The sequence below is a fragment of the Zingiber officinale genome, chromosome 9A (assembly GCF_018446385.1).
Source record: "Zingiber officinale cultivar Zhangliang chromosome 9A, Zo_v1.1, whole genome shotgun sequence".
Taxonomy (NCBI): domain Eukaryota; kingdom Viridiplantae; phylum Streptophyta; class Magnoliopsida; order Zingiberales; family Zingiberaceae; genus Zingiber; species Zingiber officinale.
In genome coordinates this window covers 114,705,958-114,778,046 of record NC_056002.1, presented here as the reverse complement: position 1 = coordinate 114,778,046, position 72,089 = coordinate 114,705,958, and the positions used below count along the sequence as shown (strand labels likewise).

The 72,089-nt window shown below is 38.1% G+C and overlaps 1 protein-coding gene and 2 long non-coding RNA genes across 4 annotated transcripts; all 3 read right to left on the bottom strand.

The window, feature by feature from the left end:
* Positions 1–29,116: 29,116 nt before the first annotated feature.
* LOC122019489 lies at positions 29,117–33,352 on the bottom strand. Its single transcript, XM_042576952.1, has 9 exons — positions 33,200–33,352; positions 32,009–32,104; positions 31,811–31,924; positions 31,639–31,694; positions 31,401–31,491; positions 30,124–30,208; positions 29,908–30,038; positions 29,690–29,785; positions 29,117–29,614 (listed from the first exon to the last, which is right to left on the bottom strand). The coding sequence occupies exons 1-9, from the start codon at positions 33,350–33,352 to the stop codon at positions 29,282–29,284; spliced, it is 1,155 nt and encodes a 384-aa protein (XP_042432886.1). The 3' UTR covers positions 29,117–29,281.
* A 1,202-nt stretch (positions 33,353–34,554) lies between these two features.
* Positions 34,555–36,365, bottom strand: LOC122018876. The gene is made up of 3 exons (XR_006121937.1): positions 35,625–36,365; positions 35,455–35,548; positions 34,555–34,622 (listed from the first exon to the last, which is right to left on the bottom strand). It is a non-coding gene; the product is annotated as an uncharacterized LOC122018876 (long non-coding RNA).
* Positions 36,366–50,230: 13,865 nt separating this feature from the next.
* Positions 50,231–59,425, bottom strand: LOC122018877. 2 transcript variants are annotated; one of them, XR_006121938.1, is made up of 3 exons: positions 51,315–51,459; positions 51,145–51,238; positions 50,231–50,312 (listed from the first exon to the last, which is right to left on the bottom strand). It is a non-coding gene; the product is annotated as an uncharacterized LOC122018877 (long non-coding RNA). The 2 variants fall into 2 exon arrangements; XR_006121939.1 differs by lacking the exons at positions 51,145–51,238; positions 51,315–51,459 and adding exons at positions 58,624–58,723; positions 58,816–59,425 and having other exon boundaries at positions 50,240–50,312.
* Positions 59,426–72,089: the final 12,664 nt, after the last annotated feature.

Sequence of the window (72,089 nt, the reverse complement as noted above, 5' to 3'; positions counted from 1 at the left end):
TTTTTGGGCGAGAAAACGAATTACAGTGAACTTTCTGTTCGCTACATATGTCGGCATTGAGGGCGCCTTCAAGTTCCTTGAAGGCGCCTTCAATATTGTGTTGAGGGCGCTTTGGACTCGGTCTGAGGCGCCTTAGTGGTTTTCGACGAGAATTTTCCCGCCGATCCGGGAGGGCGCCTCTGCCATAACAGAGGCACCTTCGTTCGATGCCTTTAGAGGGAAATTTTATTTCAATTTTAAAAAAGATTTTAAAATAAGTTTTAAAAGATTTTTAATTAAGTTTTTAAAAAGATTTTTAAATAAGTTATTAAAAGATTTTTAAATAAGTTTTTTAAAAAATTTTTAAATAAGTTTTAAAAGATTTTTAAATAAATTTCAAAAGTTTTTTAAACAAGTTTTAAAAGAATTTTAGAATAAGCTTCAAAAGATTTTTAAACAAGTTTTTAAAATATTTTTAAATAAGTTTTTAAAAGATTTAAAAAATAAGTTTTTAAAAAAATTTTAAATAAGTTTTAAAAGATTTTTAGAATAAGTTTCAAAAGATTTTTAAACAAGTTTTAAAAAGATTTTTAAATAAGTTTTAAAAGATTTTTAAATAAGTTTCAAAAGATTTTTAAACCAGTTTTAAAAGATTTTTAGAATAAGTTTCAAAAGATTTTTAAATAAGTTTTTAAAAGATTATTTTTTTTTAAAGATTTTTAAATACATTTTAAAAGATTTTAAAAGTCAGGTTTGAAAATATTTTTAAATACATTTTAAAATATTTTTAGAATAAGTTTCAAAAGATTTTTAAACAAGTTTTTAAAAGATTTTTAAATAAGTTTTTAAAAGATTTTAAAAATAAGTTTTTAAAAGATTTTTAAACAAGTTTTTAAAAGATTTTTAGAAGAAGTTTCAAACGATTTTTAAATAAGTTTTAAAAGATTTTTAGAATAAGTTTCAAAAGATTTTTAAACAAGTTTTTAAAAGATTTTTAAATAAGTTTTTAAAATATTTTTAAATACCTTTTAAAAGATTTTTAGAATAAGTTTCAAAGGATTTTTAAATAAGTTTTAAAAGATTTTTAAAAAAGTTTTAAAAGATATTTAAATATGTTTCAAAATATTTTTAAACAAGTTTTTAAAAGATTTTTAGAATAAGTTTTAAAAGATTTTTAAATAATTTTAAAAGATTTTTAAATAAGTTTCAAAAAATTTTTAAACAAGTTTTTTAAAAAAATTTAAATTAGTTTTTAAAAGATTTTAAAAATAAGTTTTTAAAAGATTTTTAAATACGTTTTAAAAGATTTTTAGAATCAATTTCAAAAGATTTTTAAATAAATTTTTAAAATGATTTTTCAATACATTTTTTTAAAAGGTTTTAAAGTAAGTTCAGCCTAGATCCAAATTTGAAATTAATAACTTAAGTTAATTGATTAATTAAATTAGTAAATTGGACTAAGTTCAACTAAAATCCATCTCACCCGATTCTAAATTATCAATCAGGGAACCTTAAGTAGTTCTGTGAGATGGTTATCTTTGATTTCGATTATTTCTAAGATTTAATTTACATTTGAGTTAAACTTAGGTTTTCCAATTAGTCAATTAAATATGTATTTCAAGGATTGGTTCCCAGGTCGTAGCGATGCACTAGGCCTTCTTGGGTATAAGATCATCTATAGGTGCAGCGGAGGCCAGCAAGAGGGGGGTGAATTGCCTGCACAAATTAAAGCTACCCTCCTCGGATCTTTCAACTCAAAAATAAAGCAACTATAATAAAATTAAAAGAAGAAATAAAAAGAGACAAAATTTTAACTTGGTTACAACCAAGACGGTTGTTAATCCAAGGCAGTCGAAGATCGCACTAGCAGAGTCTCCTTCACTATAGGCGGAGAAGCCTTTTTACACACTTAAAATGCTCACTAGTTGCTAGGAATGACTACAGAGTTGATTGCTTGAGTTGTTGAATATTTTCTACCTCCAGGGGCCTTTATATAGCTCCTAGAAAGTCTATCCCGAGGGTCCAAGGCGCCTCCAACAAGGTCCAATGCGCCTCCAACGAGAGAGAGATAAAACTTTATCCAAATAGCTCAACGTTCACTTTTGCCAGGTTTGAGGTTCCTCCAACAGGCATTGAAGGCGCCTTCAAGCTGGAGGCGCCTCCAAGCCTGATGGAGGCGCCTCCAAGCTGGCTGGCAGCTTTTTCCTGCTTGCTTGCTTTTTTGCTTCGTCTTCCGAAGTTCCGTTCTTTTGGGTGATTCCGGTCAATCGAAATAGGGCTCACCCGAACCCAATTTCTGGCCTTCTCCTCGAACAGGCTTCCGTCTAGCTTCTCCTCCCTCGAATGTTGCGCACGTTCTTCTCGTCCACCGGAGTACTCTTCCGCAGCTCTCTCATCCTTCAGACGCACTGAGCCCGTCCTCTCCCTTCCCGTGCCGTCCTTCTCGCTAGCTGCATCTTCCGCTCGACTTCCTGCGCTCCTAAGCTCCTGCACACTCAGACACCGGGATCAAACACAAAGTAGGACCTAACCAACTTGGTTGATCACATCAAAACACCCACGGGGACCAACAATCTCCCCCTTTTTGATGTGCATCAACTCAAGTTCAAGTTAGGGTTAAAATAGACAGAAAAGTAATTTTAAAAGAAAATTACTAAACTAACATATTAAGTATCAGTTTGCAATAAATAAAATTGCAACTACTAAATTAAAAGTTAACCAGAAAAAATATTTTTAATTTTAAAAAATTCTCTCCCCCTAAACATGTACTTCTCTAAACTTGTACCTTTCTCTTCCCGTTTGATCACAGCAAAAACGGGGTAATAGAAAAAAAATTTTAGAAAAAATTTTTAAGTTAGAAAAATTTCTAATTAAGATGAAAAAATGTCTAAGTAAATTGAATTTATAGAATTTTCAAAAATAGAAATTTAAAAAAAATTTCTAAGTAAAATGAAAATTTTGGAATTTAAAAAAATTCTAAGTAAAGCTTTTAGGAGACAATTTTCTAGAAAAAAAATGAATTTCTAAGGAAATGTTTAAAAACTTTTCAAAGCATTATTTAATTCTAATTTTAATGCTTTTATTAGAAAGTTAATTAAACATTTATATTCGATATTTCGGCTTCCAGGTCGTGGCGAGGCACTGAGCCTTCTTGGTTATTAGAGCAACAACCACTTCCTTAGACAAAGCTTCCACAAAGAAACTCAAAGTTTAATTTTCTCACTGTAAGCTTTTAATTAAATAAATTAATTTAGCACAGATTTCGGAACCCAATAGAGGTTCTTTCCTACAGGGTTATTCAAAAATTTAGGGGGTACATAGTTCTTGGGCACTCTTCTAAGTTGACCCTGATGGTTTCTAATGTACCAATTCAATTTTCCATAAATTCTAACTTTTGATTTTGAAAATCTATTTAGGCATGCATCATTATCTTTCAATTTCTCAATTTCAACTTTTAATTTTTTATTTTCTAATTTTAGATTATCATACATTTCTAGTAGGCATGCTTTTGCTAAGTTTAATTTCAATTCAGCATTTTCTTTTTCTAATTTGAATAAATCTTTAGAAAGACATTTAATAAATTGAAAGGGCTGAGTCGGGGTTAGGTTATGTACCTTACTTACCTGACTCGGTGATTCTCCCCCTTCATCATCGCTTTCTTCTTCTAATGATCCTCCTCCTTCATCTATGCTCATCTCTGAACTTGAGTCATCTTCAGGAAGATGGTTGGCTACCAACGCTAATCCGGAGAAGGCTTCGATGTCTGATTCGGAAGAAGACGAATCTGACCAGGTGGCCTTCAGATTCTTGTGCTTGGAGGATTCTGGTTTCTTGTATTTTGTCTTTTCCTTTTCCTTCTCTTTTTTCTTTAATTTTGGGCAGTCATCTTTGATGTGCCCTTCTTCGTTGCAGTTGTAGCAACGAACTGTCCTTTTTCTTTGCTGATGCCTTTGTGTTTACGATCTAAATTTATTAGAATTAAAAAATTTATTGAAGCATCTTACCAATAGTGCAGCTTCCGATTGGTCGATCGAGGCCTCGAAGTCAGAATCATTTGATCTTGCCTTTAGGGCAATGTTCTGACTAGTCTTCACTACTCAACTGGGCTCTGCAACTCAAGATTCATGAAGTTCAAAGGTTGAAAATAAATTTTCTAAAGTACTTATCTCGAAGTCCTTAGAGATGTAGTACACATCTACTAAGGAGGCCCACTCTGGAGTTCTTGGGAAGGCGTTGAGTGCGTACCGGATAGAGTCTCGGTTCGTTACTTCTTCTCCAAGATTGGTTAGTTGCGTGATCATCTCTTTGATCCTTGCTTGGAGTTGCGCTACCTTCTCGCCTCGGTTCATCCGAAGGTTCGTTAACTAGGTCCGGAGGATGTCACGCCTCGCTAGCTTAGCTTCCGAGGTACCTTCGTGAAGCTTCAGGAATTTTTCCCAGAGGTCTTTCGCGGAGGAGTAGCTTCTGATTCAACTTACCTCTTGTGGTGGCAGCACGCTCAGTAGGTGGAATTCTTCCTTTCTGTTGGCAACAAACTCCGCCTGCTCCTTCTTGCTCCACTGATGCTCTTCTTTGTCTTTTGGAACTTCAAAACCATATTTCATAGTTAGTAAAATATCAAAGTCGGTTTTAAAGAATACCTCCATCCAACATTTCCATGTCGCGAAGTCTCCGTCGAACTTCGGGGGATGAATATTTGCTCCGGCCATCGTCTTGCTCGTTGTGCTTCAGTCGGCGGTTAGTCCTTCTGAGACGGTCTGGCTCTGATACCACTTGTAGGTACAGCGGAGGCCGGCAAGAGGGGGGTGAATTGCTTGCACAAATTAAAGCAACCCTCCTCGGATCTTTCAACTCAAAAATAAAGCAACTATAATAAAATTAAAAATAGAAATAAAAAGAGACAGAATTTTAACTTGGTTACAACCAAGACGGTTGTTAATCTAGGGAAGTCGAAGATCGCACTAGCAGAGTCTCCTTCACTGTAGGCGGAGAAGCCTTTTTACACATTTAAAACACTCACTAGTTGCTAGGAATGACTACAGAGTTGATTGCTTGAGTTGTTGAATATTTCCTAGCTCTAGGGGCCTTTATATAGCTCCTGGAAAGTCTATCCCGAGGGTCCAAGGCGCCTTCAACGAGAGAGGGATAAAACTTTATCCAAACAGCTCAACGTTCACTTCTGCCAGGTCTGAGGCACCTCCAACAGGCATTGAAGGCGTCTTCAAGCTGGAAGCGCCTCCAGCTGGCTGGTAGCTTTTTCCAGCTTGCTTGCTTCTTTGCTTCGTCTTCCGAAATTCCGTTCTTTTGGGTGATTTCGGCCAACCGAAATAGGGCTCACCCGAACCCAATTTCCGGCCTTCTCCTTGAGCAGGCTTCCGTCCGGCTTCTCATCCCTCGAACACCGTGCACATTCTTCTCGTCCATCTGAGTACTCTTCCGCAGCTCTCTCGTCCTTCGGATGCACCGAGCTCGTCGGCTCCCTTCTCGTGCTGTCCTTCTTGCTAGCTGCGTCTTCCGCTCGACTTCCTGCACTCCTAAGCTCCTGCACACTCAGACACAGGGATCAAACACAAAGAAGGACATAACCAACTTGGTTGATCACATCAAAACACCCACGGGGACCAACATCATCCACCACCTCCTAGACAGAACCGCTCAAAGAAATGTCATATTTAATTTCCTTTTTTTGAAATCCCTAGGTTTAACTGAACAATTATAAATTATGCATAGGTCCTTAATCTATCTTAATCTAACCATGCATATTAACAGGAAAGTAAATAAATAATCATCAAGCAATTCTATTTATTTATTAAGATAATTTTTCTATTAGCTCCCCCTGGATAATAGCCTTGATATGGTCTATCAAGGTAATGTACTTGATCCTTGGGGACCCAATATTGACCAAGTCCAACTTGATTGACCAAGTTGGACTTAGGTACCCATGCTTGGCCTATCTTACTATTCGGTCTGTTAATAAGTGATAAATAAGACCGATATTTCTTTTTAGCTTTATATCCTAGTCCGGATCGATTGTATACAGCTTTCTATTTTCCAAGAATCAAGTCAAGATTCTTGGAACCCAGTGTAAACCGTTCCAATGTAGTCTTCAAATCCTTGACTTGACTTTTCAGGCTGGAATTCTCTTCCTCAAGTTTTTGAACTTGAGTTGAGGTTCCAGCCTGAACAAGGAATGTTACCTCCTTTAGAAGCGACTTGATCCGAACATTAGACTTAGCTAATTTGCGCATTAAGCAATTTATTAAATTATATAAACGATTTGTACTTACAGAGGGGTTTGACCCTTCGGAAATGGATGCAGATCCGTGGCTTCTCTCGGACTCAGTCTCCGATTCGTCCTCGCTTTTAAATTCGTTGATCTGGTCCCGGGCCGTCATTGCGAGAAAACTCGTCTGCTTGAGTTCTTCGTCGTCGGACTCCTTTGAGGGCGACTCATCCCAAGTTGCCTTCAGGGCCTTCTTCCTTCTTGCCTTTTTTGCATCTTTCTGGTTTGGGCAGTTGGCCTTGATGTGCCCCTTTTGGTTATACCCGTAGCACGTCACCTCGAACTTCACCTTTGGTTGGGCCTCCTTGGACTGGATTACCTTTTTGACGTCCTTCTTGTTGAAGCCCCTCTTTTTTTTTTATAGAGTTTCCTTACTAGGTTGATGAGTTCGGTCGTGAGATCGTTATCATTGTCGTCTGAATTTGGTTCTTCTTTTGATTTCGGTTTAGTTCTTCACTTTGTTTTAGTTTTCCGGTTTCTGCTTGTACCTGCAACCAAAGCAATCCCTTTCTCAGCTGGACATGAGTTAATCTGTTCATGTAACCTAAATTCTACAAATAATTCATCTAGTTTAATTGACGAAAGATCCTTAGAGACCTTGTAAGCATCTACCATGGATGCTCACAAGGTGTTCCTCGAAAAGGCGTTTAAGGCATACCTCAATATGTTGCGGTTCTCCACTTTATGTCCGATCGCATGAAGCCCGTTCAGTAGGTCTTGTATCCGGGCGTGGAGTTGGCTAGCCGTCTCGTTTTCCTGCATTTTAATATTATATAGTTTATTAAGTATTAAATCCCTTTTACTTACCTTGGTGTCGGACGTCCCTTCATGAAGCTCGATCAGCTTCTCCTACAATTCCTTGGCGCTGGAGAAAGGGCTGACACGGTTCGGCTCCTCCTTCGATAGGCCACACTGGAGGGTGCAAGTCCCCTTGGCGTTCGCTTCTACCTCTTTGATTAGAGTTGTGTCCCAGTCCTTGTATGGCAGTGGCTTGTCGACGCTGTTAGTTGGTAGTTGAAGCCCGATTTTGACGATCATCCAAAATTCAAAGTGAGTCTGGAGATACGCCTCCATCCGTCCCTTCCAGTACCTGAAATCATCTCCGGAGAAGAGGGGTGGGTGATGGGTGAGCAGTGCTGAACCCTTCTTGGAAAGCCATTGAGGTCTAGCACAAGGAAAACAAACGAAAAGAATGTCCCAGGACTTGATCCTGGATTAGTAGTGCGGTATAAAAATAAGAGTAAATTACGTTCTCGAGTGGTGTTGCACCAACTTCGAGAAAAGAATATGATTCTGAAAAAAATAAGATCAGAAGACGGCAAGAATACCGATTCTGATCGACTCCGAAAAACTGAAATCACCATGAAAAGAATGCTTGATTGGTGGTTGCACTGAATCGAAGCTACCCCGCTTTGATACAAATTGTTGGATCGAGATCGCGCTAGAGGGGGGGGGGGTGAATAGCGCTCGTGGCTTTCACGCGTTTCAGATTCATAAAACGATCGATTTAAAATGTATCGGAGTAATGCAGCGAAAATATTAAAGACACAAAAGACAAGGACACCAAGATTTACTTGGTTCGGAGCCTTGGGCAACTCCTACTCCAAGGCTCGCGATCGTTAATCGCTTTCGGTGGGTAAAAACTATAATATCGTTTAAAGATTACAAATTTAAAGTACAATCTTAAAATTGAAATGATAGTTATACCGATGAAGAATAACAATCTTGAAGCTTCGGGTCATCGGGGACTTGTCATAGCTCAACCGGAATGTCTCGTTAGCAACATAATGAAGAAGGATTGCTTTTTGCTTGAATTGCCTAAGTTGTTGGTCGAAATGGCTTTAAGTAGCCTGTTGAGGGCACCTCCATGCTTGTCCAAGGCACCTCCAATCTTGCCGAGTCAACCGCATGGATCAGCACTAAACTGGTCGCAGCTTATCTGGTTGAGGGCGCCTCCATCCCCTTTTGAGGCGTCTCCAATCCTATCTAAGGCGCCTCCAGATTCGTTCGAGGCACCTCCAGCTCTATTGCGTGTGCTACATCTACCTTGTACCCGAGGCGCCTCAAGCTCCATGAGGGTGCCTCGGGTGCTGTTTATCCGGGGTAAAACCTTTATTTTTTAGTACTTGAAAGATATGTTAGTCCCAAAATACCCTGTAGCACAATGTTAGCACATACCAAACATAATAGATGAAATGTTTGATAGCCTTCGGGCTGTCCGGTTCTGACTTTAGATTTCCAGACGGAAACCCTAGGTCGAACCAACGCCTATTGTTCCCTCTTCCGGGGAACGCATCCTCACCTACTCCACTCAGGAGATCATACCTGATGGCAGTTCGGTCCTCCAGACTGACTGGACTTTTTGCCTAGGGTTTCCACCCCTTAGGACCTAGGGTTTTTCTCCATCTAGGGTTGTCTCCCCCTAGGACCTAAGGTCCCCCCCCTTAGGATTTCTCCTCCACATAGGGTTACCACCCCCTAGGGTTTTTCTCCACCTAGGGTTACCACCCCCTAGGACCTAGGGTTACCACCCCTAGGGTTTCTCTCCTACCTAACCGTAGTTAGGACTTTCCTGCAAACTTGTTTAGGCTCATTAGATAAACTTAACAATTAAACTTAACTTTGAGTCCCTTTTGTCATTATCAAAACTAAGGTTTGATCGTCGGATGTTTCCCGCACCAACAACGCTTTCTTCATAACATAGGAGGCACAACCGTGTGATCCACACGGTCGTGCCCCTTTTGGGTTCTAGATGGCACACAACTCCCAGATGTAGGTGACATGGTCATGCTAGGGGGCACATCCATGTCTTGGCTTTTGACTTTGGGGAGGCACGACCATACCAAAAGGCATGGCTAGTCTATACTTCTTCTTGGTATAACTTCGAGTTGTGTTGTCTTCGTCAACCCATCAAAATGAAAATGGAAAAGAGAATATCTTCCATAAAGGAGGCAATAATGCTAAAATAATGATAAAATAGGATGCAACAGCATAGAATGTAATCAAGAAATGTAAATAGATGTGTGTTAAAACATGCATAAAAGTGTATATAAATATGTACATCACACCCCAAGCTTAAACCTTTGCTTGTCCTCAAGCAAAACTCTGTAATCTAGACTTGTGCTCATATAGTGCCTCATAATTCCTAGTGAAACTGTCTAACTCTATCTGTTGGATCGTGAAACGTCGATAGAGGGGGGGGGGGGGTGAATATCGATTCAAAAAATAATGAGTATAAACGCAGCGGAATAAAAATTGGACACAATGAATTTTACTTCGTTCGGAGCCTGTGACGACTCCTACTCGAAGGCCCGTACTCCGTGAGTACTTTCGTTGGGCAATTACTAGCAGTTCGAAAATGATTACAATTTAAGGTACAGTAATACTTAGTAAAATAAAGAAAATACCGACAAGAATTAAGAACAGAAAAGGAGTATATCGTCGGATCTTCGTTAGCGTCGTAGGAGCGCAGAGCAGTAGAGCAGGCAGTCTGAGAGTTCTGAGTTGATACTGATCTCTGCCTCCGCCTCATCTTTTATATGAAGCTCGGGGCGCCCTGGATCCCTTCCAGGCGCCCTGGTGAGACGTGGCAAGTCCAACCAGCGAGCTCCAAGTGGCGACGCGCGGTCAGGATAAATTTTGCCTCCAGGGCGCCCGGGTGCCTCCCGGGCGCCCGGACCTCCGGGCGCCCGGATCCCCTCCGGGCGCCCGGACCACCTTTTTCCAGCGAACAACTTTCCTGCAAAACAAGGTTAGTCCGAGACAAAATAGATCCTGCAAAACAAAGTGTTAGCATAATTAAAATTCAACAAAGTAATAGCAGAGAGTATGACTTAGATTCCGTCTTTCCGAGACTGGAATCTAGTCACGATCTCGACTTAGATATCCGAAATGGATCTAAGCCGGATCGACGCCTAATGTTCCCTTCCCGGGAACGCGTCCTTGCAGTCACTCCCCTCCAGTGACTTACCTGTCAGACGTCCGGTCAGCCCTTCGACCCGTCTGGACTTCTCGCCAGCTATCCGGTCAGCCCGTCGACCTAGCTGGACTTCTCGCCAAGCGTCCGGTCAGCTCGTCGACCCGCTTGGACTTCTTGCTAGCTATCCGGTCAACCCGTCGACCTAGCTGGGCTTCGTGCCAGACATCCGGTCAGCCCATCGACCTATATGGACTTCTCCTGCACACTCAGTCAGAGTGTTAGACAACAACAGACTAACTTAACCTGATTTGTCATTCATCAAAACCTGGGTTAAATCGTTAGTGCTAACCGCACCAACAATCTCCCCCTTTTTGATGGAATGACAACCTGGTTAAGTTAGTGAAAACATATGCAAGAAAAAAAACAAGCATTTAAAGGGTTTTTTAAGTTAGTTTGTATTTTCAACTCTGGTTTTAAGTTAGTTTGTATTTTCAACTCTGGTTTAGCTAACTTAACCACCTAACCCTCCCCCTTTGGCATTCATCAAAAATAAGAATGGATTAAGTAAGCATAAACATAGACTTCAGTAAGAAATAATGTCAAGTTAATCTGGGGGAGTTTAAACTTTTGAAAACTTGTTTAAAGTATTAGCTTTTAGCTTTTATAAAAATAGCTAAGTTTAGATAGTCTAATTTTCAAACATAAGTATATAAGTTCTAAATTTCAAGATCAAGTTTTAAATTTTCAAAACACGTTTCAACTTTGAAACGTTTTTCAAACATAAGTGTTCAAAATCAAAACTCCAAAATGTTTCAAGTTTGTAAAAGATTCAATTTTCAAAATTGAGGAAAATGATTTTGAGAAGCTTAGTTTGTAAACTTAAGTTTTGAAAAAAATCTAATTTCCACAAATTTTCAATAACAATAAAACTAATTTTTGCAAAATTTAACTTTCAAATCAAGTACAATCAAATTTTGAGAACTAGATTTAATTTTCAAAACTGAGTTAAATCTAAAAATCAATTTTCAATAAAAAGTGAAACCCAATACAACTTATTGTATACGAGTTAGTTTGCAAACATAGTTTTAAAATATTCACAGTAGATAAAGGAGTTTTAAAATGATTTTGTAAAACTCTTTTTCAGAAATAATTTTAATTTGAAAGACTGAAGTAGTTGTATTTCTCCCCCTGAACCTGACATTAAATCAAATGTCTAACCAGTTTGTTACTAACTGACTTATCATAAGATAGCAGCTTTCACTTAGTTAGTCAAGTTAAGGTCAACCTTAGCTCGATTAATATATATTTTGTATTTAACGCCCAGACTTATGTCGATGCACTGAAATAAGCATCTTAAGTCTTAGGCAAATGACCTATGCATCTCACCCCTTTCTATGTTTGTCAAACACACGCAAGGTAAGCCTAGGGTTTTGGTGAGATGCTCAAAACTAGTCTTGTGGGTACATGTTCTCTAAGGATTTTGAACTAGTCTAAAGCTAAAACTTTATTTGAAAATCTAAAGAAAATAGGAAAGTTTCCTATTTTAAGATCTAAAGAAAATAGGAAAATAGGAAAGTCTAAGGTACATTTTCAAATAAAGTTTTTAAAACAAAATACGTTTTAACCTATAATTTGAGAATAACCATTTTTGAAAATATTTTTGAAATTTGAAACTCCTAGTCTATTAGATACATTCCTAGTTTTCTACGTAAATGACTAAACTCATTTTCAGGGAGTGGTTTAGTGAATATGTCAGCTAAGTTTGACTTGGACTCAACGTATTTGAGCTCAATGTCACTCTTAGTAACATGATCCCTGATAAAGTGGTGCCTGATTTCAATGTGTTTGGTTCTTGAATGATGCACTGGATTTTTTGTTAGATTTATTGAGCTAATATTGTCAATTAAAACTTTTACATTTGTGATTTTTAAGTTGAAATCTTTTAAGGTGTGCATCATCCATAATAATTGGGTTACACATTCTCCTATGGCTATGTATTCTGACTCAGTTGTAGATAGTGCAACACAATGTTGCTTTCTACTAAACCAGCTAACAAGTGATGGGCCTAGTAGTTGACATCCACCACTTGTGCTTTTGCGGTCTAATTTGAATCCAGAATAATCTGAATCAGAATATCCTATTAATTCAAAGTCACTGGTCCTAGGATACCAAATTCCTACGTTTGTTGTTCCCTTAAGATATCTAAAAATCCTTTTGACTTGAGTCAAATGAGATTCTTTAGCACAGGTTTGGTATCTTGCACACATACTAACTGCAAATAAGCTTGCAGTTAAGTAGAGTAGACTACCTATTGCACTTCTATAATACTTTAGATCTACTGGTTTTCCATTTGGGTCATTGTCTAAGATTGTGTTTACTGCCATGGGTGTTTTTATTTCTTTTGTATTTTCCATTCCAAATTTTTTAAGTAATTATTTAGTGTATTTATGTTGATAAATGTAATTTCCTTCATTTGTTTGTTTAATTTGTAATCCTAGAAAATATGTCAATTTTCCTACTAAACTCATTTCAAATTCTTGTTCCATTAGGTTGATAAATTCTTCTAAAAAGTCTGAGTTAGATGAACCAAATATTATATCATCTACATATATTTGTGCTATAAATATGTCATTTTTTTAGTAATTTAACAAACAAGGTTGGGTCAATTTGACTTTGGTTGAATCCTTTGGATGTTAGGTAAGATGTTAGCCTTTCATACCATGCCCTAGGTGCTTGTTTAAATCCATATAATGCTTTCTTTAATTTAAAAACATAATCAGGATGTTCTAGATTTTCAAATCTAGGAGGCTGACCTACATAAACTTCTTCTTTTATTAGTCCATTGAGAAAGGCTGATTTAACATCCATTTGATATAGTTTGAATCCCTTATGGGCTGCATAACTTAGTAGCATTCTAATGGATTCTAATCTGGCTACTAGGGCATAGGTTTCATCGTAGTCAAGTCCTTCAACTTGACTGAACCCTTTAGCAACTAGCCTAGCTTTATTCTTAGTAATTTCCCCAGATTCACTTAATTTGTTTCTAAATACCCATTTTGTTTCTATTATTTTCTTATCTTTAGGTGGTGGTACTAGATCCCAAACTTCATTACGCTCAAATTGAGCTAGTTCCTCTTGCATAGCAATGATCCAATCTGGATCAAGTAGGGATTCAGTTACAGTTTTGGGTTCAATTTTTGAAATCAGGGAAATTTGACTTAGGTTCCTAAAGGATGATCTGGTCTGAACCCTTAGGTCTGGGTCACCAATTATTTGATCAGTTGGATGGTTAGGGTTGATTCTTATAGTTCTAGGAGGTTGATTTGCTTGAGTGTGTTCATCTTCTTCATGATCTAGGGATTGATTGGTTTCTTTAGAATTATTATTTTCAACAGGTTGAAGTTGAGTTTGTTCTTGGGTTTCTTCAAATTTTACATTTGTGGTTTCCTCGATTTTTAGCGTAATTTTATTATATATTCTGTAACCCCTACTGTTTAGAGAATATCCTACAAAAATTTCATTTTCTACTTTAGATGTAAATTTTCCTAAGTGTTCTCTAGTATTTAAGATGTAGGCTGGACACCCAAATACTTTAAAATATTTTATGTTGGGTTGTTTGTTATAAAATATTTCAAAGAAAGTTTTATTATGTCTTTTATTTAATGTTGTTCTATTTTGCACATAGCAGGCTGTACTTACAGCTTCTGCCCAAAAATATTTAGGTAGGTTATATTCATTTAACATAGTTCTAGAGGCTTCTAGTAAGGTTCTATTTTTTCTTTCTACAATTCCATTTTGTTGGGGGGTTTTAGGACACGAAAATTCGTGATGGTAGCCACTCTCAAGACAGAACTTGTTGAAATTATGATTTTTAAATTATCCCCCGTTGTCACTCCTAATTCTTTTAATTTTAATATCTTTTTCGTTTTCAATTTGTTTGCAAAAGTTTGCAAAGATTTCAAAAGTTTCGTCTTTTTGTTTTAAGAATTTAACCCAAGTAAACCTAGAATAGTCATCTATTATTACTAAGCAGTATAAGTTTCCATTTATGGATTTGACCCCATGGGAGTCAAAAAGGTCTAAATGTAGAAGTTCTAATATCGAGTAGGTTTGTGGTTGATTGGTTGGTTTGTGAGTGGATTTTGTTTGTTTACCTTGTTAAATCTCTATTTTCCATCTGGTGGCCTATCGCGTGGAGTCCATTGAGGACGTCTTTGATTCTTGCATGCAGTTGACTTGCCGTTTCCCCTTCCTGCATTTTTATATTAAATATTTTATTTAAAAGTAGGTCTCTTTTTGTTACCTTTGCGTCGCTTGTTTCTTCGTGCAACTCGATCAGTTTGTCCCACAATTCTTTAGCATTCTGATGTGGTCCGACCCGGTTCAGCTCTTCTCGTGTTAGGCCACAGTGTAGCGTATTGATCGCTTTGTTTTCTGTTGACGCCTTTTTCCTCATGTCCGGAGTCCACTGTTCCATGTCTAGTGGATTTCCGGAGTTGTCGGTTGGAGCTCGGTAGGCCTTTATAACGCTGAACCACTGATCGTAATCCGTCTTTAGGTATACTTCCATTCTCTTCTTCCAGTACGAGAAGTCATCCCCGTTGAATAGGGGAGGACGTACTGTGCTAAAGCCTTCTAGTTGAGACATTCTGCACACAAGTAAACAACGAAAAAAAATATCCCAAGACTTGGTCTTGGAATAACAGTGCGGGAAAGATAATAAGAATATCTAAATTAGTGTTACACCAATATGGATTTAATTGCAACGGAGGAAAGAAAAAAAAGAAAAAAACTTCCCAGATTAATAATAATAATATCAGATTAGAATTAGGCGTAAAAAAAATTTCATCCCCTGTCTGATTGGTGGTTGCACCAAATCAGAGCGGTACCTGCTTTGATACCACTTGTTGGATCGTGAAACGTCGATAGAGGGGGGGGGTGATTATCGATTCGAAAAATAACGAGTATAAACGCAGCGAAATAAAAATTGGACACAATGAATTTTACTTCGTTCGGAGCCTGTGACGACTCCTACTCGAAGGCCCGTACTCCATGAGTACTTTCGTTGGGCAATTACTAGAAGTTCGAAAATGATTACAATTTAAGGTACAGTAATGCTTAGTAAAATAAAGAAAATACCGACAAGAATTAAGAACAGAAAAGGAGTATATCGTCGGATCTTCGTTAGCGTCGCAGGAGCGCAGAGTAGTAGAGCAGGCAGTCTGAGAGTTCAGAGTTGATACTAATCTCTGCCTCCGCCCCATCTTTTATATGAAGCTCGGGGCGCCCTGGATCCCTTCCAGGCGCCTTGGTGAGACGTGGCAAGTCCAACCAGCGAGCTCCAAGTGGCGATACGCGGTCAGGATAAATTTTGCCTCAGGGCGCCTGGGTGCCTCCCGGGCGCCTGGGTGCCTCCCGGGCGCCCGGACCACCTTTTTCCAGCGAACAACTTTCCTGCAAAACAAGGTTAGTCCGAGACAAAATAGATCCTGCAAAACAAAGTGTTAGCATAATTAAAGTTCAACAAAGTAATAACAGAGAGTATGACTTAGATTCCGTCTTTCCTAGACCGGAATCTAGTCACGATCTCGACTTAGATATCCGAAATGGATCTAAGCTGGATCGACGCCTAATGTTCCCTTCCCGGGAACGCGTCCTCGCAGTCACTCCCCTCCAGTGACTTACCTGCCAGACGTCCGGTCAGCCCTTCGACCCGTCTGGACTTCTCGCCAGCTATCCGGTCAGCCCGTCGACCTAGCTGGACTTCTCGCCAAGCATCCGGTCAGCCCGTCGACCCGCTTGGACTTCTTGCCAGCTATCCGGTCAACCCGTCGACCTAGCTGGGCTTCGTGCCAGACATCCGGTCAGCCCATCGACCTATCTGGACTTCTCCTGCACACTCAGTCAGAGTGTTAGACAACAACATACTAACTTAACCTGATTTGTCATTCATTAAAACCTGTGTTAAATCGTTAGTGCTAACCGCACCAACACTATCAACTAGTTTCATTGGTAAGCATGATCATAGAGTAACTCGAGTATGTGGTCTAAGTTTAAGTTCTCATGCACAATATGATGTGTGACCTAAAGTTTTTCAAGTACCATTCCCTATGTCTAGTCAAGTCACCATCTAACTATGTTCCTCGTTTTCCCAGCGATAGGCATTTACCTACCACACGATTGGTTTATTCCTCCCAATCTACCCTAGGTCTCAAAGGCATACTCAATATCAAGGGAAACTTATTATTTATTTTTCTAGTAACCTAACTCGGTCTCAAAGGGGTAAATTATTAAGTTCCACTTGCGAAACTATTTTTTGTATCCCTTATTCAATTCAACTCTTTGTTTTTGTGCTTCAAACATAGCAATTACAAATGCAAATGGGTACAAATGTAGGGATATTTCAATTTTTCTAAGCAAGTCTACATGATTCGAGCCTCATCCAATAACCTAGATGTAGTTTAAGAGATCACCATGGTATATAAGTACTTACAAGTTCTATGAATAATGATTATTTTTAGAGTCTTCAACTATCTAAACTTAGGCAAAGTGAGGTGAGATCCTTAAGTTAGATCATTCCTTAAATCTTTCTCAATGCAAAGAAATGCTCATTTCATGCTACTAGAGATAGAGAAAAATAGCTCACTAAATATACTTGCACTAACAAAATGCAACAACATAGTCTAGATAATGAATGTGCTAGAAATTTTTACTATTGGACAAGTCAGAAGTAAAGCGAGATTGATGTATTCAAAATGCCATCAAATGACAAGTCTAAACTAGCAAAATAAATTGAAGCAAAGCAAACAACATGTAGTTGAAAATAAACATAAACTAAAACAATCTAAAGCAAAGCAAATATGTACATATATACAATCCCCCTATACGTGGACATTTCATCATCTCGATGAAAGCAATATGATGGTGGAGGAGGATATCAGGGTAATGGAGGATAGGGAGGATACAATTAGGGGTGGGATCGGGTCGGGACCCATCCCGTAACCCCCTTACCCAATACCCGTCCCGATAAGAATTGGGATTTTTTTTTTCTCCCGATCCCGTACCCGAAAAGTGTCAGGATCGGGTAGGAACCCGTAAGAATATCCCGAAAAAGATTTTTTTTTTAAAAAAAATCTATGGAGACTCAAACAATTTTTTAGTACAATACAAATAAATTAAAATGATTCCATGGTACATAACCATTAAAAACTAAAATATCTTCCTAGGACATCATAAATATATTAAAACTAATAAAAAAACTAAAACTGCTACTTAGTTTATACTTTATACCTAATACAAGAAAATCCAAAAATAAAAATGATCATATCAGTCATTGTATCATAATGAATTGATGATATGGTAACCTTAGTCCTTAGAAATGCTTGGATTCAACCTACAGAAAAAAAATCACAAAAATTATTCTTTATATTATTTTATCAGTTTTCATATGCTAAAATAAATTAACTGACTATCTTCTTCACACATTGCCAATAAATTATTTAGAAACAAAATTATGATGAAGTATGAGAAAAATGGGGAGACAAAAAAATAAACATAATGGTTAGATGCTTAAAATATAAAAAAATATATAATAAATAATATTTTTAATATAAAAAATAATATTATAATATAATCGGGTCGGGACAGGATTCCCGTCAGGAGAAAAACAATTTCCTGATCCCTTTCCCGATAGTGATCGGGACGGAAAAATCCCGAACCTTCGGGTCGAAAAAATGTCGGGTCGGGATATTTTTGGGTCGGAAATGGGATGGGATTCAGGAAGGGTCAGGATTTTCAGGATTTTTTCCAACCCTAGATACAATGGCGAGGGGGTGGTCGGATTCTTGGGCCAGGAGATCTTGCTCCGAGAGGGAATCTTAGCATAGTAGGTAGATGCATAAAATGTTCATAATGATCATATAAGATAGATAACTGTTGACTAGTCATTTACCTAAATTCCCTTTGATCATCCCTTTTAGTGTACCAATCATTAATGAATCCCAAGACCTAACCATGGACATTTGATGTTCTCTGAAAAAGATCACAAACTTCTTGAAATTGTTTCTGAGTCATAGCATTATGTCCATCCAATAATCGCTAGAAAAAGGTATGCTCTTTGATCCTATATGAGACCTACGGAGATGATGCGCAAGGCACAGTGGATGAATGATTGACCATTAGAAGACCTTTCTCTCTAAAAGAAGCTTCTCCTTCAATCCTGCACACTAAGAGACAATCCAACAAAATGTCAGTGCCTAAAAATTAGGGGGACCCTCTAATGCTCAAGTCAGTCACAGTCTGAATGAATGGATGAAGAACAGTCAGAACGTATGTGTGAGAGTAGAGTTACAGATGTTAGTGAGCGTACCTTCATCATGGAGAGAACTCTCCTTTTATATACCACCTTATGTAACCTCCGCAATCATGAGATGACAAAAATGTGTTATAGTTTGTTAAATAGTTCACCATAATCATCCGAAGAATCTTTATTTCACCCACATGTATACCCCTTTTATCGTTTATAGCTTCTATTATTGCCAAGGTTGCCGACAGAATATGCTGTTATTATTGGTCTGCTGATGGGAGACATGATGGTCCCTGAAGAAGATTCCAAAAGAATATTCTCTAACACAAAGTTGTTATTATGACAAGTTGTCGGGATATTGTCTGTTGATCAAAATCTGGCCAGCCTTTAAGTCTGCCACCCTGTTAAGATGATGTTGTCAGCTAAATACAATCCGACCAGTCCTTAAGTCGACCACCCTATTTGGCTGATGTCATTGGCTGAATATAATCAGGTCGATCCTTAAGCTGACCCCCTGCTAAGATGATGTTGTTGGCTGAATATGTCTTGGTCGGTCTTTAAGTCGGTTGCCCTGTTAGGCTTATGCAGTTTGCTGAATATGTCTCGATTGGTCTTTAAGCCGGCTATCCTGTTGAGACATTCAATTACTTTTTCATGCATTATACTGCAAGTATCTCGACTAGCTCTTAATCCGACTAACTCGTTATGCTACTGTCCACTGAGTATATTTTAGCCTGTCTTTAAGCTGCTCTCTTATATTTTGTGTGGCCTTGAGAAATTCGTTTGATAGTGATATAATATCTTAGCCATGTTGAAAATCCACTGAAGAAATAATATAGTAACTCATTATCCCTAGAAGTCCTTTTGATAGCATATGCTTTGCTAAAATCCTGCCCTGATGGTAATATGAGGACAGGTATTGCAAGCCCAGTCGTCCTTTTTTCCACCCGGCCTTAGAATGGGCTACCAAAAGATGCAGCTATATTCTTAAAAGTTTGGTTAGTATATTGAGCTGAACTACATCATGTCATTGCTCGGTCGAATTTTTATACGGCCAGGGTATGTATATTCGTCCTATTCTGAGATTGGACGGATATGTTAGTATTAGCCCTAAGAGCCAATTATGAGATGATTAGGTTTATTGGGTTATTAGTGTTGGTTGATACTCGGAATATCGTACCAGTTTCCTTGTACAAAAATTTTGTATAAGTCCTGAACCATTCCTAACAACCTATTGTGTTCTTTAGAAATTAAATTAGGAATCGCAAGCGGAACTTAATATTATTGATTCTAAATTTAACTTATCTGTTCTTAGAGGTTTAGACTTGGATCGTAAATGATACTTAACATTATTGATCCAAATCCACCCATGTTACAAATTTAATTAAATATTAATTTCAGAGATTGGCTTCCAGGTTAAACATGGCGAGGCACTAGGCCTTCTTGGATATGGGAGCAACCACCACTTCCTAGACAAAATCTTTCAATGAAATTTAATATTTAATTTCCTTATAGTAACCCTAGGTTTAACCAAAAAGAACAATCGAATTACAAGATCGAAAAAAACAAAACAAAAGAACACAAACTTGAATCACAAATTCGAAACCTAGAATCATATGCCTCTTGTGTTTGGTATTTCAAAATCTATACAAAGAAAACTAGTATGATACGGAATAGAATTACTAGTTATACCTTTCTTTGTAAGCAACAACCTCTTGATCTTCTAACATATTCCTCTTCTTATCTCAGACGTTGTGTGGACAACGATATACCGAGATGAGAACCACCAAGACACCTTCCTTCTTGCAAGTTTCGGCCACCAACCTTCAAGCTCCAAGGGATGCAAGAGCAAAGCCTCCTTTCTCTCATTCTTCTCCTAGCAAGAACCGACCACCAACAAGAACACCAAGAGAGGGATGCACCGGCCACTAAAGAAGAAAAGAAGAGGAGGGATATAGGGCCGACCACACCAAGGAAGAGAGGAGGAGAATAATAGAATGTATGTTGTAAGGTGAGGCACCTCTACCCCCTCTTTTATATTCCTTGGTCTTGGCATATAAGGAAATTTAATTATAATTAAAATTTCCTTATTCTCCTTGCCATTAGTTAATAAGGAAAATTTAATTAAAAAATTCCTTTTAACCCTTTACATGGTCGGCCACCTCAAGTGCTCCAAATAAGGCAAGTTTTAAAGACAAAATTAAAACTTCCTTATTTATTTCCAGAAATTTTTAAAATAAAAATTTCTCTAATAAATTTTCCTTTCATGGTTGGTTATAAAAGGAAATTTTATAAATTAAAATCTCTCTATTAAAATATGTGGATAATTTCCAAAAAGAAAAGTTTTCTTTAAAATTAAAATATTCCTTTTAACTATAAATAAGGAAAGATATTTAATCTTTCTCTTAATCTTTTGTAGAAAGCTATAAAATAAAAGATTTAAATTTTAAACTCTCTTTTAAAATAATGGCTTTCACATATGGAAAGATTTTAAATAAAATCCCTTTTATTCTTTACATGGTCGGCCACACCAAGCTTGGGCTCCAAGCTAGGGCCGACCACCTTTACTTGGCTCAACCTATGGCTTGGCCCGCCCAAGCTTGGACTCCAAGCTTGCTTGGCCGACCACCTAAGGTTGGGTAGGAAGGTGGGTATAACACTAAATAAGAGGCTACGATAGGGACCGAGAGGAGGAATTGATTTTGGTCTCCCGATGAAATTAAGCTTCCCGTGTTCGCCCCGAACACCCAACTTAATTTCATCAATAATAATTCATACCACTAAAGAATTATTATTGAACTACCATACCAATCCCAAATTATATTTTGGGCTCCTTCTTATCATGAGTGTATTAATCTCCTTGTGTTTAAAATGTTGAATGCCCACTAATTAAATGAGTTAGTGACAACTCTTTTTAATTAATATCTTAGTCCAAGAGTAGTACCACTCAACCTTATCGTTATGCCAGACTAAGTCCACCTGTAGGGTTTACATGACAATCCTTATGAGCTCCCCTTGGGGACATTATCAACCTAGATTGTAGGACACAATTTCCTTCTATAATCAACAACACACACTATAAATAATATCATTTCCCAACTTATCGGGCCTCTTGATTTATCGAGCTAAATCTCACCCTTTGATAAGTCAAAGAAATAAATACTAAGTACAGTGCTTGTTATTATATCGGGATTAAGAGCATACACTTCCATAATAACAAAAGTCTTATTCTTTTATTAAGTCAGTATAAAAAGAACTTACCTTAAATGGTCCTGCTCAATACACTCAGAGTGTACTAGTGTAATTTATCAGTCAAAATAAACTAATACCTAATTACATTATGACTATTCCAATGGTTTGTTTCTTTCCATCTCAGTCGTGAGCTACTATTTATAATTTATAAGGAATTGATAATATTATCTTCTGTGTGTGACACCACACACCATGTTATCTACAATATAAATTAATTAAACAACTATACTTAGCATAAATGTAGACAATTTGACCAATGTGATTCTTTATTTCAAAATTAAATGTTTACAAAAAGCTAGGTTTTTAGTATACACTCTAACAATTGGGTTAATGGTTAATCTAATATAATAATCTAACTCATTAAGAGGAAGACAAAGATATAAAAAAAATCATAGGTTCATATGATGGATTATTGGATTAAATCTAATCCAAATTAGACTTATTGAGTTAGACTCATCGGGTGAACTTGAATTCACTAAGGAAGAGGAAAGGTTTGTTACATGATTTGATCATGTAAAAGAAGAAGACTAAAAGGTTCTTCATGGAAGATGAAAAATCTTTTTATGAAAGATGACTAAGAATCAATTCATGAAGGAAGATCAAAAGCTAAAAAGAGACTTTTGGTATTCCATGAGAGTACAAAAGGTGATTTTCGGCCATTGAATGGGTAGATGTTCATTTTGTCTTCTTCTCCTTCTTCCTCTTAGCCGATCCTTCCTCATGGTTGAACCACTCTTGCTTGCTAGCACAAGAAGGTGGTTCTTCTCTGAAGCCATGTCCGTACGATGGACAGAACGTGTTCGTGTGGATATCGTAGAGGCGTGAACACTTGATTGCGGTGAGATATGCATCCAAAGAAAAGTTGCTACTGGGATAGCGAAGGGCACACAACAAAGATATAACCTCTCTCATCAAACTTAGTATATGATTTCCGTTCACATGAATCTTCTAGAAAGAATCTAGTTAGTTTTTTTGTTGCACTTTCTGCATGTTTAGCGCGCTGGATCCTTACAGGATACATATACACATTGTCACTTATGATTGGTATGTTGTGGAGTGAGTCAGTCATTCCGATCGATATGTAACGCTAGCCGGCCTTAAGCTTGACCACCTTAAGATCTGGCCGCCCTTGAGACACTAGGCTCCCCAGTTTGCTTGGATTAAGGGCTGATCATCCTTTTTCGACCGGATTATAACTCGGTCTAGTGGAATCTAAGAAGCACAGAACTAGGTGATTTAATCAAAGCTGGATGAGGGGAATTTACTCCTTCTAGAGTATGACTGCCACCTTATATTGACTTTGACCTCCTCATCACCGGAACTTTGACTGCCACATTACCTTCTGGGTCCACTTATCACAACCCGTATCACTCTTCATGGAAAGTATCCAAAGAAGAGCGAAAATGAGAGAAACAAAATATCAAACTCCCCGTATCACCATAAGCAAAAGAATTCCTAGAAACTCAGGAAAGTAGAAGGATTCAGGGTTATATGGAGTCTCAAGCCTATGTAGGAGGACTCGAGATGGTCCACTAGAGAGGGTGCAAAGTCAATCAGGGGATCATTAATGATCAAGTTTTTAGGGTTTGTAATTATTTCACACTCTGGATTAGGAAGAAGAAGAGGAAATTCATTGCTCCTAATAAAATTATAGTCTCTCTTCTCCTTAAGAATTACTTTCATCACTATGCATGTGTCAATGCCAATTTTGGTGCTACCATTAGGATTAGAAAACATTTCCAACCCATACAACTCACAACCCAAAACTACAGTGATATGCGTAATCAAACCCACAATTAAGATGCTCCCTGAAGATATCTTACTAGATCGTTCAAGATTTTGTAGAAAATGAAACTCTTAATAAAAATAAACACTGTTCAACATTACCCATAAACAATAAAGTTCTATCTTCCGTACTATATCATCACTTTCAACTATACCAAAGATGGTTTTACTCATTATATGGTATAATAACGGAAGATTTGGTTTTGGAGTAATGATGCCTTAGATTTTGAAGGGTCATAGGGTTCATCTGACAACGCTATCTCCTCCCAAAATTCTTCACTATCAAAAAATTTATCAAAATCATGCGAGCAATTAGTTGGAAATCTAAAATAATTATTAAATTCAGTTAGAGTCCACTCATAATCAGTGTTCATTAAACGAAAACTTAGTTTCACATCATCCTTCCAGTGGCACTCAAGTGAACTAAGGACTTCCAATGAAATACGAGGGTAGGTTGGATAACTAAGGTTCATGAAATTGGTCCAACCTATGTTGTTAAGCATCTAATATATATCATCCTTAATTCCCAATAAATTTATTGTATAACGATTGGGATAACGTGTATAAATAAGCTTACGGCAAACAAGAGTGTCATATCTAAATTTTTGATCTTCATTGCAATAAAGAATGTCATAATACTCTTCATTGTCACATGGCGTTCTCTTCCACCTTGAGGTCGCCTTAAACTTTTCAATTGCCTTTCCTTTCCCTTTGCCTTGATTTGGATCTTCTCCTCCACTGCTTGATCCGCTACTCCTATGAAGATATTTTAGGATGTTAGACATCGTTACAAGAATGGGGAAGAAAAAGGAGGATCTTTAAGAGAAGGGGAAGGAAGAAAAGAGTCTTGAGAAAAAAGTGAAATTCTTGGAAGTGGGAGAGAATTCTATATCTAGGTCTATATCTTAAAAAGTGATTGGAGACTAGAGGAAAGGAAGTTAGGAAGATGATATTTGTATGCTCAAAGAATGGAGAAAGGGAAGAACTAGGAGTTGGAGGAAGGATAAGAAGAGAAGATGGGTGTGTGTGGCAAGGTGGTACGACCGTGTGAGAATAAGGAATGCTCGTGTCCTAATTTATTTGGGAGTGGATTTTTGCCACACGGCTGTGTCTCAAGACATGATCAAATCATTGGGTTGGCCATCGCAGGAGGACATGGTTGTGCCCTTAGACATGGTCGGTTCATGGTTAGGCTTTGCATTATTGGTTTGGTATTTACACGGTCGTGTCAAATGACATGACCGGGGCTTGATTAGGCTCGGTATAGAGGAGTGTTTACATGGAAAGGAATACGACCAAAAGCATGGTTGTGTCAAGTGACATAGGTGGAACAATGTTAGCTCACGTGGTCATGTCAAATGACACAGCCAGGAAAGGTTGCTCTTGGCCAAAGATTAAACTCCTCACTTTAAGGGAACATGGCCGTGTCTATAGATACATGGTCGAGACAAAATTTGCACACACGGCTGTGTCAAATGACACGGTCAGAGCATTATTGAGCTTTACTAAACATAGGTTCTTCCCATCAAGGAGACACGACCTATGTCAAATGACATGGCCAACACATTACAACTCTCGAGAATGTAGGAAGTGCTGTTTCTTAGGAGACACGATTAGGACATGAAAAACTATATTTTTCCCCTTGGTTCTTACATTTATTTACCCTCGATAGCTCTGCATCCATGCTAATGCTACGACCAACTCATAGAGACTAGATAACCTACACAAAAATATGGAATTCCATTAGGATAAATAAAAAAAAAGAAAAACACAAACAAAATGAAAATAAAAAGAACCCCTGGGTTACCTCCCAAAAAACTCTCATTATAAGGTCTCAAGCTCGACCCCAACTAGCTCAATCTGGAGGATGGGGCTCGGAGAAATACAATCGTTCATCTTCTCTAATCGACATGCCAAGGAAATAACTCTTCAACCGTTATCCATTCACTTTACAAAGCTTAAACTCTTTATTCCATATATCAACTGTCCTCTATGGATATACCTTTTGAACTTTGAAGGGCCTAGTTCATCTTGACTTCAACTTCCTTGGGAAAAGCTTCAGTCTAGAGTCGAACAGCAGTACCAAGTCTCCTTCCTTGAATTCTCTTCATAGAATATGGTGATCATGTCATTTCTTAGTTCTTTCCTTATAAGATTTGACATGTTAGTATGCATCCATTCTTAATTCCTCAAACTCATTATGTTATTGAATTGCCCAATAAGCCTTATACTCCAATTCAACCAGGAGGTGGCATGCTTTTCTGTATACTAGTCAAAACGAACTAAAATTAACTTCAACGACTGAGCTGATTCATGCTAGAATCCCAACTTGAGGAGGACAATTCTAGATTGAAAGGCGAAGTAATTGAACTAAAACAGCTTCTAGAAAAATTCACAACTAGATCCAAGTACTTTGATATGATACTTGGATTACAAAGAGTTGTGTACAATAAGTCCAGACTCCGATACAAGTTCAGCTCGACTAACAAAACTTTTATATCTCTAGTCACCTAAAATAAAAATCAAATCAAAGTCTGAGTTTCGAAAGCATGCCTAACCACACAAGTAGGACTCAATCAGTACTATGTATCAAAAAATAAAATACACTACCTAAAACTAAATCAAAATAAACTAAATAACTCAACCTTAATCTTAAAGATTACACCTTCTAAGCTACATTCTAACCTAAAGAATCAAATCAAATCAAATAAATTTAAAACTAAACCTAAATAAAATAAATACGAAATTAATCTAAACTCAAACTATAATTAAGTTTATTATAACTATAAAATAAATTGACACAAATCTAAAACCTAAACTCAAAGTTCAATAATTTAGGGGGAGACTCTAAATTAGTTGATACCTCTAAAATAATAATTTACCCGGCTAGATTATTAGGACTAGGATAAATAGGGATAAAAGTTTATCTTGATAAATGGTACTAAAGAAGTTTTGGATGATAGTAGGTTAGAGAAGCTCTGTCTATGCATATCTAGGAAGATATGGTTTCGATCTAGTGCATTTGTCTTAATGGAACTAACTGAAGCTACCCCTACTAATCCTAACTAGTTAGACGAAAGTCTTGTACTAAGTTCAATGGATAGCTATTTGGAAAATTTTAAAGGCATGGTTACTCTAATGATGTCTAGGTGATTCACCACAGTTTAGACGTTTATCCAAAGAATGTCTGTTTGTTCAACCCAAAGCCAAACTTGAATCTGACACAAGTTAAACCAAACTCTAAAATTCAACTCAACTCATCTCACAAAATAATAGAATTTCTTGATTGAAAATATAGATAGGGTGAGATGAATAATAATAAATTAAAATTAAATTAAATTTAAATTCAAATTAAATTTAAAATAAAATAAAAATTAAATTAAATTTAAAATTAAATTTAAACTTAAATTCAAATAAAATTAAAATTAAAAGTATATAAAATTAAATTGAAAATTATATAAAATTCAAATTTAAACTTAAATTAACTTAAAATTTAAACTTAAATTAAATTAACTTAAAATACAACAATTTAAAATTTAAACTCAAAATTTAAATTTTAAATTTAAACCTAAATTAAATTAACTTAAAATTTAAACTCAAAATTAAAACATAAAATTAAAACTTAAAATTAAAAATTAAAATTTAAACTCAAAATTAAAACTTTAACTTAAATTAAATTAACTTAAAATTTAAACCTAAATTAAATTAACTTAAAAATTAAACTCAAAATTCAAATTTAAACATAAATTAAATTAACTTAAAATTTAAAGTAAAATTTAAATTAACTTAAAATTTAAACTTAACTTTAAAATTAAAATTAAAACTTAACTTTAAAATTAAAAATTAACTTAAAAATTAACTTTAAATTTAACTTAAAATTAACCTAAAACTAAAATTAAAATCAAATCTAAACATAACTTAAAAATAAAAAATTAACTTAAAACTTAAATTGTCACGCCCCTAGAGGAGTCCTTACCGAAAAATTTCGACAGCATCTCCCCTATACGGGTGACAATCTGAGACATACATACATACAAAATACATCAGCCACATACGGCTGGAATATATCTACACAACCACGTAGTTATATAATCAGCCTACTCGGCTGGAACAGAAATAAACACCACCACGCAGATATATAAATATATTAATCAGCCCACACAGCTGTACTAAAAATCAACGCAGCGGAAATCACAAACAACAATCACAAAACACAAAGCAACTAACTGTGAGCCGACTCGGCTTGACACAATAATATCAAACCAAATACAAGAGAACTCACATACATAAACAAGTACAAAACCCAAAATACAAATAGCGTAAGAAATACCAAAATCGTAAGGTCGTCCTCGAATGTGACGTGGAACTGGCGGACAGGATCTCCAGGCGACTCCATAAACCTTTACCAGCTACCTGGTGAAATTACCAATATACGGGGTGGTGAGTATAAAGACTCAGCGGGTAATAGACAAATAGTGCATGAGTATAGTAAATCAAACTAGAGATGCAAAGGTATACAGTCTCGTATGGAAATAGCAGATACTACAGTGATATCATAATAAGTGTCCATACCTGAAACCATATCCTAGGCTAGTAGAAAAAGGTAAAGTGTAGCAAAGTCCTGCTACAGTACTGCTCATAACTACATGGTATCGTGTGAGGTATATACATGTCAACAGTAAGCAAGTCAGTGTCTAAACACATATCACAGGTATAAATCTCAACCTATGTAAGCATAACAGCATAAATAAACAACAACAGTATAAGCTAGTAACAGCAGCATAGATAAACAACAACAGTATAAGCTAGTAACAGCAGCATAGATAAGCAACAATAGTATAAGTAAACAACCAGCAGATATAATAACAACAGCGTATGTACGGATGGTCACCCCGCCCACCTCTCTGCACCATGACCCCTGTATGGTCGAGAGGCCGGATCGATGACAACTGTACCACCCAAAGGCCGCCACTACTCTCGAGTGACCGGATGGACAGGTGCATAGTAGCTGAATAGCTACGTCTGCGACGGGGGTCCCTGCTGCCCGCAACTCCAGCAATCACTACCCATGAGTGTGCGAGTGGGGGCACGATAGGACATGCGGCACGCTCCAGCTACCACTACCCATGAGTGGCCGAGCGTGCGGCCCAGGCCAACGACCGCCTCAACCACAAGGGAGATAGGATCGTCGGCAATCACTACAACAAAAACATTAAAAGACAACGGTTAAAAACCGTTGTCGTAGGCCCTTTAAAACCGTTATAATTGGCAGTGTTGTTAAAAGTGGAGGGCTACGACAACGGTTTTAAACCGTTGTCTTTGAATGAAAAGACAACGGTTTAAAACCGTTGTTTTTTAGAGCATTTTTTTTTTCCAATTACAATCGCTTTTGAGGCTACGACAACGGTTTTTAACCGTTGTCTTTGAAGGTGATAGACAACAATAATGGTTTTAAGCCGTTGTCTTTTAAATTATTATCTTTTAATACCAATATATCATATTTCAATTTAAATAAATAATAAAGAATCATAATCAAGAAAGAATATTCCCCACATCAATATTATTCAAAATGTTAGTTATACAAGAATTACAATTACAAAAGAAGAAACATATCTCATGTTCAAATAAAATTTATCCCAATACAAATAAACAAATAAACTCTATTTACAATTAATGAACAATATGAAGTTGGTGCCGAAGAAGAACTAACTTGTGAAGGACTCAGTACCAACATCCAAGTAATTAGAACCTTAATTATCTAATCAGGGAGGGGAATATCTGCACGATCCTCTCTGACGGGTGCAACTTCAAATCTACTCATTCCATCAACTTGAAATAAACCACCACTCTCTATGTTAACATGTGAAGAATTCAATGGGTCGACGAATGTTACTTCAGTCTCCTTCCTGAAGGTTAAGTAGATCACAGTAAGAATGTACACTACCATGAGAGGGAAAACAATGATGTTGATGAGAACGTTAGCAATTGCTGGTAGGCTGCTATCAATGAGCCAACTGACAAAGCTGGTGCTTAAGAAGTAGATGTTGATTGCTACCCGAAGCAAACCAAGAATCCATGACACCACAATGATCTACACAGCAAATATATATAGTCATTTACTCTATTAATTATCACTTACAAATATAAATTATCTGAGTAAACTTACATATATTGAACTTTTATGAGGTCCCATTTTTGTTTGACTGCTACTGAATTTGAGAAGAGATAAGAGTGCAAATGGCAACTCAAATGATAGTACCATCTGCATTACATAAATGAGAATTTTGATACTTGAGAAATGTTGTGTCAAAAATCCTGTTCTCACACTTATATTGCTTCTGAATACTAAGATTATGAAATTTGGAGAAGGAATATCAATAGTACCGATGAGATTATGATGAGCCGTTCGGCTCCTGAGGAACCACTGATGATGGACACGATGAGACTTGGAGTGATTGCAATTGATCGAGTCATGAGATTCCTCAGCCATTTTTCATCTTCATGTTTAGAAAACCCTTCAAGGGAATTGGGAATTGGGTAAAGACAGATTACGAATATCATACATTAGTTTAATCTTTGTGTTTCCTATCAAATTACCACCTGCATGATGTATTGCCCAGCGTATGTACCAGTTATTGCAGAGCTCTGTCCAGAGGCTAACAATGCAATGGCATAAACAGTTGAACTAGACTTTCCAAGGACATCCTGAAAAAAAATGGAGCAGTGTTGAAATTAACACACTTTTTCTAAAAATGGTGGAAAAGTTAGTCCTTCACAAGATAGTATAAAGGAATGAACAACGAAATATCAGTAATAAAAATCATCTCTGACATGTAATAAAAAAATTATTCTTTTTGACAATCGCATATATAGTTTCAACCTAAAAACTTAGTACGAACAAAAATACATTTTTTTGTTTATATTGACAAAAATACTGCATCATTATTCTATTGATTGACAACAATTCAAGGGGAAATCTAACATATAAGTATAGTTATATAAAGAAGCTATTGTAAAACTTACTTGAGTCAAATTGCTAACTTGGATATTGAACTTTTGAATGACTGCAATAATGTCCCTCTTTAGCACTGTAGTTTCTTCAATAAAGCTACTTGTTATATATCTATTTAAATACACACTTTAAAATTTAAATAATGTTAAATAAGGTCCAATGCATTATAAACAAAAAATTATAACAAGTATGAGGTCAAAAAAATATTGAACAACAGACATAAATCTTAAATGAGTTTCATATGCTAAATAAACTCCATCAAGAAGCTACTACTTGATTAAAGGATAAAGTTTCTAGTCTTAGTGAAAGTGCAGGCTCAACTTGCAACTTTAATCAACTTATTCAAGCAATAGCGGATACAACTTGATCAAGGGCTTCATGTAATTCCCACTAGTGGGTGATTCTTAATCAACAATTATTATCTCAAAGGAGGGATAAGGGATTCTCTGATAAATCTGTTGTAGCATTGCAGAAACTAAGCTCTGATAGGTCTTGTTTCACCATCAAGTGTCTGGAAACAAAATAAAACCATTAGTGTGTTTAAGAAAACAAAGATTTATAATCTACTTATCTGTCAAGCACCCAAGAAGTATGAGCTTCATCAAGACTAATAATCTGTGAATAAAGTAAATACGAGATGGACTAAGATTAAGGACACTTTCAAAGAGAAACAATTATAATGTCAAACAGAGGGAAAAATATAGAATTAAGTATTCAAATTATACAATAGCCCAACACAAGTGACACAATAGACTTCTTCCGAGACAATTAAGATATTAACAGACTTATTTTGCACTCATTTTTATCTCAAGAATGTTCCATTAAGAGGGAAAAAGTTAAACTAGATGCAATTATGCAAACTAACCTTTCCATTCGACATTGCAAGTATTTCTTCGATCCGCTCGATCTCTACGACCAGAAAAATGAGAAGCCAATTAGAAATAATCATAAGAAATCTAATACATAAAGGAGTATAAAGGAATCTGACAATGTTTACTCGTATTGGAAGAATAAATTATATCATTGGATTATAGCACCAGAAAAACATGCTAATTACATCAATTTTCAATCTCTAAAGTTAACACAAGGCTGTGCTTACCAACCTGGAACCACATAGTCGAATGAACAAGTCACGTTCTTGCATTAAAGAAAATGTTATCTTTCACATAATCAAATAAAACAGATGCAATGTGTTGACGATTGCTGCTCACGAAACTTAGAAGCAAGGAAAGGCCTAGTCAAAAGAGAGAGCAAGGAGTCACGATCAGAGAGCACCGAACCAGATGAAAGCTTATTGTGCGCATTCTGAAATGCATTTGATATCTTAGGTAGTTCAACCCAGCGGACTGTTCTAGTAGCATTTTCCATTCGTTTGAAAGGATCCTCTATCTGTAAAGTTGAAAGATCATCAACTAGTTATAGACTGCAAGTAATTATTCCAAGAAATTTCAGCAGAAACATCAACAATCTTACAATCAGGGGCAGCGATCTACAAAAATGATGGCTTTTTTGTCGTCCTTCATATGTCGAGATGCTATAATCTGAACCAGAAGTTCTAATATCTGAAAACTGCACATATAGATTAAATATTGATCAATATCCCAACAGCCTCTTTCTATCATAGCCTACTTTATATAAATTCAAGATAAGAAAATCGAGACTTGCTCAGTCTAAAACGCTAAATGTTGTACAATTAGGTAACTAGCCATGAATCTAAAAGAATATCGCACCTTGTCGAAAAAGGACAGCAAAAGTTGAGCAAGAGAGCTTTGGTTTATGATTCTGCTAGATCTGAACCTCTGTATATTTGCGGAACACACATCCTCAAAAGGACTCCCAGAGAAGTTACTCTATCCTGCAGCAACAAAGAGTAGAAAATACACATACACTAAGGAAAGACCTATATCATAATTATAGATATGCAGGCATGCAAAAAAGACTTAAGAAATAAAAATGTTTCAAGGCTTTAGAAGATATATACCTCGATCAGAAATTCTTTCTTCATTAATTATTGCTCGCAGTGGTGGGAAAATACACATACCCAAAAGGTCAAACTAAAACCTACCAATTTCCTTTTAGCCCAAAATTTATATATTATGGAAGTTATCTTCCCTCTATGCTGATTTGCAACAAATAAACAAAATAATGCAGTCTTCCTATTGCGCGTGAGGAGAAAACTGCTAAGACCAAAAGTAAATATAGAATATTTAAAAGAAAGCTAGAAGAAATAAATAAGCCAAGCAAATTAAGAACAGAAATATCAGATATAAAATGCTCGAAAGCAATTCTTTTTAACATCAAAACATGAAGGGTGAAACCAAACAATCAAGAGCAGAAACACAATATACAGGAATGTTAAAAATAAGTTTTTTTTCCTCTCATTTTTGAACAGGAAATTGAACAAATGCCCTGAAGGCAAATACTCCAATTTGGAAGTGCTTAGAAACCATCCCTTTACTCAATCTCTTAATGCTTAAACAAAAAACACAGGAACTACAGTAGCGACGGATCTTTCAAGGAAACCTACACCAAAATGAGCTCGAGGAAAGGGGGAACCTTAGCATTCATCCAATTTCCTCTTCTTTTCTTCTTCTTTTTTTTTTAATTTCAAAAACAAAAAACTTCATTATTAGCAATTTCTTGAAAGCGAAAACAAACTCTTACCCTTCCGTACGCGTTCGCTTCGTGGCCGGCAGCGATGAGGTTGGCGACGTCCTTTTTGAGCCACTGCACCGTGGCCTGTTTCTTACTTCGTATCGGCCCGATCCTCGCCCTTATGTTCTTCGCTGAGTGCTTGCTGCTGCCCAGTCGATCCATCGTGAATATCCACCACCAAGAACAAAAGCTCCAAACTTTACCAAGAAACAGAATTACTTCTTACCATTTGTTGAAGAATTTCCCACCTAGAATTCCACCCAGCATCGTTCTTCTCCCCCTTCTATGCCTCACTCCCCCTGCTCTCTGTTTCACAACTCCTACGGCGAAATGTGAAAGTAATTGATGGCCGGAAGAGTACAGAAAAAGAAGGAAACATATAACGAGGAGACGAAAAAAGGCTACCTGTGCACCCACAGAACAAGCAAAGATGGTAATGGGGTGGTAGTGAGCTGTGAAAGAATTTCTGAAGAAAATAAACGGAGCAGTGGAAGCGGGCGGCAGAAGGGAGGAGGCAGGGCAAAGAAGGGGCGACAGGTTTAGGGCTTGGATCGAGAAGGTAAAGGGGTGGAATACGGCGGCAAAAAATTTCGGGGAGAGGGAAAGAAAAAATGTAGTGGCAAAAAATGGCGAAGGGGGAAAAGCGGCGAAAGAAAGAAACAATGACATTCAACAACACTTAATAGACAACGGTTTTTAAAAACCGTTGTCGTAATCCCAGAAAAAAGCGCACATAGACAACAGTTTTAAAAAACTGTTGTCGTAGCCTTTAAAAACCGTTATCGTAGCCCAAAAAAAATATAAATAGACAACGGTTTTTAAAAACAGTTGTCATAGGCCAAAAAAATTGCTAAAAGACAACGGTTTTTGATAAAACTGTTGTTAAAAGGCAAAAAGACAACCATTTGGTAAAAAACCGTTGTCGTTTGAGTGTTGTTGAATGAGGTTTTTCTTGTAGTGAATGCATGAAATGACATGATGCGAACAATGCAACAGTCATCATATATATATAAACAGAAACATGTATGCTACATGAAGCCAGCATGCTCAGTAAGGTGTGTAAATAAACAACAATCAAAGCATGTAAACATGATATCAGGTGTCTATGTATAACCAATACCTAATATCTAATGTCTGGCATCTGGTATATGATACCTAGTAATATAGTATCTAGTGTCCGGTATCTGCTAAATATCATGAATAGCAACGAGAGATTGTATAGATACAGAACCGAGTAGCTCAAAGATTGAGTGGAAGTATCAAACGCATGAAAAATAAGAGTGGAGTCAAGATAGATACAACAACTATCTGAACATAAAACTCATGCACTAGGATCAAAATACTAAAGAGATAAAGCAAGAAGTACCCGCCTTAAATGTAGATCGTGCCAAATACAACCCCCACATTGAGACGCTCGCCTCGAACCCAAGTCCTGCGATCACAATATGTATAATGTAACCAATTAAGTAGAAACTAAATAACTAAACAGAATCCCTAATCTAATTAGGGAAACGCTAATCGAACATAATCCTTGAGCTTCTCCACTTCTTAATTATCATGAATCCATTAATTCATTTAAAATTCCAATCCTATCATCAATCATCAATAAACAACCAATCCATAATATACTAATAATGATCATGCATCCACCTGATTAATCTCATCCTCAATTTAATGATTCAACTAATCACAATTTCATTTCATCTAACAAATCCAATGCTAGTAAATCAACACATCCCAACTGAATTCCAACTTCTAATCATTAATTCATTAACTCAACTATCAAGCTAAGTATCATAAATCCAACGCAACTATCCATCATAGAAACTAGAGTTTCTAAGTTATTTGGAATCAATGGAATTCGATTAATCTATTTTTAACAACCCACCAACCATTCCACTTACTAACCCAAATCTAACTAAATGATAAGTTCCTCTTTTAACCACCAATCAATTCTTAAAACCGCTTCCTTTGCTTACGCCAATTATCCAATCTAGTTTAATTTCATCAACTACTAGCATCATGGATCAAACATGCACGATTTATCCACCTAAATCACATCTGAAAATACAATCTAAGATAGCTAATTACTCATTCATCATGTTATCACATCCTAACAGCTCAAATAGAATTTGATCTAATCCATATCAACCTAATACCAACAAGAGATCAAACCAAAACACTATATAACATAATCAATTTCCACAACCCATCATTCCTAATCCCAAACCAACATAGAAATGGAAATCAACTTCCAAACTCACCGAAATTGAGCACTCCATTATTAACCCGCAACCGGAGAAACTCATTGCTGGAAAATGATGGCCGGAGCTGCTGCCCCCTTCAACCTCAACATCCCTATTCATAATTAATACCACTATAATTAGGAATTAAACCCAAATTCTTAAGCCACACTTTTAAACTAACCACATACAATCAATCGATCATCAAATCTACGAATCTTGCTAGAAACTTCACATCTGATCAGAAGTAGGATCCCGTACTGGTGCTGGAACCAGATGGACGGCCGGAGGATGATCTTGAATACTCCAAGATCCGGTGAGAAGGTGTTGCTGAACCTCCTTGATCCAAATCTGGTGATGAGGAGGGGAAAATCAGCCTCCACGAGAAGCAGCTAGGGCTCGGCTCGAAGACGAAGAACACCCTCGAGAGGGAGACGACGGTGTTGCTCCAAGAAACGACACTCGTGTGGCATTCGAAAGCTCTCAATAACCGTCGTCAAGGAGAGGTGATTGACCTTCGGCTGAGTAGGGCACGGACACAATCGGTTGAAGGAAGAAGGGGCCGACAGTGGAGATCGACGACGGCGCTGCTCCGAGAGGCAGCACTCGGGAATCCGGCACTCGAAGGCTCTCAAGAATCAACATCAGTGAGAGGCGATCGTCCTCTGGGCGGTGGTCGGCAACATCTCGAAGAGAAAAGGGAAGGAGAAGGAAGAACCAGCGCTGGACGGTGGCGTGTGGCGCGACATCGGCTGAGAGAGGGAGGCTCTACCAGTGTGGAGTGCGCGAGGTCGGCGATCTGCCGACGCCGTAGCGGGCTTCGGAGGGTGGCGCAGAGGAAGCGAAGGGGAGAAAGGGAATCGGCGAGATGGGGAAGAAGAAAGGGCGACGTGGCTTGGGTCGGGTGAGAAACGGAAGAAAAGGAGAACAAAAGAAAATAAATAAATAAAATATAAACTTAGGTATTTAATTAAACCCTAAGTTTAATTCCTCAATCAACTCCCACAAAAGGGTATTCCAAACAGGCTTTCTCTTTGCCCAATAATTGATCCCCTTAAAGTATGTCTTACGGGCTCCAATTAAATCCCAGAAAATTTCTAAAAATTCCTTAAAAATCCAATAAGATTATTTGTCCAATAACCTTATTATTTATATATTATTTGGGTGATGTATTTTACATTCTCCTCCACTAATAAAAATTTGGTCCCCAAATTTACTGCTCAACTCAGGGATCATCATTCAAGGGTAACAACCAAATAACATACTCATATATCACTCCATCCGAGTATCAAGAATAAATCTCTATTCGTAAGAGATGACTCTGTGGGTTATGAGCTCACTCTGCTTCCGTTACACCCACACTTCTATCTAGTCAACTGTGGGTAAACCAACTGCCTCCAAAATCCATAACCCATACTATCAGCAACCCTCTACCGTCCGTATAATGTGCTCCGACTGTCCATCTGCCAGAGGGTAAAAACCTCCACTTCAACAAAGCCCCACCCTCACAATGCTACAAACTTTGCGAGATACGTGAGGTGTGTAACACCCACTAAGCTTTTAAGATAAATAAGAGAATGATGAATTTTGCCTTAGAAAAATAATAAGAAGTGAGTTGAAGCAAAAAGAAATAAAATGAAATAAAAAGGAAGAGGAGGTCAAGGATTGAACCTTGAACCTCTTATATTATAATTTATAGAATTAATTAGTAGAAACCAATTGGGATAGAGAGAAGATATTGATAGCAAGGAAAGGGAATGCATGATAAAGATAGGAGTAAAGATCTAAGAAGAGAAAGCAAGAAAAGAGCAAGAGAAAGGCAACTTGCCTTCCTCCCTTCCTCTCTCTTTTCCCTCTCTTGCCGTGACCTTAAATGGAGAATTAAGGGGATTCATTCCCCCTTGTTTCATCATGAATGATGAGAATAAATTAGAAAATAAAATAGATAAAAGAAAAAAAAAAAAAGGGCTAAGGGAGAAGGAAAGCAAAAACTAATTTTGCTACCTCTTCCCCCTTAACATAAAAGAGAGTATGTAAAGAGGAGATTTTATTTTTCTCTCATTTCTCTCATTCTCTCCTCTCCCTCACCGAACCCTCAGTCCCCTCTCCTCCATTTTCGGCCCCAAGCCAAGGTTTTCTCCTAAGAAAGCCTAAGATACAAGGAGGACTTAGCAAGGGAATCAAGGGAAGGGAACTAGAAGAAGAAGCTACTTCTTCCATCACCACACTTTAGAACCACAAGCGAAAAGGATGTAAACTTCCCCTCACCTGTGGTACAAGGCGTTTTATGTGCTTTTCGGATTTTATGAAGATTAGAAAACCTAAAATAGAATTTAAGAAAAATTCGGCCAAAGAAGAGTTTTCAAATCTAGGAAGTTTTAAACAAGTCCTCATTTCATGATATTTTTCTATGCTATGTAGGAAGGTTTTCCTTCATGTTTTTATACCTATATGATGCTTGGTCAGAGGAGTACCTAACCCTAGAATTTCGGCCAAAAATATTTTAAAGAGATTAGGGAAATCATTGTTTAACCAAACTAGTACAAGATTCCCTCCATGAATTACTAAGGGTCTTTTATTAGTTTTTCTTTCTTGAAAGTTACTTGGAACCAAAAGAAATCCACTCATATGTTTCGGCCAAGAAAAGAGCTTAGGGTTAGGAAGACCTTTAAATTTAAGTAACCATGTTTATATGATAGAATATAGAGTTCTCTTAAAGAATTGCATGTTGAATATTGCTAGAAATTCATGAACTCTTCATTTAAGATTTTCGGCTATGATAAGATGGATAGCTTAGAAAAGCTTAAACAAAATTTTAACATGCTCAAGACCTCTGTGATATTAAGATATGAAAGTTGTTTCATGCTCTCATGCTTAATTAGGGTATAGAGAATTTAGTTACATAATATATGACATGTAAGATCACAAGGGTCCTACCTTGTTTATGAACCAAATTTGTATATGATGTTCTTGGTAATTTTTGCCATGAAACTTACTTAGGTTTCCATGCTTTAGGCCACTTAAAACCTAGTTTAGAGATTGGTAGGTTTCGGCCATGAGAAAAAATAAAAGAAAAAGGAAAGAAACCTATGAAGCCTAAGACACAATTCACATGTATGTTTATTATGCTTGTCTTTATACATGCTATGAAACTTGTATGACTTCCTATGCTTTTAGGCTATTTGAAGCAAATTTAAACACTGATGAGTCTCGGCCAAGTAGGGTTTAAATGACCTAGAGGCCTTAGAATTGAAACCAATTGTGTTAAAAAATGCTTCTTATGGAAATAGGATAATATGTTGATTGAGTCACATGCTTGTATAATTTTTCCATGACCTAAATGGACCATTGTATGTTTCGGCCATGAAGGGATAGATGCCCTAAAAACCCTAGAACAAAAATTAAATATGCTCATGTCACTCTACATGAAATATGATAAGTAGAAAGTCAAAGTTCTCATGCTATATGTTGTTTAATGACCTAAAATGAGGCTAGGGTAAGTTTCGGCCATACCCATTGTATGATGTCTTATTATGAATTTATACATGATGTTAGTTCAAGTTCACATGCTTGTATGCTTGCTTTTAGCCCTAATGAATACTTGTTAAATTTCGGCCATGACATATGTTAAGGGCTTGAAGAACTTAGGAACTAGCTCAAATATGCTTACTATGTTACTTGGAAAAAATGCTATAAATATGGTTTAAGGTTTCCATGCTTTCATGACATTTGGGGCCTTGTTTCACACCTGATAGGGTTCGGCCACATGAAGTTTAGAGACCTGGAGAACTTAGAAACCAAGTTAATCATGCTTATAATGCTCCCTATGAAATTGATGTGATGATAATTTAGGTTCCACATGCTTGGAGGTTGTTTTTACCTAAATTGAGATCTAAGGGGGGTTCGGCCATGATAAGAACCCAAGGGATTAGGAAGCTTAGAACCCAAGCTAACTATGTTACCATGTTTCTTATGATAGTATAATCACATGATACACCCTTATGCTTAACCATGTATGCTTGTGATTTATACTTTCTATGATATGCTATGTGGATAGAAATATGCATGCTTTGATGATATGCTATGTGTTAAAATATGCATGCTTTTATGATATGCTATGTGGATAGAAATATGCATGCTTTGATGATATGCTATGTGCTTAAAATATGCATGCTTTCATGATATGCTATGTGGATAGAAATATGCATGCTTTTATGATATGCTATGTGGATAGAAATATGCATGCTTTGATGATATGCTATGTGCTAAAAATATGCATGCTTTCATGATATGCTATGTGGATAGAAATATACATGCTTTGATGATATGCTATGTGCCTAAAATATGCATGCTCTCATGATATGCTATGTGGTGAAAATATACATGCTTTTATGACATGATGTATGCCTAAGTGATGCATACTTTTTATGACATGATGTATACCTAAGTGATGCATACTTTTATGATATGATGTATGCCTAAGTGATGCATACTTCTATGATATGCTATGTGACTAAATGATGCATTTTTATACATGCTACTTTACTTTGTAAGGCTTGTACCAAGGGTGGGCTCCTAATCAGCCCCTAGGCCTTTGGCTGTGTGATCCAGGCTAGTAAAAACAAAGGGATGGGCTCCTTAGTACGCCCTAGGTCTATGGCTGTGTGATCCGGACCTAATTCCTAGTATGATTCAAGACTTGCTACCTTGGATATACTTAGGAAGCGCGCTTATCTACGTGATTTATCTATGTGTGGTACAAGCCGGGGCCCTGATTATGTTGATATTATGTTCAAGTATATATGTAAGAAGAAATGGTTTTAAAGATCATGAGACATACACATGTTTTTCGGATACATGTTTTCAAAATCATATTGCATATACCTTATGATCATATTGTGATGATGCTATGATTTATGATATGTCATGATTAGATACGATTATATTATGTTTCATGCTATGCTTTAAGAGCTTGATATGCCATGCCATCTTATGATGATACTATGATATGCCATGATTAGATATGATTATGTTATGTTTCATGCTATGCTTTAAGAGATGATATGCCATGACTAGTTATGATTTTGTTATGTTGCATGATATGCTTAAAGAGTATGATATGTTATGCCATGACTAGTTGAGATCATGTTATGTTGAGACATTCTTTGATCATGTGATGATTTTCGATTTAGTGAGTAGGAAAGGAACTTATTGAGCCATGAGTGCTCATACCTTACTTTCCTTGTACCACAGATAAAGGAAAAAGATGGATGAGCTAAAGGAGCAGCAGGAGAGGCAAGGAGATGTGTGTGGCAGTGGCTAGGCAACCATATAAGAACCTGCTTTAAAAACTTTTAAAGAACTATGCTTTGGTATCATGAATTGTAGTACCGTATGTGTGACTTGATGTTATGTTTCTACTAATTTTGATATCATGTTATTGATGCAATGATAGTGTAGTTCAGATTTGATGAAAAGAAAAACAAAAGAAAAGTTTTTATTAAACTAAGAAAATTATTTTAAGTCTTCCGCTGTTTTAAAAAGAAAAATTTGTACATGGAGTATCGTAGCCCCGTCCCTTAGGGTTAGCAGGGAGGGCGGGCGTTACGGGTTGGTATAAGAGCCAAAGTTTTTGCCAGCTCACTACACACACATCAAGCCTCCGACCTGCCGCTCCAAGTAAGAATGTTTATGCTTAATTTTCTTGTTATATGCTTATGCTTAATTTTCTTGTTATATGACTTATGCTTTATTTTTCTTCCTTGTTATATTGCCTATGCTTTATTTTCTTTGCTATATTGCTTATGCTTTATTTCCTTATGTTATATTGTTTGTCACTCTATTCCTTATTTTTCCTTATGTTGTTTATGCTTTAGTTTCATGTTTTGCATGTTTATGTTTGATGCTTTATTCTATGCTTTTAGTTATAATTTAGATTAGGATTACATATCGGTAGGTTAGGAATAATACCAGAACAAATAGATAGAAACAAAACAGTACGTTAGATTGGCTAAAAACGATAACCACTTACACTAGTCTATTTGTCATTATTTAGATAAACATGGTTAGGACACACAATGCCTGAACCGAGGGGACAGTGACTCCACCAGACCTGACACAAGTAGTCGCAGACCTCCAGCATCAGATCACAGAGCAACAGCAGCTGATCACTACCTTAATGGGTCAGCAAGGCAACCCAGTTACCCCACCGGCAAATCAGAATACACTACCGGTTATACCTACAGCCGCACCAGTACCCCCGGCAGCCCCTATTCCGATGGTCCGACAAGAGGCCTATCTGATTCAGTGGCAAAGGCTTAAGCCGGAAGCATTCTAGGGAAACTGCGAACCATGGGATGCACAAGCCTGGCTTAAGACCGTGGAGAGCATAATGGAACTACTGGACTGGCCTGAACACGAGAAGGTCAAATGCGCGTCGTTCTGCCTTACCGGAGATGCCCGGATGTGGTGGGACCGAGTAAAAGCGAAAAGACAAATAAACCAGATGCAGTGGACGGATTTTGAGACAGAGTTCTTAGAAAAATTCTTCCATATGCAAGTGACCAACAAGCACTATGACGAGTTCACCGAGTTCGCAAGGTGATCTCGTCACCAACGGCCGTCCAAGAAGTTCAACCGCTTAGTGCGTGCCCAATCGTCAAGACCGAAAGAGAAAGGGTCCGTTAATGTTAAAATGCTCCGACATGAGATAGCTCTGAACATGGCGGAGTTAATAGACCGCAGATCGCAGAGGAGCTAGTCAGTAGTGCTAATTACCGAGCACTACCAGAAAGCAATGAACAAGGGCAAGAACCAAGCACTGACCGGAGGACAAAAATCGCACAATACCAGAACCAACTGGAAAGGAAAGAGGAAGCAGTGGGACAACACAAAAGGTAGTCCGGCCAATAAGCAAACTAAATACCCTCAGTGTACCACTTGTGGAAAAATGCATTCCGGAGTATGCCTCCTAAGCACCAGGAAGTGCTATAGCTGTGGAAAGGAAGGTCATCTAGCGAGAAATTGCCCAACTCAGCCTCAGGCACCACCTCCGCAGAACTTTCAGAACAGGAGTGCCCCCGCACAGCTTCACCAGATGCAAGCTGCCATAGAAGGGACTTCAATCAGCCAAGGAAGATTGGAAGCTCCTCCCCTTGTGACAAATGCCAGAGTCTACTCCCTTACCCAGGAAGACGTGGCGAATGCCTCTACTGTTGTCACAGGTAAGCTACTTATTTACAATCAGTATGCTGTAGTATTATTTGATACCGGGGCAACACACTCGTTCGTCTCAACACCTTTTATGAAGAAGCTAGATATACCACTCCGAACTCTAGAGGACACATTCTTAACAACCTTACCATCCGGGGAGATTATGCCATCGGACCATATGCTGCAAGCAGTACTCATTCGAAAACTCTACCGCAATCTGATAGTACTTGATATGCAGGATTATGACATAATATTGGGCATGGATTTCCTTAGCAAATACGGCGCTTCAATCGAGTGCCGCAAAAGGAAAGTGATTTTCCGACCCGAAACTGAACCAGAGTTTGAGTTTTACGGGGAACCGAAAGGAACAAAGAAATACCCTTAGTCAAGGTTCTATGGCGGAATCAACGATTTGAAGAAGCCACCTGGGAACACGAGGACGATATGAAACAAAAGTACCCGGAGCTATTTTAAAGTTCGAGGACGAACTTTTTATGAGGTACGGTGTACTGTAACACCCACTAAGCTTTTAAGATAAATAAGAGAATGATGAATTTTGCCTTAGAAAAATAATAAGAAGTGAGTTGAAGCAAAAAGAAATAAAATGAAATAAAAAGGAAGAGGAGGTCAAGGATTGACCCTTGAACCTCTTATATTATAATTTATAGAATTAATTAGTAGAAACCAATTGGGATAGAGAGAAGATATTGATAGCAAGGAAAGGGAATGCATGATAAAGATAGGAGTAAAGATCTAAGAAGAGAAAGCAAGAAAAGAGCAAGAGAAAGGCAACTTGCCTTCCTCTCTTCCTCTCTCTTTTCCCTCTCTTGCCGTGACCTTAAATGGAGAATTAAGGGGATTCATTCCCCCTTGTTTCATCATGAATGATGAGAATAAATTAGAAAATAAAATAGATAAAAGAAAAAAAAAAAGGGGGCTAAGGGAGAAGGAAAGCAAAAACTAATTTTGCTACCTCTTCCCCCTTAACATAAAAGAGAGTATGTAAAGAGGAGATTTTATTTTTCTCTCATTCTCTCCTCTCCCTCACCGAACCCTCAGTCCCCTCTCCTCCATTTTCGGCCCCAAGCCAAGGTTTTCTCCTAAGAAAGCCTAAGATACAAGGAGGACTTAGCAAGGGAATCAAGGGAAGGGAACTAGAAGAAGAAGCTACTTCTTCCATCACCACACTTTAGAACCACAAGCGAAAAGGATGTAAGCTTCCCCTCACCTGTGGTACAAGGCGTTTTATGTACTTTTCGGATTTTATGAAGATTAGAAAACCTAGAATAGAATTTAAGAAAAATTCGGCCAAAGAAGAGTTTTCAAATCTAGGAAGTTTTAAACAAGTCCTCATTTCATGATATTTTTCTATGCTATGTAGGAAGGTTTTCCTTCATGTTTTTATACCTATATGATGCTTGGTCAGAGGAGTACCTAACCCTAGAATTTCGGCCAAAAATATTTTAAAGAGATTAGGGAAATCATTGTTTAACCAAACTAGTACAAGATTCCCTCCATGAATTACTAAGGGTCTTTTATTGGTTTTTCTTGCTTGAAAGTTACTTGGAACCAAAAGAAATCCACTCATATGTTTCGGCCAAGAAAAGAGCTTAGGGTTAGGAAGACCTTTAAATTTAAATAACCATGTTTATATAATAGAATATAGAGTTCTCTTAAAGAATTGCATGTTGAATATTGCTAGAAATTCATGAACTCTTCATTTAAGATTTTCGGCCATGATAAGATGGATAGCTTAGAAAAGCTTAAACAAAATTTTAACATGCTCAAGACCTCTGTGATATTAAGATATGAAAGTTGTTTCATGCTCTCATGCTTAATTAGGGTATAGAGAATTTAGTTACATAATATATGACATGTAAGATCACAAGGGTCCTAACTTGTTTATGAACCAAATTTGTATATGATGTTCTTGGTAATTTTTGCCATGAAACTTACTTAGGTTTCCATGCTTTAGGCCACTTAAAACCTAGTTTAGAGATTGGTAGGTTTCGGCCATGAGGAAAAATAAAAGAAAAAGGAAAGAAACCTAGGAAGCCTAAGACACAATTCACATGTGTGTTTATTATGCTTGTCTTTATACATGCTATGAAACTTGTATGACTTCCTATGCTTTTAGGCTATTTGAAGCAAATTTAAACACTGATGAGTCTCGGCCAAGTAGGGTTTAAATGACCTAGAGGCCTTAGAATTGAAACCAATTGTGTTAAAAAATGCTTCTTATGGAAATAGGATAATATGTTGATTGAGTCACATGCTTGTATAATTTTTCCATGACCTAAATGGGTCATTGTATGTTTCGGCCATGAAGGGATAGATGCCCTAGAAACCCTAGAACAAAAATTAAATATGCTCATGTCACTCTACATGAAATATGATAAGTAGAAAGCCAAAGTTCTCATGCTATATGTTTTTAATGACCTAAAATGAGGCTAGGGTAAGTTTCGGCCACTTGTATGCTTGCTTTTAGCTCTAATGAATACTTGTTAAATTTCGGCCATGACATATGTTAAGGGCTTGAAGAACTTAGGAACTAGCTTAAATATGCTTACTATGTTACTTGGAAAAAATGCTATAAATATGGTTTAAGGTTTCCATGCTTTCATGACATTTGGGACCTTGTTTCACACCTGATAGGGTTCGACCATATGAAGTTTAGAGACCTGGAGAACTTAGAAACCAAGTTAATCATGCTTATAATGCTCCTTATGAAATTGATGTGATGATAATTTAGGTTCCACATGCTTGGAGGTTGTTTTTACCTAAATTGAGATCTAAGGGGGGTTCGGCCATGATAAGAACCCAAGGGATTAGGAAGCTTAGAACCCAAGCTAACTATGTTACCATGTTTCTTATGATAGTATAATCACATGATACACCCACCCTTATGCTTAAACATGTATGCTTGTGATTTATACTTTCTATGATATGCTATGTGGATAGAAATATGCATGCTTTGATGATATGCTATGTGTTAAAATATGCATGCTTTTATGATATGCTATGTGGATAGAAATATACATGCTTTGATGATATGCTATGTGCTTAAAATATGCATGCTTTCATGATATGCTATGTGGATAGAAATATGCATGCTTTTATGATATGCTATGTGGATAGAAATATGCATGCTTTGATGATATGCTATGTGCTAAAAATATGCATGCTTTTATGATATACTATGTGGATAGAAATATACATGCTTTGATGATATGCTATGTGCCTAAAATATGCATGCTCTCATGATATGCTATGTGGTGAAAATATGCATGCTTTTATGACATGATGTATGCCTAAGTGATGCATACTTTTTATGACATGATGTATGCCTAAGTGATGTATACTTTTTATGACATGATATATGCCTGCCTAAGTGATACATACTTTTTATGACATGATGTATGCTTAAGTGATGCATACTTTTATGATATGATGTATGCCTAAGTGATGCATACTTCTATGATATGCTATGTGACTAAATGATGCATTTTTATACATGCTACTTTACTTTGTAAGACTTGTACCAAGGGTGGGCTCCTAATCAGCCCCTAGGCCTTTGGCTGTGTGATCCAGGCTAGTAAAAACAAAGGGATGGGCTCCTTAGTACGCCCTAGGTCTATGGCTGTGTGATCCGGACCTAATTCCTAGTATGATTCAAGACTTGCTACCTTGGATATACTTAGGAAGCGCGCTTATCTACGTGATTTATCTATGTGTGGTACAAGCCGGGGCCCTGATTATGTTGATATTATGTTCAAGTATATATGTAAGAAGAAATTGTTTTAAAGATCATGAGACATACACATGTTTTTCGGATACATGTTTTCAAAATCATATTGCATATACCTTATGATCATGTTGTGATGATGCTATGATTTATGATATGCCATGATTAGATACGATTATGTTATGTTTCATGCTATGCTTTAAGAGCTTGATATGCCATGCCATCTTATGATGATACTATGATATGCCATGATTAGATATGATTATGTTATGTTTCATGCTATGCTTTAAGAGATGATATGCCATGACTAGTTATGATTTTGTTATGTTGCATGATATGCTTAAAGAGTATGATATGTTATGCCATGACTAGTTGAGATCATGTTATGTTGAGACATTCTTTGATTATGTGATGATTTTCGGTTTAGTGAGTAGGAAAGGAACTTACTGAGCCATGAGTGCTCATAGCTTACTTTCCTTGTACCACAGATAAAGGAAAGCTGGATGAGCTAAAGGAGCAGCAGGAGAGGCAAGGAGATGTGTGTGGCAGTGGCTAGGCAACCAAATAAGAACCTGCTTTAAAAACTTTTAAAGAACTATGCTTTGGTATCATGAATTGTAGTACCGTATGTGTGACTTGATGTTATGTTTCTACTAATTTTGATATCATGTTATTGATGCCATGATAGTGTAGTTCAGATTTGATGAAAAGAAAAACAAAAGAAAAGTTTTTATTAAACTAAGAAAATTATTTTAAGTCTTCCGCTGTTTTAAAAAGAAAAATTTGTACATGCAGTATCGTAGCCCCGTCCCTTAGGATTAGCAGGGAGGGCGGGCGTTACAAGGTGAATCATGAATCTCAATTCGATATAACACTCAGAGATATACCATGAGGTCCGATAATCTCTCTAAAATAAAACCCTGCTACTTGATCCAAAGAATCTGTTCTACATATTGATAGAAAGGAAAACAAATCTAGTCAACCAATCAATGATTTCCCAACACATCCTATCCTCTTTGTGTCTTGGTAATCCCACAATAAAGTCCATTATAACCTGCGCTCAACTCCATTCCAGTATCCGAATCTACTGAAATAATCTTACTAACCTCCGATGTTCAGCCTTTACTTGCTGACATACTAGACATCAAACTACAAAGTCCGCGATGTCTTTTTTATATCATTCAACCAATAGAAACGCTCTAAGTCCCTATACATCGGGTGTTGCCCAGATGTATCACAAATCCATATCGAGGTGTTTTCCTACAGAAACTCCTCCTGGATAAGAAATGACTCAGGATCACACCTAACCTCCCACAGATATAAAGTATCTCGTAAGTGTTAAGCAACTAGATCCACACTTTTCCACGTCAGTGGGGGTCATCTATCCAAATGTACCCTCAAGGTCATCCTACCAGGTACATACAGTTTATGGTTAAAGTCTCCATAAAATAGGGTACATCAATCCTTTACAGACTAGTCAAGCCAGCAATGGTATGCAGCTAACTCAGTCAATTCTCCGTCGGTACAAGTCATGAACTCAAATGTAACTTTTAGGTTATCTAATCAGCACACATAACCCGATGATCAGAATCTCTATAAAATAGAGTGAGTCGGTCTCCTAAAACTGAACTAATAAAATAACTTAGTACTCTACCACCTACACCTACAAGAACGGATCACTCTTCTACTGATCAAGTCAACAAATGTAGATCGGTCCTCTACTAACTGCAACAAGAGTAAACTAGTCCTCTACAAACCGAACCAACTAGGATAAATCAATCCTCTACTACCTAAGTCAATAAGAGTAAATCGATTCTCTACGAACCAAGGCAATACGAGTAAATTGGTTCTCCAAGAACCGAAGCAATATGATATTTAGCAGATACTAACCACTACTAAACTAGTGATAATAGAAATTACTAACACTAGTGGTATGGTAAAAGAAGTCCTATGAGACTGTATTCCTTGATCTCTAGTAGGGTCAACCGTGATTAGTGATTGACCCAACACATTTGATATATGCTACAAACAACTAGACGGGTACTAACAAAAGCATACTAATACATAACATAACTAACATAACAACTATGCATGCACTAACAGAAATGTAAGATAACAATATGCAAACATACCTCCTATAGCTTAGAGAATCCTGTCGCTGCCTGGTTCCAAAACCCGAAAAGTCACATCGAGAAACCCAAATCACGAAAAACCAAACGAAAATAGGCCTCATAAACCTTGGCTCTGATACCAATAAATTGTCACGCCCCCAGAGGAGTCCTTACCGAAAAATTTCGGCAACTTCTCCCCTATACGGGTGACAATTTGACACATACATACATACAAAATACATCAGCCACATACGCCTAGAATATATCTACACAACCACGCAGTTATATAATCAGTCTACTCGGCTGGAACAGAAATAAACATAACCACGCAGATATATAAATATATTAATCAGCCCACACAGCTGTACTAAAAATCAACGCAGCGGAAATCACAAACAACGATCACAAAACACAAAGCAACTAACTGCGAGCCGGCTCGGCTTGACACAATAATATCAAACCAAATACAAGAGAACTCACATACATAAACAAGTACAAAACCCAAAATACAAATAGCGTAAGAAATACCAAAATCGTAAGGTCGTCCTCGAATGTGACGTGGAACTGGCGGACAGGATCTCCAGGCGACTCCATAAACCTTTACCAGCTACCGTGGTTACCAATATATGGGGTGGTGAGTATAAAGACTCAGTGGGTAATGACAGATAGTGCATGAGTATAGTAAATCAAACTAGAGATGCAAAGGTATACAGTCTCGTATGGAAATAGCAGATACAGTGATATCATAATAAGTGTCCATACCGAAACCATATCTAGGCTAGTAGAAAAGGTAAAGTGTAGCAAAGTCCCACAAGATCGCTTTCATAACTATATGGTATCGTGAGGTATATACATGTCAACAAGAAGCAAGTCGTTGTCTAAACACATATCACGTATAAATCTCAACCTATGTAAGCATAATAAAGATAAATAAACAACAACAGATAAGCTAGTAATGATAGATAAGCAACAACAGATAAGTAAACAACCAATGATATAATAACAACAACAGATGACGGATGGTCACCACCTCCTCTCAACACGACCAGTGGTCGAGAGGCCGGATCGATGACAACTGTACCACCCAAAGGCCGCCACAACTCTCGAGTGACCGGATGGACAGGTGCATAGTAGCTGAATAGCTACGTCTGGGACGGGGTCCCTGCTGCCCGCAACTCCAGCAATCACTACCCATGAGTGTGCGAGTGGGGGCACGACAGGACATGCGGCACGCTCCAGCTACCACTACCCATGAGTGGCCGAGCATGCGACCCAGGCCAACGACCGCCTCAACCACAAGGGAGACAGGATCGTTGGCAATGAATGAAATGACATGATGCGAACAATGCAACAGTCATCATATATATATAAACAGAAACAGGTACGCTACATGAAGCCAGCATGCTCAGTAAGGTGTGTAAATAAACAACAATCAAAGCATGTAAACATGATATCAGGTGTCAATGTATAACCAATACCTAGTATCTAATGTCTGGCATCTGGTATCTGGTATCTGGTATCTGGTATCTGATACCTAGTAATATAGTATCTAGTGTCCGGTATCTGCTAAATATCATGAATAGCAACGAGAGACTGTATAGATACAGAACCGAGTAGCTCAAAGATTGAGTGGAAGTATCAAACGCATGAAAAATAAGAGTGGAGTCAAGATAGATACAGCAACTATCTGAACATAAAGCTCATGCACTAGGATCAAAATACTAAAGAGATAAAGCAAGAAGTACCCGCCTTAAATGTAGATCGTGCCAAATACAACCCCCACATTGAGACGCTCGCCTCGAACCCAAGTCCTGCAATCACAATATGTATAATGTAACCAATTAAGTAGAAACTAAATAACTAAACAGAATCCCTAATCTAATTAGGGAAACGCTAATCGAACATAATCCTTGAGCTTCTCCACTTCTTAATTATCATGAATCCATTAATTCATTTAAAATTCCAATCCTATCATCAATCATCAATAAACAACCAATCCATAATATACTAATAATGATCATGCATCCACCTGATTAATCTCATCCTCAATTTAATGATTCAACTAATCACAATTTCATTTCATCTAACAAATCCAATGCTAGTAAATCAACACATCCCAACTGAATTCCAACTTCTAATCATTAATTCATTAACTCAACTATCAAGCTAAGTATCATAAATCCAACGCAACTATCCATCATAGAAACTAGAGTTTCTAAGTTATTTGGAATCAATGGAATTCGATTAATCTATTTTTAACAACCCACCAACCATTCCACTTACTAACCCAAATCTAACTAAATGATAAGTTCCTCTTTTAACCACCAATCAATTCTTAAAACCGCTTCCTTTGCTTACGCCAATTATCCAATCTAGTTTAATTTCATCAACTACTAGCATCATGGATCAAACATGCACGATTTATCCACCTAAATCACATCTGAAAATACAATCTAAGATAGCTAATTACTCATTCATCATGTTATCACATCCTAACAGCTCAAATAGAATTTGATCTAATCCATATCAACCTAATACCAACAAGAGATCAAACCAAAACACTATATAGCATAATCAATTTCCACAACCCATCATTCCTAATCCCAAACCAACATAGAAATGGAAATCAACTTCCAAACTCACCGAAATTGAGCACTCCATTATTAACCCGCAACTGGAGAAACTCATTGCTGGAAAATGATGGCCGGAGCTGCTGCCCCCTTCAACCTCAACATCCCTATTCATAATTAATACCACTATAATTAGGAATTAAACCCAAATTCTTAAGCCACACTTTTAAACTAACCACATACAATCAATCGATCATCAAATCTACGAATCTTGCTAGAAACTTCACATCTGATCAGAAGTAGGATCCCGTACTGGTGCTGGAACCAGATGGACGGCCGGAGGATGATCTTGAATACTCCAAGATCCGATGAAAAGGCGTTGCTGAACCTCCTTGATCCAAATCTGGTGATGAGGAGGGGAAAATCAACCTCCATGAGAAGCAGCTAGGGCTCGGCTCGAAGACGAAGAACACCCTCGAGAGGGAGACGACGGTGTTGCTCCAAGAAACGACACTCGTGTGGCATTCGGAAGCTCTCAATAACCGTCGTCAAGGAGAGGTGATCGACCTTCGGCTGAGTAGGGCACGGACACAATCGGTTGAAGGAAGAAGGGGCCGACAGTGGAGATCGACGACGGCGCTGCTCCGAGAGGCAGCACTCGGGAATCCGGCACTCGAAGGCTCTCAAGAATCAACATCAGTGAGAGGCGATCGTCCTCTGGGCGGTGGTCGGCAACATCTCGAAGAGAAAAGGGAAGGAGAAGGAAGAACCAGCGCTGGACGGTGGCGTGTGGCGCGACATCGGCTGAGAGAGGGAGGGTCTGCCAGTGCGGAGTGCGCGAGGCCGGCGATCTGCCGACCCCGTAGCGGGCTTCGGAGGGTGGCGCAGAGGAAGCGAAGGGGAGAAAGGTGTTGGTGCAACCTTAGGTCAAGGTTGACCTAACTCGAGTTGTATTTTAATGTTTGACGAGAATAGAAAAGTTGTATTCTGATATTTGACGAGAGTAGAAAAGTTGTATTCTGATGTTTGACAGAATACAAACTTGGGAGATTGTGGGTGCAATCTTTGGTCAAGGTTGACTAGACATCTGGTGAAAAGTCCAAGCAGGGAGCTTGGCACGAGAAAAGTCTAAGTATGAAGACTTGGCACGGAAAAGTCCAAGCAGGGAGCTTGGCACGGGAAAACTCCAAGTATGGAGACTTGGCACGGAAAAGTCCAAGTATGGAAACTTGGCATGGGAAGCAGAGAGGGCTTGGGAGCTCGCTCGAACCGTGGTCGAGAGGGCTCGGTAGTTCGCTCTGGACCTGACGAAGCCGAGAGGGCCCGAGTCGTCTCCTGACCAGGTCGAGAGGGCCGGTGAGCTCGCTCTGGACCGGATGGAGTCGGAGAGGGCTCGGTAGCTCGTTTTCCTGACTAGGTCGAGAGGGCCTCGGTAGCTCGCTCTGGACCGGGCGAAGTCGGAGAGGGCCGTGAGCTCGCTCTTCTTGGACTAGGTCGAGAGGGCTCGTAGCTCGCTCGTGACCGTAAGGTTTAGGGCGGAGTTTAACTCGATCGGCCCGTGACCGATCCAGGATACGCTGTTGATCGATCGGCCGGTAACCGATCGAATAAACAAGCAGTGTTTTCGGACACCGATCGGTGGCCCGTGACCGATCGAATCACGGCTAAGAAAACCGGAGAAGAAAGAGGGGATCGGCCTACGGACGATCCACGAGTCCTGACGGTCCACAGACCGATCGAGAGTTCGCAACTCTCGATTCACATGCGATCGGTCCGGGACCGATCAGATAGGTCCCGATCGGTCCCAAGACCGATCAGAGTCCGACCGATCGTGGTGGAGCTGATCGGTCAGTCCTAGCCGCGACACAACCCGCTAGTTTACGTGTCTTCTTCGCAGTTATATAACAGTCGAGGGCTACAGGATGAGTGGTCGCCTCTTTCCTTCCGATTCATCGCAATCGAGCCACGAGCTCTCATTTTCCAAGCTCAAGAAGTTTCCTTGTTCGGTTCCCGTCAGGTGGTTCGTGAAGTTGCTTTATCCAATGACGAGAAGGCAAGTCGTGTTTTTACATTCTTCCGCCTTTGTATTGTGTTGTATTCAGACTCCTATCTTGCTGTTGCAAGAAGTTTGTGGCGAGGTTTCTCCACCCCGAAGGAGTTTCTACTAGCCGGTTTTCCGGGGTCTCATCCACCGACGGATTGATAGGATTCGTCCACCTTACGGACACGCCGAGGAGTAGGAGTTTCATCTCCGAACCTCGTTACATCGCTGTGCTTGAGGTTTGATTTCTCCATTTACGTTTCTGTTGTTATTTTTCCGCTGAGCCAACTTGATTTGTAGAAAGAAACGCGAATTTGGGGTCGGCTATTCACACCCCCCCTCTCTAGCCGCATCCCAAGATCCTAACAAAAGGGAATCGGCGAGATGGGGAAGAAGAAAGGGCGGCGTGGCTTGGGTCGGGTGAGAAACGGAAGAAAAGGAGAACAAAAGAAAATAAATAAATAAAATATAAACTTAGGTATTTAATTAAACCCTAAGGGTGCGTTTGGTTCAAGTCATCATGTATACCTTGGTTATGTGATTACCAAGTAATCACATAACTAAGGTTATAGGGAATAAAACATAACCAAATGTTGTTTGGTTCAACTTAAGTAATGCAACAAAAACTTGTTTGTTTGAAGGTTTAAATGAATACCCTAGTTTAATATTTTACCGTATTACCCTCAGTTACAAAACCAACTATACATAATAATATTATTATTATTATTATTATTATTATCATTATTATTTATTATTATTATTATTTATTTATTTATTTTTTTTAATGTTTTTTACTTTTCTTTTTCCTGTATATTTTTTTACTTTTTTATGTGTTTTTTTATTTTTTAATGTTTTTATATTTTTATATTATTTATATTTATATTTTTTTACATTTTTTAAATTTAAATTTTTATTTTAAATTTTATTTTTATTTTTAAAATTTTTATAATTTTTTTTAAAATTTTAAAATTTTTAATTTTTTTTAAAATTTTTTAAAATTTTTTAACATTTTTAAAATTTTTATTTTTTATTTTTGAAATTTTTATTTTTTTATTTTTGAAATTATTTATTTTAAAAAAAAAAATTTAAATTTTTTAAAACATTTTTTTTATTTTTTTTACATTTTTTAATATTTTTTTTTACATTTTTTCTCTTTTTTTCATATTTTTTCTTATCAGAGGGTATTTTAGTAAAAAAAAATTCGTTAACCCCGGAATCAACAAAAACCTTAGTTTTCTGAGGTTTTCCGATTCCGGGCTGCATGACCCTTTTGCTGACGTGTCGGGCAAGAAACATTACTTGGGAATCATCGAATACCTAAACCAAACAAGGTTTTTGTTGATAACCTTGGATGGATAACCAAGGTTATCAAGAATAACTCCGAACCAAACGCACCCTAAGTTTAATTCCTCAATCAACTCCCACTAAAGGGTATTCCAAAACAGGCTTTCTCTTTGCCCAATAATTGATCCCCTTAAAGTATGTCTTACGGGCTCCAATTAAATCCCAGAAAATTTCTAAAAATTCCTTAAAAATTCAATAAGATTATTTGTCCAATAACCTTATTATTTATATATTATTTGGGTGCTGTATTTTACATAAATGAAATTAACTTAACTTAAAAATTAAAATCAAATTTAAACTAACCTTAAAATTAAAATCAAATTTAAACTTAACTTAAAACAAAAATTCGTCGAAGGTGCCTCTGATACAATTGGAGGCATACTCGGAAGGATGAAAAAATTTTCACCCAACCAACTGAAGGCACCTTCAATGCATTTAAAGGCACCCTCTATAATACATGGAAGATGCCTTCCATTGGGCTAAAGGCACCTTCAACTTGAATTTTTACAGCGAATAGAGGATTGCTCTTTGTTCACATTTCTTCATGACAAGGCACCTTCCAGCTAGCTTTTCATCCTTTTTTCTCTACTCTTTCCCTCAAGAATCCCAACTATGCCTCCTAGGTACCCTCTAACTCAATCTATCTAGTCATTATTGTTATATTTTCATGTTTTCTTGAATAGTTGCATATATATAACTTTAGGAAGCGATGGAACATTATTCCGTCTAGGCCTAATTTGAGCAATGCCCTCTCTACTGGTGTCAGATTTTTCTACTGAGTGTCTTAGGATAGATTTCCTAGAGTGTTCATATATTGCATTAAAATATAGGTTTCTAAGTCGATCATTCTTTACTCAATACTATACCCCTATTATAAAAATCATAGACTATTATCAGTTAGATATATTAGTTTACCATAGTCATTCAGTAAACTTAGACTTATGTGTCCAATTTTATAACAAGCTAGTTAAGATCGATGACTTGACTTACTTCACCAGAGTAGGTGGTAAGGACTTTAGGTTCTCACCCACTCTTTTGTATGATAGTTTAGGATTTAGGATGTCTGCATGTCCTTTTTTGTGTTGCCCTAGTAGGGATTTGCCATTTGGTAAACCCTACTCCCATATTACATTAGATATTATGCATATGTATTTCTTTGGGGAGGAGAGAGTACCCACTGTGACTGACTTCAGGTCTCTCTCTCTTATGGTCTAAGACTATGTCCTATATAAAGTTCTAACCACTTGTATTTTGTCGATCACATCTCACGATGTTGTGATGATGTGACCCTCCCACTTTTTCTTCCTTTATGCACTATGTCAGTGCCTAGACTTCAACATTGCATTATACATGTTTCAGAATGTCATCCATACATCTAGTCTCATCACAAGGTGACGGGTGCATATGCCCTACTATCAAATCTTGACTTCCATATTTTTTACCATAGGGGTAGATATGACCTAGGGTACGTCCACTTCCCTTAGCGCATATGATGAGATTGGTCAGTGTCAGCTTACATTAGTGCATATAGATATCACCGCTCAGGGGGGACTAGCTTGGAGAGTGGGACCACAGCTAAACATTCCAGACGAGACTGAGGAGGATATGCCACCTATCATTCTGCCCGAGGGGGAGATGTCAGAATTTATGATAAAGGAGCTCGTTTGACCTATTTTGAGCTTAACCTAGCCCTCAACCTTGACCCAACCCTCGACTTTGCTTTCTATAGAGGATTGACTTGCTAGAATTGAGGAGTTTTTCGTACAGATCCGACAGTCAGTTTCAGAGGGTTCACCTCTCTCTGGGAGGAGGTGACCACCATATTTATATCTTTATGGGAGAAGATGACCATCGGTGTCATGCCCCAGAGGAGTCCCTGCCAGACAAAAATTCAGCAGCATCTACCCTGTACCGGTGACAATCTGAATCATACATACACCCACAAGAATACATCAGCCCACACGGTAGGAATATACACAACCACGCAGTTATATACTCAACCTACTCGGCTGGAACAAAATATCACAATCACACAGTTATATATATATATATATATATATATATATATATATATATATATATATATGTATATTAAACAACCCATTCAGCTGTACTAAAAACACATAGTGGAAAAACAAAACGAGAGAAAACTCATACAAACCAAAACAATAAAAACTACTAGCCAGCTAGGCTTACACAACACAACAAAACAAATACAACTCCACATAACAAACTCAAAAGAACAAAGTCGAATTTATACAACACCAAGTCTAACAAAACGTAATACAAGTAAAGGAGAGCTAACATCGAAAAACAATCCTCGAATGTGATGTGGAACCGACAAACAGGAAACTCCAAGAGACACAACATATCTATGTGCTAATCTAAAAACAACAAGAAAAGAAATAGGGGGTAGTGAGTATAACATACTCAGTGGGTATCTAGCAGACATGCATAGTAAAATATAACTACCAGTAATAATCATGCAGTACAGTCTCCTGAACAATAAAAGGTAATGCAAAGCTGAACAATAGAAGAACTGTACTCACCAGAGCCTCATATCCTGACATAAGGGTGTGAACCTCACCAACAGATGCAAGGTCATCAGACTAATATATAATGTCTCCTATATGCATGTCAATCATATGCAACCACCAAAATGCAACATACAAAAATACAGCAATCACAAGAAATAAATACAATCCATGCATATGATGCAAATGACATGGTCCCCCCTGACGTCAGTCAGCCATCTCACACGCGATGGTGAGACAGAGTGGGTAGGGCTATGACAACTTACACTCTGCCATCACTACTCCTGAGTGACCGAATGGATAGGATGCTATCGGAGTACACCTATCCTCCTACCCCAAACATAGCGGTGGAGCCTAAGCTCTCATCTCCCTGTATCATAGTCACGGGGAGGGATCCCTGCCCGCTACCACACTGCAGTCACACGACCCATGAGCGGACCAGCGGAACCCTGACAGAGCAAAATGCACACACCCTTCCTGATATACCACTAACCCATAAATGATTATGTGTGCAGAATATGTAACTGGCGATATGCTCAACAACAATGGAGCCGATAATCGCTCAGCATGCAATCATACAAAATGATGCATGACACTAAAGCATGTAAACCCTTAAAAAATACCAACCTCCTCATAATGTGTACCAAAAAGGAAACCAAGTTCATAACAATGATCTAGGTATACATGCTAGAAAATAAACCTAGGTACACATGTCAAGTGGTAAACTAGTAGCTAGACCTATATCCGGTACTGCATTGTATGTCGCTACTTCTATGAACAAAAGTACGCGTGGCAAGAATCAAGAAGACATAAGCAGAAATGCACAATAGATAATACTATAGGCATACTACGGTATCAAGTAGTGACATACCAAAGCAGATAATAACATAACCATTACTACTAGTTATAACCTACTAATCATATCAGAATGACAATATCAAAAAGATAAGTCAAAGGTACCCCACCTTTATCTGTCGCTACTTCTATGAACAAAAGTACGCGTGGCAAGAATCAAGAAGACATAAGCAGAAATGCACAATAGATAACACTATAGGCATACTACGGTATCAAGTAGTGACATACCAAAGCAGATAATAACATAACCATTACTACTAGTTATAACCTACTAATCATATCAGAATGACAATATCAAAAAGATAAGTCAAAGGTACCCCGCCTTTATCTGTCGGTCGTATCGGAACAAATCCCACGTCGAGATGCTCGTCTCGAATCAAAGTCTTGCAAATCACATGATATACAGTTTAGCTAATCACGTATATGACAACTAGCTAAACCTAAAACCCAATCCTAACTCGATTAGGTAATCTCATTTAATTCCACTTAACTATCCAAATCCAATTAGTTAATGAGTCCATTCTTAAACCACTGATCCATTTGTTAATTCTCACCAATCCATCCATTAATCGTGAACTAATCAAATCTAATGTAAATATAAAATCAACCAAGTATAGATTAATCGACTCATCCAAATCAGTCTTTCTTTAGGATAATCAATACCAACTCAACTACTCATAACCACTAATTAAATCCATAATCAAATCAGATTAACAAGCCTAACATGTCACCAGTCAATCTAGTTTTAAATTCAGACATAATTCAATCCAAAACTCACATAAATCCGTTGCACAGTCCCTTCACCTGCTGTTGGAGGAGGTTGTTTTCGAAAGCAGTGGTCGAAGCAAAGTGAAGTCGCTGATCTCCACATGACTACCCTAAAACACATCCAATGTTAGAATTGAAAATGATCCAATGCAACAACCAAGAAACGATTCCATCTGACCTTAATCCAAATCTACACACGTACCCAAATTCATATCAGAAGCCCCACAATGAAGGATCCAAGGCTACCATGAAGGGAGGTATTCTTCTCTTGTCGGTTGTCTTCTTCCCACATTCACAGCCGACGCTGGTTGACTTAGGCATAGCTGAAGAGAAGAAGAGAAGCTCGGCTGTGGATCTAGGGCTAGGGCACAGCAAGGGATCACCGCTCTCACCCGACCGGCGACATCTCCACTCCAGCCCTAAGCAAACCGGCAACCTCTACTGGGGGGAAAAAGGAATCCCACGAGAGGGAGAGTGTCAGCGACTCTCCCATGATTGGTGTGTCATTATCCTAGCCTCACACAGAGGAAGAGGGCTGACGACCGAGCGATGGGGTGGCGATCGCGATGAGGAAGAAGAGAAGTCGGCGAATCGAGGTGACAGTGATGGGATCGGGAGAGGAGAGATCGGAAGGGGAAAGAGGAGAGGAGATGTCGATGATCAGTGGCTAACGATCGACGCTGATGGGGAGAGGCTAGCGGCTGGCGTCGAGATGGCATGGCGTCGGGCAATGGAGTCGAAGAGGAGAAGAAGGGGAAGATGAAGCGAGGGTCGGCGCTCTATGCCGCGTGAGGGAGAGGGAGAGGAAGGAAATCGGGAGAAAAAATTAGGTTTTTATTTTATATTATATGAACTTAGGTTTAAGTAAATCAAAACCTAAGTTCATTCCTCAATTAACTCCCATCTTTGGGTCTTCCAAATAGACTTTTTCCCAAGCATATAAATTCATCCCCTTAAACTCGTCATACGAGCTCCGAAAAATTCCTAAAAATTTTTTAAAAACTCCTAAAAATTCCAATAAGATTATTTTTTAAATAATCTTATTATTTAATTATTATTTTATTATCATATTTTACTTTCTCCCCCACTAATAAAAATTTAGTTCTCAAATTTTCATTATTTATCATCAACAAGTACTAACAATAGATAGATAGTATAAATGCTGAACGAAAATCTAACCCACATACCTCAACTAAAATGATGGGAGTATTGGGCTCAGATCGTATCCTCGAGCTCCCAAATAACCTCCTCATCGGAATGATACTGCCATCCGACTTTAACCAGCCGGATTGTCTTGTTCCGTAGCTGACGCTCTTTGTGGTCCAGAATCTGTACCAGAACCTCCTCGTAGGTAACGTCAGGCTGAATGGGAACTGATATATCAATCCTCTACAGACTGACCAAGCCGACAATGGTATACGACTAATTCAGTCTTCTCTACATTGGTACAAGCCATGTATCCAAATATGCCTCAAAATATCTAACCAAACACGAGCAACCCAAAAATCAAAATATCGATAAAAATAGAGTAAGTCGGTCCCCTACTGATCGAACCAACAAAAATAGATCGTTCATCAACTAACTGATCAAATAAGAGTACCTCAATCCTTGACAAAAGTAACTACGATAAATCAATCCACAACTACCCAAGTTAATAAGGGTGAATCAGTCCTCTACAGACAGAACCAAAGAGAATATAAATTAATCCTCTACAGACTAAGTCAACATGATTATTACTGGTAGTATGATATGACGAATCCTCCAGTAGGGTCAACTGTCATTAGTGGTTGACCCATCACATGCAATATATTCTACAACCAACTAGATAGGTACTAAAAGAGTACTAACACATGTCATAACCAACTATCATAGATAACTATATATGCACTAAAAGAAGTACATGATAACAGTAAACAAACATACTTCCTATAGCTTGGAGAAGTCCTGCTGCTGCCTGATCCCAAAACCTAAAATGTCACATCGAGAAAACCAAAACACGAAATCCAAAATATAAGAAAATAGGCATCGTAAATCTGTGGCTCTGATACCAATAAATTGTCATATCCCAAAGGAGTCCCTACTAGACAAAAATCCGACAACATCTACCCTGTATTAGTGACAATCTGAATCATACATACATCCAAAAGAATACATCAGCCCACACGGCAGGAATATACATAACCACGCAGTTATATACTCAACCTACTTGGCTGGAACAAAATATCACAACCACACAATAATAATATATATATATATATATACATACATCCAAAAGAATACATCAGCCCACATGGCAGGAATATACATAACCACGCAGTTATATACTCAGCCTACTTGGCTGGAACAAAATATCACAACCACACAATAATATATATATATATATTAAACAACCCACTTGGCTGTACTAAAAACACACAGCGGAAAAATAAACGAGAGAAAGTCCATACAAACCAAAACAACAAAAATTGCTAGCCGGCTAGGCTTACACAACACAACAAAACAAATACAACTCCACATAGAAAACTTAAAGAATAAAGTCAAATTTATACAACACCAAGTCCAACAAAATGTAAGACAAGTAAAGGAGAACTAACACCGAAAAATAGTCCTCGGATGTGATGTGGAACCGATAGATAGGATACTCCAAGCGACACGACATATCTATGTGCTAACTTGAAAACAACAAGAAAAGAAATAGGGGGTAGTGAGTATAACATACTCAGCGGGTATTTAGCAGACATGCATAGTAAAATATAACTACCAGTAATAATCATGTAGTACAGTCTCCTGAACAATAAAAGGTAACGCAAAACTGAACAACAGAAGAACTGTACTCACCACGACCTCCTATCCTGACATAAGGGTATGAACCTCACCAACAAATGCAGGGTCATTAGACCAATATATAATGTCTCTTGTATGCATGTCAATCATATGCAACCACCAAAATGCAGCATACAAAAATACAGCAATCACAAGCAATACATGTAATCCATACATATGATGTAAATGACATGGTCACCCTTGACATCAGTTAGCCATCTTACACGCGATGGTGAGACCGGGTGGGTAGGGCTATGACAACTGTGCACTCTGTCATCACTACTCCTGAGTGACCGAGTGGACAGCATGTTGTCGGAGTACATCTATCCTCCTACCCCAAACATAGCGGGGGAGCCTAAGCTCTCATCTCCCTGTATCATAGTCAAGGGGAGGGATCCCTGCCTGCTACCATGATGTAGTCACACCACCCATGAGCGGACCAGCGGAACCCTGACAGAGCAAATTTCACACACCCTACCTGATATACCACTAACGCATGAGTGATTACGTGTGCAGATCATGTAACTGGTGATATACTCAACAACAATGGATTCAACAATCACTCAGTATGCAATCATGAAAAATGGTGCATGACACTAAAGCACATTAACCCTTAAAAAATACCAGCCTCCTCATAATGTGTTCCAAAAAGGAAACCAAGTCCATAACAATGATCTAGGTACACATGTCAAGTGGTAAACTAGTAGCTAGACATATATTCGGTACTGCATTGTATGTCACTACTTCTATGAACAAAAGTATGCGTGGCAAGAATCAAGAAGACATAAGCAGAAATGCACAACAGATAACACTATAGGCATACTACAATATCATGTAATGACATACCAAAGCAGATAATAACATAACCATTACTACTAGCTATAACCTACTAAGCATATCAGAATGACAATATCAAAAAGATAAGTCAAAGGTACCAGCCTTTATCTGTCGGTCGTATCAGAACAAATCCCACGTCGAGATGTTTGTCTCAAATCAACGTCCTACAAATCACATGATATACAGTTTAGCTAATCACGTATATGACAACTAGCTAAACCCAAAACCCACTCCTAACTCGATTAGGTAATCTCATTTAATTCCACTTAACAATCCCAATCCAATTAGTTAATGAGTCCATTCTTAAATCATCGATCCATTCCTTAATTCTCACCAATCCATCCATTAATCGTCAACTGATCAAATCCAATGTAGATATAAAATCAACCAAGTATAGATTAATCGACTCATCCAAATCAATCTTTCTTTAGGATAATTAATACCAACTCAACTACTCATAACCACTAATTAAATCCATAATCAAATCAGATTAACAACCCTAACATGTCACCAATCAATCTAGTTTTAAATTCAGACATAATTCAATCCAAAACTCACCTAAATCTGTTGCATAGTCCCTTGACCCGCAGTTGGAGGAGGTTGTTTTCGGAAGTAGTGGGCGGAGCAAAGTGATGTCGTTGATCTCCACATGAGTACCCTAAAACACATCCAATGTTAGAATTGAAAATGATCCAATGCAACAACCAAGAAAGGATTCCATCTGACCTTAATCCAAATCTACACACGTACCCCAAATTCATATCTATAGCCCCATAGTGAAGGATCCAAGGCTACCATGAAGGGCAGTATTCTTCTCTTGTCGGTTGTCTTCCTCCCCCATTCACAGTCGTCGCTAGTTGACTTAGGCACAATTGAAGAGAAGAAGAGAAGCTCAACTATGGATCTAGTGTGTCACGCCCCCAAAGGAGTCCCTGCCAGACAAAAATCCGGCAGCATCTCCCCAGTACCGGTGACAATATGAAGCATCAATACAAGCAAAATACATCAGCAACATGCGGCTGGAATATTTATATACACAACCACGCAGTTATAATAACAACCCATACGATTGGAATGAAACAATCACAACCACGCAGTTATATATAAAACAGCTCACACGGCTGTACAAAACAAACCAACACAGCGGAAAAATAAAAACAGAAAGCCCAATACAACACAATCAACACACTGCTAGCCGGCTAGGCTTTATACAACAACCACAACAATAAATACAACAAACCACCAAATACAAAAAATACAAATAAAACATATATAAAACCATAAACGACCTTCGGATGTGACGTAGGACCCGGCAGACAGGATACTCCGAGCGACACTCCAACCATCTACCTGAAAACATAAAGATATACATGCGGTGGTGAGTATAGGTAACTCAGCAGGTAATAGAAAAGATAGTGCATGGTCTATACATAAACATAGAGATCAAAGGTATACAGTCTCAATAGGGAATCAAAGAACATGATCCTACTATCATAATCAATGCATCTGAACATATCAGACCTACTAACCTGACATACATACTATACAAACCACAACTGACATAATGATAGATACATACCCAATCTGGAATCGACACCTGGTACAATGGTCAGTAAACTCACCAGATCTGCAACAGACCTACTCGTGACACCTGTGCAATATAAATACGACTGCAAATACATGTAAAATAAATGACATGTATGCAGCATGACAACCATATGCAACAATCATATCGCAAACAAATGCAACATACCACAAACACATGCAACTAGTATCTACTAGGCATGTATGCAAATATATCTCCAACGATGCCCCGCGCATCAAATGCAAATGTGCATGCATGCTCCATGGTCACCCCCGCCACCTCTCTAGACACCACGACCCCTGTATGGCCGAGAGGCTTGGGTCCGTGACAAACCGTACTAGCCTCCAGTACATGCTCCGCTATAGGTGGCCGAAGCAGACGGTCAGCTAAGTAGTTATATAACTACATAGCCAAGGGTACCTGACCACTCATAACTCAAACCCTCTGCCTATTGTACCCTCAAGACCCACTACTCCAGAGTGGTCGAGGCTGACAGAACACTGAGCGGCTGAATGAGCGCGACAGAACTAGCTCCAAGCTACCACTCTCCAATAGTGGTCGAAAGGATAGCTACAAACGACAGATGACTCTCTCCACCACAAGGAAGACAATAGTCATCAGCAATGCAATGAATGATGAACATGATATATATATAATCATGATACAAACACCGTCATAATCCATGCAACTCTAAATCCACCTAAGTACCTCACAACATGAGTATAATCATCATGATACCTCCATATATCCCACCAAACATATCTATATAACTACACATGTATAGTCAACCAAAAATCTCCAATAACCCCACCAGACACACAAACACAACCCCACGTGTACAATCAACATGTATCCTCCAGTAAAAACACATCAGACACGTGTATAAACCACAGACATACGATCAACACAACTCCTCCAAAAGTACGAAACAAACACGTGCGTACATACAACATGCAAATATAGGGTCAACATGATGACTCCTAAAACACATACCAAGCTACATACAATCCACATTATATGCATAAATCAGCATGATAAATCCAACCACTCGACAATCCCTACAATACATACTCTACACGCGTAATCACAGCAGAGTAGAAATCAAGAGTAGAGGCTGTATATGATATAACTATGACATCTCAAAGATCAAGCATAAGTATCAAGCAGGAAGGCAACCAACAAATACGATATAAGGAAGAGCAGCCTAATCCATCACATAAAAGCCATGCACTAAGATCAAGAAAAACTACGTAGAGACCAAGGAAGAAATACCCGCCTTAAAGTGTAGATCGTGCCAAGTAATCCCATGTCGAGACGCCCGTCCCGAATCCAAGTCCTGCGATCAATAATATATTTAGCTAATTACATAGATAGCAATTAGCTAAATAAACTCCCCAATCTAATTAGGGAAAACCCTAATCGAAATAATTAACCTAATTTCTTAATCCAATTAGGTTTAACTAAATCCCCAATTTCCTCCACTTCAATCCTACTCATGAGTAAATCAATTTAATCATGGTCATCTTCTAAAATCAATATACACTAATCAAATCCAATTATCCAAAACATCTCATTATCCCTAACATAATAATATTTAAATCTTTATTCATCCATCTATCACATAAATGCAACCAAAACTCCATACTTAGCTCACCTTGATCCATAACAAATTCACACCCTTTTGATGAGGAAATCCAAAGTTTGCTGTGGAGAAAAATAGAGCTTCTCCACCCATTTACAGCTGGTCCAGCACAAACAGATGCTCAAAATCAACACCTAGCATAAATCCAATACTCAATCCACAATCAATACATTCTCAATTAAGATTAAACCCAATAATTCATCCACAACCATTACCCTACACTTTACCTCGATTCACAGCCGATCAGGCTGTTGGTTGGAGTGCTGCCGGCAAGGAAACACCATTGGAACCCACATCACCTTCAACAGATCCTCACTGAAGGATTCACCTCACAATCACAGTTCCATCACCTCACTGGAATCAATCGGATCAAGTAGAGGAATCAGGCAAGAAACTCACTGATCCAGCAACAATCCTGCTAGCTTCTACCCGAAAACTCAAGAACACCTCATCATCATCAACCGAATCCCCCAATTAGCCGCAAGAAGAGGAGAACCAATCTGATCAGGAGAAAAGTCCAACACAAGAAGAGTCAATCCCGAAAGAAAAACCCTAACCTACCTAAAATCCTTGAATCAACACAGATCCAACGAAGCCTTACCTCTCTGGATCGGGAGTCGCTGTTCAATTCCAGTAAGAAAAGAGGTGGATCGCTCTGTGAGCAGTGCGAGGGGAGGAGAGGGAGGGTCTACCGGTTGGAAATAATGCTAGATTCGGCTCCTCACTGTGCCCTAGCCCCGATCGTCGGCGATTGATCACAAAATCCGCCGAAGCAGAAACCCCTCAACCGGAGACGACCTGGAGTCCGCTGGTATCCGTCGAGCTCCGGTGGCGAGCCTCCTCTAGCCCCGGCGTTGAGTCGTCCGCGAGAGAGACAGCGAGAGGAGTCGGGGAGATCGAGAGAGGGAAGAAGGAAATGGGTTCGGGTGAGGAGGGGGAAAACGACGATTTGGGGGAAAATAATAAAAGAAAATGAATTGATAATTAAAAACATTTTCTCACTTAAACGGGTATCCCAAACAGGCTTTATCCGCGCCCGCCGATCGATCCCCTTAAAACCCTCCATACGAGTTCCGAAAAATTCCTAAAAAATTTCTAAAAATTCTAGAAAAATCCAATAAGATTTTTCGTCCAATAATATTTATTATTTAATTTTGTGATATCTTACATTCTCCCCTACTAATAGAAATTTGGTTCCCAAATTTACTGGTCAACTCAGGGACCCTCCTCCGAGGTAACTACCAATCAACATGCTCATATGTCACTCATCCAAGTATCATAAACAAATCTCCAACCCTAGTATCATAAACATATCTCCAAACATGATAATCCTCCTCCAAGTGACTAGCGACAACTCTGTGAGCTATGAACTCACCCTACTCCCGCTACTCCCACTCTGCAATCTAGCTAACTGTGGATAAATCCAACACCTCTAGAATCCAAAATCCACTATCAATAAACCTCGAACACCTATATAGACCGCTCAAACTATCCATCAGTCTGAGATAAAAATCTATACTAAAGTGAAACTCCTAATCCAAAGTCTGTTGTAACCATAATCAAAATCATGACATGAAATCACTTATCTCCATCCAAAACAATACTCAGAGATACATCATCCAGTCTGGAAATCCCTCTAGAGTATAATCCTACTACTCAATCCGAAAGAATCTGTCCTATAAATCGATGTCCTGGATAATCCCTCTAGGGAGCAAAGTCGTCACCCAATAATGATTACCCAAACCATCATATCCTCTCCATGTCCTGGATAATCCCACAACAAAATCCATCAAAGCATGCTTCCAAATCCACTCTAGTATCCAAATCAACGGAGGCAATCCTACTAATCTCCGATGTTCAGCCTCCACTTGCTGACATAATAAACATCAAGTTACAAAATCCGCGATGTCTTTCTTCATATCGTTCCACCCATCAGAATGCTCTCAGTCTCCCTATATCAGGTGTCAACTGAATGTATCACAAATCCAGATCAAAATGTTTCCTGCAGTAACTCCTCCCGGATAAGAAGTGACTCAGAAACACACATAATCTCCCACGAAGAAAGAGAATCTAATTCTCATTACCTGAGAATTCTACTTACCAGCACAAGACTACTTTGCTCATGCTACATCGGAACTGCACTAAATCCTAGGTACAATACATCTGTGTAGAGTACAAATCCGTCTACACTAGAAAGCATAACTAGGATAGTGCGGTTAACAACTTTTCGTTTCAACTCCTGAAACTGATCTCGTACGCATCTATCCAGGAAAATTCCATACCCATCCGAGACAGTCCAGTCAACGATATAATAATGCTGGAGTAACCCTCAATCAATCTCTAGTAATATCCAGCCAGGCCAAAGGAACAACGAGTCTCTGGTATAAACTACAACTACTCCCAACTGCTAACAGCCTCTATCTCCTGTAGATCCACAGATATCCTTTACTAAACACAATGTGTCCCAAAAACTCGTAAAAGACAATCATAATATGTACTACTAACTTCACATATAGATGTTCCCGTCAAAACATCTCTAAAACTATGCGAAGATGGTGTACAAAATCCACATCGGATCGGGAATAGATCACAACATCATTAATGAAGATAATGAAATCTAATCCAAATGCCCTAGGAATACCAAATACATCAATTCCTTAAAAACATCTAGGGCACAGTATGCTTAAAATGATAATACCAATGACCCATAATGTACGTACAATAGGCTTACTCAACCGTAGGATCCCCAACAACAAGCCTATGATCAAATCACCAACTACAAATCACCAAATCCATAGATATCACACATGTGCTACTCTCCATGTCACTATCAATATCAAACACCAAATAATAGATCATCAAAAGACAACAAATCACCACACCTGATCTCCCAATAACCATCAATCAAAATCATCCTCAACATCAATCAATCATACCAGATAGTCTCCTAAACAAAGATAGAGTCAAAGGAAAGTATCCAACCTTCAACCCCTACTACCAACAAACTAACCGTATCCAAAAAGGTTTGTCAGATCTCATCATCTCATCCTTTCTGAAAATCGAATATCTACAATAGAGGAATGTAAATCCAAAGTCAAAGTATCCCACAACCTGCTGACTAAAAGTCTACCCATCAAGAGAGTATCTCCACCACCCTCATAATCATCCTATATATGCCCCTCGACAAATATCAATAAAAGGTCGACCCCTCCAATCTGAGATATAACCTACAAGACCTGATAAAATGATCATGTGGTCAAGGTCTTGAGTTACTTGATAGAGACAATGTTAATTGAGTCATCTAACCATTGTCTTGTACCCCTTATTATTGTGATTGCTCCATCTGAGGTTCAGTAATCTCCAGTATCGAGCAATGCACACAAGGTAAAGAGGTACTCTCTCTCCAAACACCTCAAGGAAATCACTAGGTGATGACCTGATCTCCAAAAACATTCTCTGCTTCTTCCTTCACATGGTACCGGGTCACGTAAAGGTTAAGCAGCTAATTTCAACTCTCTCATGTCGGTACAAATCATATATCCAAATGTACTCTCCAACTCATACACCCCAGTAATGGATGTATCTCATAAGTGTTAAGCAGGTAGCTTTACACTTTTCCATATCAGTGGAGGTATCCTATCCGAATGTACCTTCTAAGTCAATCAACTAGGTGCAGACAGTCCATGGTCAAAGTCCCCATGGAATAGGATACATCGATCCTCTATAGACGGACTAAGCCGACAATGGTATACGGCTAATTCAGTCCTTTCCACGACGATACAAGTCATGTACTCAAATATATCTCCCAAAATATCTAACCAAGCACACGTAACCCCAAAGATCAGAATCTCTGAAAATAGAGTATGACGATACCCTAATGATCGAACTACTAACTAAATCGATCGTCAACTAACTGATCTAATAAGGGTAAATCAATCCTCGTCAAAATCAACTAAGGTAAAATCGATCCACCACTACCCAAGTCAACGAGGGTAATCTACTAACCTAACCAACATGAGTAAATCAATACTCTACTAATCAAAACAACAGGAGTACAAAACCAACTAAGATAAATCAAATCACCACTGCACAAGTCGATCAGGTAAATCAATCCTAAACTGATCTAACCAACCGGAGTAATACAAACCGAGTCAACATATGCATACAGATACCATCCACTATCCAGCTAATAATAATAGAGACAGGTATGTGACTCTGACTCTCAACCAACTAGTAGTAACAGACACTTAAACTACTAATAGTATGATATGAGGAAATCCCCTGAGATTGTAAATCCTTGATCTCCATTAGGGTCAACTGTGATCAGTGATTGACCCCACCCATGAAATGCATGGTACAAACACTAGGCAAGTACTAACAAGAGAACACTAACACATGTCATAACGATCAGAACAACCATGCATATGTTCTAACAAAATGCAAGATAATAATATACATGCATACCTCCTATAGCCTGGAGATGTCTTGCTGCTGCCTGGTCCCAAAGCTCGAAAAGTCACATCAAGAAAATCAAATCACGAAAACCAAAACACGAATAACAGGCATCGTACCTGCTCTGATACCAAAAATTGGTATCAGATAAATCTCGAAAATCCTAAATACATAGCAAGTACCGTATACCTGCTCTGATACCACTAAATTGTCACGCCCCCAAAGGAGTCCCGGCCAGACAAAAATCCGACAGCATCTCCCCTGTACCGGTAACAATATGAAACATCAATACAAGCAAAATACATCAGCCACATGCGGCTGGAATATTTATATACACAACCACGCAGTTATAATAACAGCCCACACGACTGGATTGAAACAATCACAACAACGCAGTTATATATAAAACAGCCCACACGGCTGTACAAAACAAACGAACACAGCGGAAAAACGAAAACGGAAAGCCCAATACAACACAATCAACACACTGCTAGCCGGATAGGCTTTATACAACAACCACAACAATAAATACAACAAACCACCAAATACAACAAATATAAATAAAACATATACAAAACCATAAACGACCTTCAGATGTGACGTAGGACCCGACAGACAGGATACTCCGAGCGACACTCCAACCATCTACCTGAAAACATAAAGATATACATGCGGTGGTGAGTATAGGTAACTCAGCGGGTAATAGAAAAGATAGTGCATGGTCTATACATAAACATAGAGATCAAAGGTATACAGTCTCAATAGGGAATCAAAGAACATGATCCTACTATCATAATCAATGCATATGAACATATCAGACCTACTAACCAGACATACATATTGTACAAACCACAACCGACATAATGATAGATACATACCCAATCTGGAATCGACACCTGGTACAATGGTCAGTAAACTCACCAGATCTACAACAGACCTACTCGTGACACCTGTGCAATATAAATACGACTGCAAATACATGTAAAATAAATGACATGTATGCAGCATGACAACCATATGCAACAATCATATCGCAAACAAATGCAACAGACCACAAACACATGCAACTTGTATCTACTAGGCATGTATGCAAATATATCTTCAACGATGCCCGCGCATCAAATGCAAATGTGCATGCATGCTCCATGGTCACCCCCACCACCTCTCTAGACACCACGACCCCTGTATGGCTGAGAGGCTTGGGTCCGTGACAAACCGTACTAGCCTCCAGTACATGCACCGCTATAGGCGGCCGAAGCGGACGGTCAGCTAAGTAGTTATATAACTACATAGCCAAGGGTTCCTGACCACTCATAACTCAAACCCTCTGCCTACTGTACCCTCAAGACCCATTACTCCAGAGTGGTCGAGGTTGACAGAACACTGAGCGGCTGAATGAGCGCGACAGGACTAGCTCCAAGCTACCACTCTCCAATAGTGGTCGAAAGGACAGCTACAAACGACTGATGACTCTCTCCACCACAAGGAAGACAATAGTCATCAGCAATGCAATGAATGATGAACATGATATATATATAATCATGATACGAACACCGTCATCATCCATGCAACTCTAAATCCACCTAAGTACCCCACAACATGAGTATAATCATCATGATACCTCCATATATCCCACCAAACATATCTATATAACTACACATGTATAGTCAACCAAAAATCTCCAATAACCCCACCAGACACACAAACACAACCCCACGTGTACAATCAACATGTATCCTCCAGTAAAAACACATCAGACACGTGTATAAACCACAGGTATACGATCAACACAACTCCTCCAAAAGTACGAAACAAACACGTGCGTACATACAACATGCAAATATAGGGTCAACATGATGACTCCTAAAACACATACCAAGCTACATACAATCCACATTATATGCATAAATCAGCATGATAAATCCAACCACTCGACAATCCCTACAATACATACTCTACACGCGTAATCACAGCAGAGTATAAATCAAGAGTAGAGGCTGTATATGATATAACTATGATATCTCAAAGATCAAGCATAAGTATCAAGCAGGAAGGCAACCAACAAATACGATATAAGGAAGAGCAGCCTAATCCATCACATAAAAGCCATGCACTAAGATCAAGAAAAACTACGTAG

Bases quoted from the DNA above. Each gene is read 5' to 3' on its own strand.
- LOC122019489 (XM_042576952.1), bottom strand. From the start codon at position 33,352: ATGGATCGACTGGGCAGCAGCAAGCACTCAGCGAAGAACATAAGGGCG. The intron at 30,039-30,123 runs GTGGTAATTTGA...ATTCCCTTGAAG, and splicing joins CTGGGCAATACATCATGCAG to GGTTTTCTAAACATGAAGAT. The intron at 29,786-29,907 runs GTACTATTGATA...TATGTAATGCAG, and splicing joins GGCTCATCATAATCTCATCG to ATGGTACTATCATTTGAGTT.